The 69,675-nt window shown below is 45.4% G+C and overlaps 4 protein-coding genes across 12 annotated transcripts in view; 3 read left to right on the top strand and 1 right to left on the bottom strand.

Annotated features, from left to right (window-relative positions):
* Positions 1 to 11,167: 11,167 nt before the first annotated feature.
* Positions 11,168 to 45,702, top strand: MSANTD2 (Myb/SANT DNA binding domain containing 2). Of its 8 annotated transcripts, none has more exons than XM_030918146.1 (5): positions 11,607 to 12,142; positions 32,755 to 32,844; positions 36,887 to 37,142; positions 38,811 to 38,871; positions 44,171 to 45,702. In XM_030918146.1, exons 3-5 carry the CDS (start codon positions 37,067 to 37,069, stop codon positions 45,021 to 45,023), a joined length of 990 nt encoding a protein of 329 aa, XP_030774006.1. In that variant the 5' UTR covers positions 11,607 to 12,142; positions 32,755 to 32,844; positions 36,887 to 37,066; the 3' UTR covers positions 45,024 to 45,702. The 8 variants fall into 8 exon arrangements, with proteins under 8 accessions (XP_030774009.1, XP_030774010.1, XP_030774008.1 ...); XM_030918147.1 differs by lacking the exons at positions 11,607 to 12,142; positions 32,755 to 32,844 and adding exons at positions 33,392 to 33,468; positions 36,312 to 36,351 and having other exon boundaries at positions 37,043 to 37,142; XM_010384624.2 differs by lacking the exon at positions 32,755 to 32,844 and having other exon boundaries at positions 11,185 to 12,142.
* Positions 45,703 to 49,864: 4,162 nt separating this feature from the next.
* On the top strand, positions 49,865 to 58,890 carry ESAM (endothelial cell adhesion molecule). The gene is made up of 7 exons (XM_010384626.2): positions 49,865 to 50,102; positions 53,658 to 53,836; positions 55,460 to 55,661; positions 55,842 to 55,997; positions 57,260 to 57,382; positions 57,683 to 57,809; positions 58,059 to 58,890. The coding sequence occupies exons 1-7, from the start codon at positions 50,033 to 50,035 to the stop codon at positions 58,372 to 58,374; spliced, it is 1,173 nt and encodes a 390-aa protein (XP_010382928.1). The 5' UTR covers positions 49,865 to 50,032; the 3' UTR covers positions 58,375 to 58,890.
* A 562-nt stretch (positions 58,891 to 59,452) lies between these two features.
* Positions 59,453 to 64,446, top strand: VSIG2 (V-set and immunoglobulin domain containing 2). Its single transcript, XM_010384625.2, has 7 exons — positions 59,453 to 59,971; positions 60,468 to 60,625; positions 61,116 to 61,323; positions 62,150 to 62,308; positions 63,177 to 63,296; positions 63,402 to 63,546; positions 64,249 to 64,446. Exons 1-7 carry the CDS (start codon positions 59,899 to 59,901, stop codon positions 64,379 to 64,381), a joined length of 996 nt encoding a protein of 331 aa, XP_010382927.2. The 5' UTR covers positions 59,453 to 59,898; the 3' UTR covers positions 64,382 to 64,446.
* A 255-nt stretch (positions 64,447 to 64,701) lies between these two features.
* NRGN (neurogranin) overlaps positions 64,702 to 69,675 on the bottom strand; it is a 7,345-nt gene continuing 2,371 nt past the window's right edge. Inside the window, exons 2-4 of one of the 2 annotated variants that reach the window (XM_030918152.1) lie at positions 66,204 to 66,430; positions 65,944 to 65,961; positions 64,702 to 65,535 (exon numbers count right to left, since the gene is read on the bottom strand). In XM_030918152.1, coding sequence (XP_030774012.1) covers positions 66,209 to 66,430 — 222 coding nt within the window. In that variant the 3' untranslated portion in view covers positions 64,702 to 65,535; positions 65,944 to 65,961; positions 66,204 to 66,208. Of the gene's footprint in view, positions 65,536 to 65,943; positions 65,965 to 66,203; positions 66,431 to 69,675 lie in introns of both variants that reach the window. The other variant, XM_030918151.1, reaches the window with a different exon arrangement.

The following is a 69,675-nucleotide window of genomic DNA, read 5'->3' on the forward strand; positions in this document are numbered from 1 at the left end:
CACACACAAGTGCCCCATGTGCTTGAGGAGGAGGCGACTGTCATTGGGATACCTTGCCATTAACTTTTCCATTCTAACTGCAATGTGCCCTGGCTAAGCAAGACAGATCTCTGTCCCTTATGCTGCCAGGAGCTGTCCGCTGATAACAACACTTGTGAGGCGTACAGAGGAGATAAGGCTCAAAACAGCAGCAGCAGCACTGTCTGGAGAACCTCTACAGAGCCATGTACATATGAGGAGTCTGGGGCTAAGCGCTGGCTCTCTACAAGGTCCTCCTCCTACACCTTGAACTCTCATTAAAGGTTTCTTTACCCACAAACACAAGAAAATATCTTTGCCTAATCCAAGACGACAAAGATTTTACCCCATTTTTTTCTGATACATTTTAGAGTTTTAGGTTTTTACATTTAGATCTAGGACCTACACTTATTTTGAGTCAATTATTGCATATGGTGCAAACCGTGGATCCGAGTTCACTTTATAGATATCCAATTGTTCCTGCACTATTTGTTGAAGAGATTATTTTTTCTGCACTGACTTGCCTTTGTACCATTGTTGAAAATAATTGATCATATATGTATGAGTCTATTTCTGAGACAAAACCCTTTTGAGGATTGTGTAGCACGGAGGCTCATTAATCCTCTCTAACACTTGTGCCTCAATATTCTCTGCCGTTTCATCCATTCTTCTAGTTATGGTGTTAGCTGAAAGAGGAACATGTACCACCTTTTGAACAGCAGCCTCTCCTAAAAGTTCATGACAAATGTCCTTAGCAGCAGGCAGGATCAACTCTTCACCAATACTAAAGGGCTTCTTAGCTTTAATAACGTGGTTAGCCACTAAGAACGATGCTCTCAGTACAGACACACTTAACGAAGTGGTGGCCTTCAATAATTACTTCTGTTCTCTGTGTTCATGTTTTTTCTTTAGAAAAACGCCAAAGACTTGTCTTGTAATGCAAGGTGCTTGGTCTCCAGGTGGTGAAGCAGTTTTGAAGTTTTCACGCTTCCTTGAATAGCGGGTGACCACATAACATACAAAGTGGGCTTAAAGAATGTGAATCACCTGTTGCAATTAACCCATAATTTAAGTAGAACTTTTGGCATTTCCTTTTTTTTTTTTTTTTTTTTTTTTGAGACACAGTCTCGGTCTGTCACCCAGGCTGGAGTGCAGTGGCACAGTCTTGGCTCACTATGACCTCTGCCTCCTGGGTTTAAGAGATTCTACTGCCTCAGCCTCCTGATTAGCTGAGATTACAGGCATGCACCACCATGCCTGGCTAACTTTTTTTTTTTTGGAAACATGGGTTTCACCATGTTGGCTAGGCTGGTCTCAAACTCCTGGCCTCAAGTGATCCACCTGCCTTAGCCTCCCAAAGTGCTGGGATTACAGGTGTGAGCAACCACACCTAGCCTGGTATTTTCTTTTAAGTGCAGCTTTTTTTGCTGGCAGTCTTAGAGTCTTCTGCTCATCATTGGGTCTCTCTGACTTTTCAAAGAAGCTCTCCAGTGATGTTTGCTTTTACTCATTTTAGCTAGGGTTAGCTTGTGGCTTACCAAAACTGTGACTGAGACAAGTGTGCAGTGCAGGAAAGAGACACAGACAGAAGTGGTAAATAAAATAATGGGCAGGCCATGCACAGACTAAATTAAGTGTCGGATTCTGACTTAAAACTTGCCACCAGATAGAGCTGTGCAATTGAAATACATCGACTCACTTGCCTCTATAAAGTCTGCCACCAGATACAGCTTAATTGTCACTTGCCGGTCACTGATAGGGTTTTGATATGAGTCTGCAGGCAACCGTTTTATTTTGGTCTCTGTGCAATCAACCCTCTCTGCTGTTAATCTGTATTTGTGGTCACTCCCCAGCAACAAAATACCTACCTCCTAGCAATGCTGGATCAGCTCCACCTCAGATCATCAGGCATTACATTCTCATAAAAAGCGCACAACCTAGATTCCTTGCACGTGCAGTTCACAGTAGGGTTCGTGCTGCTATGAGAATCTAATGCTGCTGCTGATCTGAGAGGAGGTGGAGATCAGGTGGTAATGCAAGTGATGGGGAGTAATGCAAGTGATGGGAGATATAAATACAGATGAAGGTTTGCTGGCTAGCCTGCCACTCACCGCCTGCTGTGTGGCCCAGTTCCTAACAGGCCGTGGACAGTACTGGTCAGTGCCCCTGGACGTTGGGGACCCCTGCTCTGCCTAATGCCCCTTATCTATGGGGTCTTCCAATTTGGTGAGAACAGAAATTATTCCTGGTTTGTACGTGCTCCACGTATTCTTCTCTTCATACTTTCAGGTGATTCTTCCCCTGGCCTTGGGGGGCTTTGTCACATGCGTGTACTGATATGTGCACAGCTGAAGGGCTGAGATCTTTTGCAGATCTCTGAGGTTTTCTCTGTGCATCTATTTTCTCTCTGATACTCTGCTCTACAAACTCCAGCTGCCTTGGTCACTCTGGAATTTCAATTTTGTCTCCTCAACTCAGGGACACCACAGAACCTCCCAGGATCCTCCGCCCTCTGCCATGGTGGGGAAACTCTTTCTAGCTAGTAATGTTGGGCAATTGCAGTACTCACATTGTTTGTTTCCCAACTCAGTGTCTACTGTCCTTGATTGTCTGATGTCCTGTGTCTTGAAAACCGGGTTTCATAAACTTTGTCTGGGTTTCCAATTATTGAAGATAGAAGGGTATGTCTTTTCCCTGTTATTCCATCTTGGTTGGTGGGGAAAGCCTGCCTGGCATTCTTCTAAGTGCTGGATCTATTGGAAGTGAACAAAATGGACAAAGTCCTCGGCTTCAAACGGCTTACATTCTAGAAAGAAAATGCAGACAATAAATACATGAAAAAAATTAATATGCATAAATGAATGTTTTCTGAAAATAAGTGCTGTTGACAAAATGGTAACAGGCCTCTCTGGGGAGGTGACATTTGAGGAGATGAATTACAAGAAGGGAATTGTCACTGGAAGAGCTAAGATAAGAGTGTTCTAAGATAAGGAGATATGACAACTCCAAATGCTCCAAAACAGAAATAAGTCTGGCTCGCTTGATGGGGCAGATGAGGTCAGGGTGGGTGGAGCATAGTTGAGGTGGTAGATGAAGTTTGCACAGTAAGTTAAGCTCAGAGTAAAAAGGGCCTTACAGATTGTTGTTCCAAATATCCATTGCTACATACAAATACCCCAGAATTTAATGAGTTAGAACATACAACAATAATTCATTTTGCTCGTAAATCTGGGGGGTGCTTGGTGTCAGCTAGGCAGCTCTTAGGATCTCTGATATGGTCATCTTCAGGTGGTGGCTGGGGCTGGGGTCATCTCAACACTTCTTCATTCACAAGTCTGGAGCCTGGAGTAGGTAGAAAAACAACTGGAGGCTGGAATATTTCTGGCTCATTGGCTATCTTCTTTGTTCTCTTTGTGGTCTCTCCACGTACATGTAGGATAGCCTAACTTCTTACATGGTGGATGAAATCTTTTCCAGCAAGTATCTCAAGAGAAACTGCCAGAAGCTGCAGGGTATTTTCAAATCTAGCCTTGAAAGTCACCGTGTCACCTGTATCACATTCGGTTTATCAAGGTAGTCACCAAGACCCATCCACATTCAAGGGGAGGAAGTATAGACTCCATTAATTTCTTCCTGGGAGAATGTCAAACAGTGTGCAGACATGTTTTAAAGCCACCACAGTCATGGCAAAGAGTTTGGATTGTATCATTCCAAGGGAAAGCCATTGGTGGATTTTTTTTTTTTTTTTTTTTTTTTTGAAACAGGGTCTTGCTCTGTCACCTAAGCTGGAGTGTAGTGACTCAATCATGGCTCACTGCAGCTTCAACCTCCCAGGCCCAAGCAATCCTCCCACCTCAGCCTCCTGAGTAGCTGCAAGTACAGATGTGCACTACCATGCCCAGCTATTTTTTTTTTTTAAAAAACTTTTTGTAGAGACAGGGTCTCACTAGGCTTGGATTTTTAAAAAGAGAATGACGTGCAATGATATACAATTTTAATCAACTGCTCCATCAGTATTACTAGATACAAAATAAGATAATCAATTAGTATTTTTATATACCAGCAAAAACAATTAGAAATTAGTCAGATGTATTGGTGCATGCCTGTAGACCCAGCTACTTGGGAGGTTGAGGCAGGAGGTTTGCTTGAGCCCCTGGAGGTTGAGGCTGAAGTGAGCCAAGTTCACACCACTGCACTCCAGCCTGGGTGACAGGGCAAGACCTTATCTCGAAAGGAAAAAAAAGAAAGAAAAGAAAATTTAAAAATGATACCACTTATAAAAACATTTTTAAAAACTCAACTACCTAGGAATAAACTGAACAAAAATGTGTAAGACCTTTATGAAGTAAATTATGTAACTTTATTGAGAGACTACAGACTAAATAAATGAAGGTTTATACCATTTCCAAGGACTCTAAGGGTGATTACTGTACAAATGTCAGTTCTCAAATTGGTCCACAGATTCAAGGCAATACCATTCAAAATAACCACAGTTTTTTCTGCAGAACTTGACAAACTAATTCTAAAATGTATATGAGAATGCAAAGGATTAAGAATAGCAAGCTACTCTTGGAGGAGGAGGAGGAAAAGCAAGAGGGTGAGAAGGAAGCACTTGCTGTACTTGACATAAGACTTATTATAGGCCGGGCGCGGTGGCTCAAGCCTGTAATCCCAGCACTTTGGGAGGCCGAGACGGGCGGATCACGAGGTCAGGAGATCGAGACCATCCTGGCTAACACGGTGAAACCCCGTCTCTACTAAAAATACAAAAACTAGCCGGGCGAGGTGGCGGCGCCTGTAGTCCCAGCTACTCGGGAGGCTGAGGCAGGAGAATGGCGTGAACCCGGGAGGCGGAGCTTGCAGTGAGCTGAGATCCGGCCACTGCACTCCAGCCTGGGTGACAGAGCGAGACTCCGTCTCAACAAAAAAAAAAAAAAAAAAAAAAAAAAAAAGACTTATTATAAACTCACAGTAATTAAAGCAGTGTGATATTATCACAAGCAACACAAACAGAAAAATGGATAGACAAATAGACCAATGTAATAGAAGAAAGAGCCCAGAAACACACTCCTGCATATAGAGATACTTGTTTTATTTTTTTGTTTTTGGTTTTGGTTTTTTTCATTTGTTTGTTTGTTTTGAGATGGAGTTTCACTCTTATTGCCCAGGCTGGAGTATAACGGTGCTATCCCAGCTCACTGCAACCTCTGCCTCCCAGGTTCAAGCAATTCTCCTGGCTCAGCCTCCTGAGTAACTGGGATTACAGGCATGTGCCACCACGCCCAGCTAAGTTTTTGTATTTTTAGTAGTGATGGGGTTTCTCCATGCTGGTCAGGCTGGTCTTGAACTCCCAATCTCAGGTGATCCACTTGCCTCGGCCTCCCAAAGTGCTGGGATTACAGGCGTGAGCCACTGTGCCTGGCCCAGCCACTTGGTTTATGTCAAAGATGACATTACAAAAAAGGGAAGGAAAGGATAGTCTTTCCAATAAATGGAGTTGGAATAATTTTGTATTCACATGGATGGAAGGAATGAAAGAAGTGAGGGAGGGAGGGAGGGAGGGAGGGAGGGAGGGAGGGAGGGAGGAACAGAGGGAAGGAGGGAAAGAGGGAGAGAGCTATAGAAATACTTGGACATATGACCTGGGAGATGTGTACAAGAATGTTCATAGCAGCATTATTCATAATATCCCAAATTTGAGACAACCCAAAAATTCAACAGTAGAATGGATAAATAAAATGTGGTATATCTGGCTGGACATAGTGGCTCACACCTATAATCCCAGTACTTTGGGAAGTGGAGGTGGGAGGATTGCTTGAGCCCAGGAGTTCAGCCTAGGCAACATAGTAAGATCCTGCCTTACAAAAATGTTAAAAATTAGCCAGGTGTGGTGGTGCACACCTGTAGTCCCAGCTACTTGGGAGGCTGAGCTGGGAAGATCACTTGAGGCCAGGGAGGTTGAGGCTGCAGTGAGTCGTGACTGTGCCACTGCACTCCAACCTGGGTGACAGAATGAGACACTGTCTCAAAAGAAAAAAGAAGTGACATATCCACAAAAGAGCATTTTATAGGGAAAAAAATGAATAACCTACAGCCTCATACACATACATAATTTTTTTTTTTTTTTTTTTTGAGATGGAGTTTTGCTCTCGTCACCCAGGCTGGAATGCAATGGTACGATCTCTGCTCACTGCAAACTCCGCCCTCAGGTTCAAGCAATTCTCCTGCCTTAGCCTCCCGAGTAACTGGGATTACAGGTGCCCTCCACCACACCTGGCTAATTTTTGTATTTTTAGTAGGGACGGGGTTTCACCATGTTGGCTAGGCTGGTCTCGAACTCCTGACCTCAGGTAATCTGCCTGTCTCCGCCTTCCAAAGTGCTGGGATTACAGGCGTGAGCCACCGTGCCTGGCCTGAACCTTAATTTTTAAAAACAATATTTAATTAAGCAGACACAATACATATTACATAATTTCATTTATAAAAAGTTCAAGATCAGGGAAAACTTTAGTATTTAGCAATGCATTATAAAATAATAAAACTATAAAGAAAGACAAGTCAGGAGTGTGGTTATCTTTATAAGGGAGATGAGGGTAATATTGGGAAGGGGTGAGTGGGGCAAGACCTCTAGAGTTTTGGAAATATTCTGTTTCTTGATCTGGATGGTGCTTATGTGGCATTTGCTTTATAATAATTCATATAATTGTACATATATGTTTTATGTACTCCTCTATATGCATATTTCACAAAAAAGGTTTTTAAAAACCAAGTTCACTGTGGCTACTGTGTAGGCAGGAAAGTGTATAGGCAGGAAGTCCAGTTGTTGAGTAAAGACAGGGTGGAGGCTTGGACTAGGGTTGAGAAGTGGTCAGATTTAGGAAATATTTCAGAGATAGAAGTAATAGGACTTGATGTGGAATGTGAAGGAAATAACAAAACAAATACACTGACTCATAAAACATAAGGCTAGAGCACGCAACAGAATTAACAAAGCTTTTAAAACAGAAAACATGAATGTGAGGTGCTAGGTTGTGTGAGTAGGTATTAGATGGAGGACTTCTGTCCAACTACCTCAGGGAAGACATAGAAAAGCTGGAAAAACCAACACTTGACACAGATTGTGCAGGAAATGAATGAAGGGTGACATAATTAAAGGGAGTAGTTGACAGTTTACAGGTTGAAGATGAGTATGTATTGTTTTATTCTCTTTTGCACATTATATTATTTTCAAGACATTTCATACATTACTTCTCAAATAGATTTTTATTTACTTATATCATTTAGATCCACAATTAAAGGCATACCACACTACTTCAAACAAAGTAGGCAATCCATAAATTGACTGGGCTATGAAGTCTTGAGCAGGCACCTCACACATCCCCCAAAATCCAGGATCAGCCATGGTAAGGGAATACGACAAATACATGATCGTGGCTATTTGGCAGTGCCTATATAGTATGCAATAAATACTAATAGCTTTTACAGTATTCGCTTAGTTTTAACTTTAGGATGTTGCTGGAAATTTCATTTTTGTTACAACTTTTTATCATTACATAGACTGATGGGTATGGGAATGGGATGGGGAAGGGGTAATACAGAAATAATTATTAGAAACAGAAGTTTGTGGGAAGGGAGACTTCTCAATCAAGCCATGTTATTTAGGAAGTCTTCCTGTATGATTCAGGGTTGATTTGAGAATCATCCAAAACCAGGCAATCGTGATGACAGCAATGTCCTGTCTGGAGTGGCTGCTGCAAAGACGCCAGCTGCGGCCAGGCTGTGTGCTCCAGAGAACCAGCTGGAGCAGGGAACAGACGGGTGCCCTGCCTGCTTCCAAGATGGCAGGGCAGGAGCCCCGCACCCCCCCCCCCCCCCGCCCCGGCACAGCTGCATCCACCCAGCCACAGCTGCAGACCTGGGCATCCCTGTACTCTCAGAGACCTAGGAAGCTCCTGCCCCTGCAGGCTCAGAAGTGCCTGATCCCACTGCTTGGCCTCTCCCCACTCCCCACGCCCACTCTGATTTTGGAGCAAAGTTGAGGCCGAGCCCAGATGCTGTTGCGACCTGGCCAGGCGTGCTTGCGCTCAGGGCAGTGCTGACATGCCAGCCCCCTACTGCCTCAGCCCCCTTTGGACTTTGGACACCAACAAGCATGGGAGGGAGGCTGAGGGCAGCTCAGTGTGGGCCTACAGACACCCCTCAACACAAACAGCCTGGGTGCCATGGGTGCTGCAGACAGCAGGTTGACAGTGGCAGGAGGTAGTCTCCTGGGTAGAAAGGGGTAGGTCTTGATGAAGCCCCCACCTTCAAACCAGGGATGACCTGAAGCCTGGGGGCTGGGCTGCCAGTTCTGTGGACCAGAGTGAGAAGTTATCATGCTTTTTCTGGGCCCACCTACGGCTACCAATGGATCAATCAGCATGCACTTTCTCCCCTCTGAAGCCCATAAAAACCAAGGACTCAGCCAGACTCAGGCAGACAACAGGATGACCTGCTTGCAGATAGGAGCTACCCACTCCAGCTCTCCTCTGCACTGACAGCTGCACTCATTGGGACAACCTGCCTGCAGAAAGGAGTCATCCACTTTGGGTCTTCTGAGAGCTGTACTGTCACTCAATAAAGCACCTCTTTGCCTTGCTCACCCTCCAATTGTCTGCATACCTCATTCTTCCTGGATGAGGGACAAGAATTTGGGACCTGCTGAATGGTGGAAGTGAAAGAACTGTAACATAAATAGGGCTGAAATACACATCTCATTTGCCATGCTGTGGATGACAAGGAGATAAGACAGGAGAGAAGAGCTGTGGCTCTTTGGGTAGCCCAGACCTAGGAACTCCCCAAGCCAGGGCTGTGACACCCTCTTTGGGACTCTGCAGTTCCTGGTGTCTCCAAGCTTCTGGGAGCCACCACATTCCCTGGTACCAGCAGTGGAAGCTGCTTGCGGTATGCCTGGTCCAGCTGCAGCCTCACAGGGAGCCAGTGCCCATGCTGGCTCCTGGAGCTGCCCAACCTGCCCTAGCTGATGTGCCTGGCTATGTGCAGTGGCCACACCCCACACTCGCTCACTCATGCACCCCTTGCTATCTGTGCCTGGCTTACCCTTGGCAGGCATGGGATCCGGGCTGATAGCATGAGCTAAGTGCAGCCTGCCAGGCTGAGTGGGCAGGATCCCAGTGGGCCCAAGCAAAACTTGGGCAAAGGCACCACCAGCCACAGAGATTTCTGGCTGGCAAAGCGACATCCCAAGGATCCCATGATAATAGGAGGAGGGTTTTTTTTTGTTTGTTTGTTTGTTTTTTCCAGACTTGTGGGACAATGAGATAAGGTTAAAGTGGTAATTTAAAAACTCTTTGGAGGGCTGGGTGCAGTGGCTCATGCCTGTAATCCCAGCACTTTGGGAGGCTAAGGCGGGGGATCACTTGAGTCCAGGAGTTTGAGACCAGCCCGGGCAACACGGTGAAAGCCGGTCTCTACAAAAAATACATAAATCAGCCAGGAGTGGTGGCACATACCTGTGGTCCCGGCCACTTGGAAGGCTGAGGTGGGAGGATCGCTTGAGCCTAGGAGCAGAGGTTGCAGTGAGCTGAGATCACACCACTGCACTCTAGCCTGGGTGACAGAGTGAGACCCTGTCTCACATACACACATACAACTCTCTGGAATCTCTGATTTAGTATATGATTTAGGCACAACTCTCCCTTTCATACACAGCAAATACCTTATGACATTAAAAATTTTATCACTGGGCTGAATGAGAGTTAATTTTGTTTTGATAGATGTTTCAGATTCTATTACAGTCCTCACACAATGTTTACTGTGAACCAGGCACCATTCTAGGGACTTTACCTGTAGTAACTCAGTTCTCTCTACAATGCTGTGACGTAATCCTCATTTTATAGATGAAGAAAACAAGGTACTGAGAGCTTGGTTAAGTAACTTTGCTAAGGTCACAGAACTGGAATTTGAAGCCAGGCAATCTGACTTTAAAAGAGTCCATATTAACTGAGGTGCTAGATTGCATATTTCTTTGGAAACAACGGAAGAGGATATCATAAATTCAGGAACTTCCTTAGGCTTCTTCTGTTAGCTTATAAACTATGGTTGCATTTTCATATGACATACGAAGACAATTATCTCCTCCTCTACTTTATCCCTATTGCTTAACCCTTTGGCTTTTTAGCAACACCCAGTGGTAGTCATTCTCTCCAGTGAGTCTCAGAGTTAAAAAATTTAGCTGGTCTCAATGACACATTGTACTTTGGGGACTCGGGGGCTCGGGGGTAAGGGGGGGTAGTGAGGGACAAAAGACTACACATTGGGTACAGTGTACATTGCTCGGGTGCACCAAAATCTCAGAAATCACCACTAAAAACCTTATTCATGTAACCAAATGCCACTTGTTATCCTCAAAAATCGATTGAAATAAAACAATAATTTAAAAAAGCACATAACCCCCCAAAACGTAGCTGACCTCAGCTTTAAAAAAACCTACATACATTTGTTATTTTTAAAAATATTGCATAGTTTATTCGCACTCATTGGTCAGCATCCTCAGTTATGTCTGCTTTGAAAGAAAATTCCGCTGAGGGTTTTAAGTTAATGATGCAGGATATATAATTAAGATTTTCAGCTTTGAAAAATATGGAAATACGGTACAGCTGTGTACTGGATGTGGCGTGCTACTGTTAAGTTCCAGCACTTTAAGGAACGTTCAGGATTGACTAATACACGAATTCATTCCCAGAGGTCACTGAGCTGTCATAATTGACAGTGTTCCTTGAGTATGAAAAACCGGGAAAACGATGCAACTTCCAAACGAGGGAGGATGGAGAATGGTATTGGAAAGTAACTTTTCTGCTGGGCTCAGGAGTTTTTACATGTTCAAGCTATAGACAACTGTACCAACACAATAAAGACTACGTGATCTAACTATTCTACAAACGGTCACACCTGCCCAAACTAACTGGAAAACAGTTTATAACTGGAATTAAACAGTTTCTGTTCTTTAATTAATGAGATTGGGGTTCTTGAAAAGCTACAGCGTACGAACTCTACCCTGGTCCATATCTGCTTTTTGAAGCCCTCCCCAGAACCGCTCTCCCTTCAGCCTTGGTGCCTTCCCGGATATACCCTCTAGAGGCTTCCCTGGTCCCCATCCCGGACGTCAGCCTCTGCACCTAGAGGCCGGCTTAGAGGGAAGACCGGCAGAGGCGGGGGAGACAGGAAAGAGAAATGGTCAATTCCTCCTTAACTCCGGGCCCCCTCGCGGGCCTCACCCCTCCTCCCGGGGGCTGAGATTGGAGAGGAAGTGGGAAGGTTCCAATCTGTTCCTCACTCCAGCGCCCTCATGCCCCCACCCTTCTCTTCAGCTCGGGGCTTCGGCGCGCCTCGTCCCCGCCCTTCGCCCCGGGAGAGGAGCGGGCGGCGTGGGAGGGCTCGCGGAGAAAGGCCCAGAGGGGTAGACGACCTCCCTCCGGCAGCCACTTCCTGGGCAGCAGGGACCCAGAGCCATCCGCCCGCGGGCGAGCCAGGCCCGAGGGCAGCCCCGGAGACCGCGGTGGCCGGATGCGCGGGCACGTCACTTCCGGGCGGTGCAGCGGCGGCCGCTTGGAAGATGGCTGCGCCCTGTGGCTCGGAGCTGCCCGCCAACTCGCCGCTAAAAATCCCGAAGATGGAGGTGCTCTCCCCGGCTTCTCCTGGTGGCCTGAGCGACGGAAATCCATCGCTGTCCGACCCTTCCACGCCTCGGGGTGCCTCCCCGCTCGGGCCGGGCAGTGCGGCGGGCTCGGGGGCAGCGGCGTCCGGGGGTCTCGGGCTGGGGCTGGGGGGCCGCAGCGCCGCCTCGTCCTCGGTCTCCTTCTCCCCTGGTGGCGGCGGTGGCGGGGCTGCGGCAGCCGCCGCCGCCGCTTGCCGGGGCATGTCGTGGACGCCGGCCGAGACGAACGCGCTCATCGCAGTGTGGGGCAACGAGCGGCTGGTGGAGGCGCGGTACCAGCAGCTGGAGGGAGCCGGCACGGTGTTCGGCAGCAAGGCCCCCGGGCCAGCCATGTACGAGCGCGTGTCCCGGGCCCTGGCCGAGCTGGGCTACGAGCGGACCCCGTCCCAGTGCCGGGAACGCATCAAGGTAACCGGCCGCCCGGCCTGGGGCAGCGAACCAGAGGCAGAGAGAAGGCGGGGAAGCGGGCCTCGGGGGCAGGGGCCGGTCTGAGGGCAGGGCTCCCCTCCGGGGCCCGGTGGGCGATTCGCATCTCCTCCGCCTTTTTCTTCTCTCCCTGGGAAGGGGGCTTTTTCCCAGATGGCCGCCAGCCCGTAGGTTTCCTGAGTTTGAAGTTGGGCGTGCCTGCCGCCGCCCCTCTTTCTTGCCAATTGAGGATGTTCCTGCGCTCTGAAGTTGGTAGTTTCTCATTGTGCGCCGTGCGGCAGTCCCCGTGCCGCGGGCGCCTCTTGCCCCACCGCCGGGGCTCCTCGCTTTGTTTCAGGCGGAGGGGCTCCCAGTCAGAGGCTTACCGGCCGGGGCGGGATTGAGGAAGGGCAGAAGAGGGGGCATTGAGCCCCCAGTTTAGGAATATTTAATAAGTGGCCGTAGCGGAGCCAGAGAAAAAGCGCCTTGGGACGGCTGGCCTTTGTGTCAGTCGCTTTGCTTCTATCTTGAGCTACGAAGGACGAGTAAGACTAGAGATGCTTTGGAGAATTGGAAAGGCTTGATTGTAGCCGGATTGTGTATTGTTACCGTGGAGTTAGTGGACACCATCAAAGTTAGCTTGGCCAAGAGTTGGTCTGGAATTTGGATTGTCGATGCCTCCAGAGTTAAGATTGGCTTGAGGCCCTGCGGTTTCTTAGGAAACTCCTTCAGGAAAGCCAGTTTTTCCCTGCTTCAGTTACTGTGCCGGATGTGGTGACAAGTAGAACTCTCAGTGTGCATCTGGCCATCCTTGTGTACCTGCATGTTTAAATGCAGAGGCTTAATTTGGGCTAGAAATCTTAGCCAGGTTAAGATTTTGCTACTACTACTGACTTCAGGCGTTCATATTTGTATTATTGGCAGATAAGGAGTTGTATTTTAGTTAAACTCATTTCCTCATTGTAGTGGCTGCTAAAAAGATTGTGGTAGGATTCTCCCAGGTTTAACTGAACTGCTTATGCTACTTAGTCCTATTATCTGTGCACTTCTTTTCTGATACAGCTGGCACTTTTTCTGGGAACTTCTTGAGGGGGGATAAAAGCCACCAAGAACAATCATAAATAAGAATGATCACACTAAAGAACACGAATAAAGTCTAATAGGCGCAATCATGAGTTAGAGTAAGCTAAAGGAGGGAAATTGCACCAAAGTTCTCTAGGTCTTGGCTCCAGTAGTATTTCTTTGGGGATGTTGTTGCTTAGAAAACTTGGTCCAGAAACTAAGATATTTAAAACCTTCTATTGTTCAAGCAATTTGCCACCCATTAATTACTCCATTACTAATTTAAATTAGTGTATTTGATAACATGTATCTTTGGAACTTCTTAAGCTCTCCCTTTTTTTTTTTTTTTTGACAAGGACATTAAAATAGTAGCTAACAGGACAAGGCTGCTCTTCTCTGAATCTCATTTGTTCAGAGTCATTAAGGTTAAATTTTAACTTTTATTTATGTATATTTAGAGACAGGATCTCCCTCTCTTGCCCAAGCTGAAGTCCTCCTGGGCTCAGACTCTCTCTTTCTTGCCCAACCTGAAGAACTTCTGGGCTCGAACAATCCTCCCCAGTAGCAAGGACTGCAGGCATGCCCCACCACACCTGGCTCCTTAAAAATTTTTTTTTTTTTTTAGAGACAGGGTCTTCTGCGTTGCTCAGGCTGGTTTTAGCTCCCTGGTCTCAAGCTGTCCTGCCTCAGTCTCCCAAAGCACTAGGATTACAGGCGTGAGCCACTGTGCCCAGCCAAGGTTTAATTTTTGGGAGAGTTTTTGTACTGTCTTGGTTAGCGTCTATCCATGACCTTTTCTTGAGTTAGAAGTGCACTTTAGGCCGGGTGCGGTGGCTCAAGCCTGTAATCCCAGCACTTTGGGAGGCCGAGACGGGCGGATCACGAGGTCAGGAGATCGAGACCATCCTGGCTAACACGGTGAAACCCCGTCTCTACTAAAAAAAATACAAAAAACTAGCCGGGCGAGGTGGCGGGTGCCCGTAGTCCCAGCTACTCGGGAGGCTGAGGCAGGAAACCCGGGAGGCGTAAACCCGGGAGGCGGAGTTTGCAGTGAGCTGAGATCCGGCCACTGCACTCCAGCCTGGGCAACAGAGCGAGACTCCGTCTCAAAAAAAAAAAAAAAAAAGAAGTGCACTTTAGGCATTTTAAACTGTTTTAGCTCGATTAATTTCTGTCCGTAGAAACTTCCCAATCACACAGAAAAAGTGTATTGTCAAAACGTCACTGAATAGAAATCTCTCCATAAAATTGTTTCTCAACCAGGGAGTATCTAATTGGGTTGTTTCATTGTCCAGTTATGAGAAGGATAACTTAAAGTAAGAAAAGGAGATTTATCTTACTTGAATAATTTTGAATAATTTTTAAAAGAGGATCGACTTACCTGTGTCCAAACAGGTAAAACCAAGTTGACCTCAAGCTCTTAGGATATTTTGAGAATGTGCTGTTGAGTATGGGTTCTCTGATCCATTGTAGCTGTTAACAAGGAGGGCAGATAACTGTTTTGTGTTTTAAAGTGCTCTACTCTTTATGTGATTTCAATCAACCCAGACTTTTTCATTAGTAAGTTTTCATTAGTTGAGTTTTCCTGCCAGATTGATAAGCTAAGGACAGGTTCTGGTCTCTCTTATTCACTGCTGTACTAGCATATAGTAGACACTACATTTTTAAAATTTGTTTTAAGTTTATTTTTAATGGAGACAGGGCTTTGCTCTGTTGCCTAAGCTGGAGTGCAGTAGCGTGATCATAGCTCACTGCAGCCTTGAACTCCTGGACCTAAGTGATCCTCCCGCCTCAGCTTCCTGAGTAGCTAGGACTATAGGCATTTACTACCACACCCAGCTAAGTTTTGAATTGTGTATTTTAATTTTTTTAGAAACAGGATCTCACTGTGTTGCCTAGACTGATTTCAAACTCCTAGGATCAAGTGATCCTCCTACCTTGGCCTCCCAAAGTGCTGGGATTATAGGCGATAGCCACCACACCCAGCCTTATTTAATTAATTCACCAAATGAAACCTAGAAAGAGAATTTTGGAAAATATAAAAATCTGCAGCAGTATAATTCAATAATACTGCTGTTTAACGCAAAAACAGACTCTGGAACCCAGTCTGAAGAATACTGCATTTCAGGAGATTTAGTATGAATGTAATTTTCAGCACAGAAGCAAATGTGGTCACTGAAATCATATTCCTACACAATTATGAAGTGGATGTTCAAGTAACTCAAGATTATGCTTGTGAAAATAAAACTACTACCTTAAAATCTCAGAGAATCTCAAACCTCTGAAAACAAGTCATTAGATCCCGGTTTCAGAAATGCAGATTTAAAACAAGTAGTTCAAAAATCTTTCACTTTGTTGTGTTGATGAGAACTACAAAAAGAAACTTAGTAATACTTTTTGCTTTATATTTTACAAAATAGAAACAAAGTAGTAAGATGTGGAAAAGGAAAAGGAGGAACTTCTTATGCAGAGTAAAGTACGGGTGAACTCAGTGTCAGAGGCTCTCAGAGAAGGAATATGTGTGAATCAATTATATTTCTGGTCTAATATATTTGAAATTCCTGTCAAAAATTCAGTTTTGAGCCGGGTACAGTAGCGCTTCCCTGTTGTCCCAGCTACTTTAGAGGGTGAGGTGGGAGGATCGCTTGAGCTCATGAATTTGAGGCTGCAGTGTGCCGTGATCACAGTACCTGTAAATAACCACTGTTCTCCAGCTTGGGCAACATAGTGAGACCTGGTCTCTTAAAAAAAAAAAAGAATTCAACTATGAAACCCAGTAAATAATTTCTTCTAACTTTAAAAGGAAGAGATATATAGCAACTTTAATTTTTCCATGCAAACCTTCCTTTAGTCAGATAATTTCTGATTAGCAGCCTTCCTCACACTATATAAAGGATCAGGAAGCTGAGTCTTATTGCACCCTTTTCTGACCACCTTCCTGAATCACCTTAAAGCATGTCACTTACCTTCTCTGAACTGTGCCTTGGTCCTCTTATCTATACAGTAAAAGTACTAAAATTATAAGTAGTGAAATTGAATTAGTAATTTAACTCTTGGATTTTGAGACTAACATCCTACTTTTGAATACTGTCTAAATGAACATATTTCTAAGCACACAAGATTTTAATTTACAGTCAGATATAAACATTTGTTTATTGCTGCAAGTTTGATTTTGATGTCTGTCATCTTATTGGTATTTGCTCTGTCGTTTGGGTAAAACGGATGTATTTGACACTGCCTTACTATATAGATTGTTTATCTTGAAGTTTTGTTGCATTTTTGTTTGTTTACAGAGGAAAATTTGTCTGCTAACAATTTCAGCCCAATTTTGGAGTCAGATACACAAATCTAGGTAGTTTTTTGTCTAGTGATTGCATGATTTTTCTCTTTTACTATAGGCCTTTTCTTCATATCTCCAGTCACCGAATACTGAAGTACTTACTATGTGGAGGACTGTCTGCTAGGTGTTAGGATGAATAAAAGAACTGTAGCTTTAAAAATAAAAATAAAGAAAAGAAGTATAATGTACAATTCCTGTAGCCCAAGAGCATGAGCATAAAATCCAGTTGAAGCTTGTATACATACATCAATGAGTTAAAAGCTGGACAAGACAACACAAGGGATGGAAGGCGGTACTTGATTTAGTGTTGTTTGCCTAAAGCAGACTGTAAGCGTCATGACTTCAAAGGAGGGGCAATCTCATTGCTGGCCATACTGTAGTAGTTGAAAGACCTATCTAGACCTGGAATTCGTGAAAGCATTCACTCTGAGCCAGATGCTACATTCACACTTCAGTCAGTTAATCTGATGCACTGCAAAACTCATTCTCGAGTCCCATATTTTTGGGTGTTCTCCAAAAATTTGCCTCTTGAATGTTGGCTTTGTGTCTTTGAAACAGATGTGTACTTCTAGCTGTGCCTCAAGTTGAAATGCAGGGTGATTGTATGTGACCTAAAAGATTTGCCTTTTCTGAATCAGTGCTGGTCGCTCATCAGACAAATTTTAAAATGCTAAAAGAGGCCAGGCATGGTGGTTCATGCCTGTAATCCCAGTACTTTGGGAAGCTGAGGTGGGCAGGTCATGTGAGCTCAGGAGTTGGAGACCAGCGTGGACAACATGGTGAAACCCATCTCTACCAAAAATACAAAAAATTAGCCGGGCGTGGTGGCACACACTTGTAGTTATAACTCCTGAGAAGGCTGAAGTGGGAGGATCGCTTGAGCTTGGGAGGTGGAGGTTGCAGAGCCGAGATTGCGCCACTGAACTTCAGCCTGGGTGACAGAGTGAGACCCTGTCTCAAAATACATAAATAATAAATAAAAGATAAAAGAGCCTTCTGCTCAGAAAACAAAATGATTAATTTTCTAGGGACATTGCTTAGATTTATTCATCAGTAATTGTCATCATCTTTGGAACAAATTTTGTACTTTAACAGGAAAATCACCATATAGTATATTTGGTCTTTCATTTTAGCTCTGAAGCCTTGCAATTATTTATTTGTACGAACCAACAGGGCAAAGATAACTAACTTGGAGCAAAAAACTACCATTGTCCCTGATAAGCATTTTAATAGACTCTGCCCATCTCTGAGGACTTCTTTTTGGTGTTTGCATACAAGACATTTCTTCTGCCTTCTCATCGAAAGATTTCTAAGAAATATGATAAGCTACTCAAATAGTTCATAAGGAAGATTTAGATTTATTCTCTGTTATTTTTGATATATTTAGTCTCTGTTGTTACCATCCCAGTGTTATCTGAACTCTTGTGCCTTCCCGTTTGCTTATCTGCTTATGAATTTGACAGAGGTTTGATGTGTATCCTCGAAGAATAGACCATCTCTGACTACCAATCATATGCTTATACTTAAACTTTCCGTTTTAGAAGGAAAGGAGCTCACAAGCACATGTTAAAACTGTGAATGAGTAGGATTCTGGGTTTATTTTCTGGCATTTTTGGAAATATAGTGAAGGGTGGAATTAAATATTCTGGTTACTTCATTAAGAGGATATGTTAAAGGAAAAAATAATTTAGAAAGCATGTAGTACGAATAGTACTGTTCCATAAAATTTTGTGATGATGGAAATATTCTCTGTCTACCTCAGTTCAGTATGATAGCCACTGGTCACATGTGGCTGTTTAGCCCTTAAAATGTGAGGCATTGTGCCTGAGAAACATAATATTAAATTATATTTAATTAATTCAATTTTAAATTATAAATAGGCATATGTGACTAGCGGCTACCATATTGAACAGTGTCAGGTAAAAAGTTGTTATTCACAGTATTAAATTCATCTTTGTAAAAGGATTCTCGTGGCCACCTACTCAAACCTCTAGGGGGAGCTCAAGGTTCCTTCTTGACCTTTCTGTCACTTTACCCCTGTGTAGGAGGAACCTTGATAAAAGTCAAGAAAAATGGCCCACCATTCCAGGAGGTGCCAGGAGTAAAAGTCTTGTAACTTCAACTCACTGGGGCAAACAGTGCATATTTTAGGTTCCCTAGGTGAGCCCTGTCCAGTAGAATTGACTGTGACGGTGGAAGTGTTCTGAATTTGCACTGTCCAGTACGGCATTACTAGCCACAGGTGGCTATTGAGGACTTGAAATGTGGCTAGCGTGTGACTGCAAAATTGAATTTTAATTTTATCTAATTTACATTTAAATAGCCACCTATTTTGACTGTTTTGTTGGCCAGAACAGCTTTTGAATAATGAGTATTCAAACTTTTTGCTTGTGTACTCCCGAAAGACTTTGAAATCCGTGTATCCTCTGGAAGATTTTTAAGCTGACATTAAAATTTTTCATCATGTGTTTGGAAATCTATAGGAAGTTAGCAGGACATAGAAAATGTTAAGTCTGGTGTGAGATGACTATGATGAGAATTGGCTATAAAATGTACTGAATAGCAAACTGAATCTGAAAAATACACATTAAATCATTATTTGTGAGTTTTATCAACTGTCTCTTGAAAATTTTGGTGTTAAGGAAATACTCAAGTTACATTTAAAAGAAACAATATCACTAGCCTATATTGTTTTGGTTATTCTAAATTCAGGGGCCAGCATTGATAACTTAAACAATATAAATAAGAGGGGGAATGACAGGAATCCCTAAGGTTTCAAATTGCCTCCGTCAGTTAGTAAAGGAGGCTACCCCAGTTAAATACTGCTGCTTTAGAACTCAGTATCCTTTTGATATCTTTCTTGGCTGATGCAGCGGTGCTGGGCTCCTGAATTCCCTTGCCATTAGAAAGCCAGAGGAAAACAGGGAAAGGTTACAGGGGAAAGTGTGGGGCTTAACTCTTGGCTAAAGTTCAGGTATCTGGCAGGTGGTGGTGGTGGGGGGGCGGGATTTAGATATTTTACTCATTCCCTGTCATCAGATTCAACTGACGGATTCATCACAAGGTTTCTTTAAATGCGAAGGTCTGAAATAAGTTCTTTATTTTTTTCATTATTCATCAACAGATATTTGAGTGCCTAGTGCAGTAGGTCGAAGAATTACGTCCGTCTTCTAATAAAGGAGTCAGATTACTAAAGAATAAATTACAATATTGTGAGCAAGGTCTTGTGTTGTCATGTTAATGTTATGCTCATGGTGCTATAGGAGCACACACATCCTAGGCTTTCAAAAGGTGGATCCTGAAGATGAAGGTGGACTCAAAGGTAGATGAATAGTTGTTGTAAAAGCTCAGAGGCAGCATAACCTAGAATAGTGCAAACTGCAAATATAGTGAGATATACTTACCAAAGAATGTAAAACTGGAAGTATCCAAACAGTCATATACTTTCAAAAATCTTTAAGTGTTCAGCTGTTTAAAAAGTCATGCTTTTCAATTGAAGAATAATTTGCCAGTATTGCATGGCACGTGGTGAAAGAGTGATGTAGGAGTCATAAATGATGCCTTGATGGTGTCATAACCACGTAGAATGGTGGAGCCAGTAGTTTTGGGATGACATTGTAGTGAACATACCAGTTCCAGGTCATTTATATGTTGTGATGAGTAACAACTTTTTCATGGCGTTGAATTGCAGTTGGGTAAATATCCATTATATATCTCATTTCTTAATTTGTATGCTAGAAAGTAAAACCAAAGCAGTGCATCTTTTTTTGACCACAATTCGCAGGAAGAAGAAATATATTTTATCCTGGGACTTAGTAGTCGCATAACATATATGTATAACTGAAACAAATTTCACAAAACAGTGATTATAACCAACACTTACATAGTATTTTCTATGTGCCATGCACTATTCTAAGTGCTTTGTAAATATTAACTTAATCTACATAATGGCACTATACTTAACTACATGTAATATACTCTGATATGTTCTGTTCTAGTTGAAGGCAGACACTCCAGCTGTAGAGCCTCTTTCATAACAGTATACACATGTGAATGCACCTAACACAATACCTGCCCTGGCAGGGCATCTTTCTCTGCCCCCATCCTCCCCACATCCTCCTCCTCCTCCCCAGTGCTTGTCAGCATTGGCTCCCCTTTTCACCCCAGTCCCTGTGGTACCTCCCATCTTTCCCCTTCCCCAGCCACAGTCTTGGCTGTCTCCAGAGACGCCCTTACCAAATGCTGGTGCAAAGAAAGTCTGGAAGGATGGGAGCTGCCATTCTTTTGACCAGGGTGGTCACAACTTGCTAAAAATTAATTGTGCAACCCACTAATGGGCCATAAGCTACAGTTAAAAGAGGACTAGAAGATAATACAGTGAGATCAATAGTTATTTTTTCATTCGTTGTGTTCTTTTAGACTTAAGATATTGAAACTCCAGAAACATTAATTTGCAACAGTTCCTGTCCTAGATATTCTGGTGAAATTATATTATGTAGTTTTAGATAGATGTAGTTTGAGCCTAGGGTTTGAGATAAAGGGTGAAGCGGGGGAGTGGGAAGTAGTAAGAAATGAGACTGGAGACTTAAACAGGAGGTCAGGTGATGTGCTAAAGTGTTTGGACTTTATTCTAATCATCAAAGGATTTTAAGCCAGGCAATGACATGGTTAGTCTTAAATTTTAAAACTGTCACTGACTGTAATGTGGAGAATCAAAAGGGTAAGGCTGGAAGCACAAAGGTCATTTGGAGGCTTCTTGCAGCAAGCTAGATGGAAAGTGAAGTAAAGCAGTGGCAATGAAGATGGAGACACAAGAATAAATTTTATATACATCAAAACCAAGGACCTATTCGAAGAATCTGGGAATTTTAATTTCCAGAATTTGTTAGATCCTAACCTGTGAGACAACTCAGTATCTACTTCTCTACCAACTTACACAGAGGATTCTTGGCTGCGGTCATCAAAGACCATAGCAATATTTCATAGCTGAAGTTTTTAGGCTTGATTTATAAGAACCCAAGGAAAACCAACTACAATACCAAATGAAGACAGTCCTGTCCGTATGGCCTCTAGCATATAGTCTCTACAGACTCTTCAGTTCTGCTTCCCAGTCTTCAGAAGTGATTATCCTGCTTTCCCCCCAACTTTTTCACAGTATTACCGGAGAGTAAGAACTAAAATTCAGATCCAATATTTCAAATGTTAAGTGTTATTAGATAGATACCTGGATTTGTGCTCCTAGTGTTACGTTAATGTAGAACCAGCAGTTTTTTTCTGTGGAAAATTATATCTGTGTAATGTTAAAACAAATGAAATAAAATAGGAGGAAAACCTTTTGAGTTTCAAAAACAACAGAGCAGTACTCTAAAGAACTTTTTAAAACAATTAACTGTTAGGATTGCAGTTATGACTAGATATTATTTAATTCTGTTTCTGATGTGGGGTTCCTCCACTGTGTTCTGTGTGCTATTAATATTTACCATTGCGGAAGCTTCATTCAGTGTTGAAAATGAATGCTTAGTGGATCTGTGCCTTCTATGCATATGTTACAAATTATCTGGAGTTCATAATCAATGCAGAGTTCCCCTCCCCTCCAATTGTTCTAAATAATTGAAAGATGTCTGCTGTGGAAAAAGGCATGTGTTTAAATCTGTATAATTCTCAACTATTTTTAGTTGAGAAAAGTCCTTGAAAGCCAATGGAAATACTTCTTTTTTTTTTTCTTGGCACTAATCAAGTGAGTGTTACCTTTTCACTTAGTAGGATGTGTTATTACTCTAGTAAGATACAAACCTGTGTTTATTCTCAGGTATTTTAGAAATAACAGCCATCATTTTATTTTATGTGTGTGTTCTTGGCTGTATTCATAAATTATATATTTTGGGCTATCAAATATTACTTCATTCAATATAAATGACAATAGTAGAAGTTGTTTACTTAGATATGCTTTCTAGTTGCATTTTCTCAGCCTATGTAAGACTACTTTGTTGTAATAGCCTTTGACGTTTACAGTACTGTCTCTCTACTATCTTCAGATTACTTGATTCAAATAAACCAATTATGTTTGTAATTGATATTAATAAAACCAGAATAAAAGTTCATATGTACCCAAAACTGCTTTTATTATTTTTTTAATTTACAAATACTTTTCTCTAAAGGGAAATAGCTGGTTTATAATTTAGAAAGAATAGGATAGGTCAAAAAGCGCTTCAACCTAATACTTGGTATCTCCACCACCTGTACACCATCTTAAGGAATTTTCCATTCATTCATTCAACAAAAATGTATTGCACCCCATTTACATGTTAGGCATTGATTTGGGCTCTGGGAATACCTCGGTGAACAAAGCTGACACAAAAACCCCTGCCTTCAAAGAGCTTACATTTTGGTAGAAAATAATGTGATGTTTAAAATATGTAATTAAGCAATTAACACAGTTAGGGAAAAAGACCCTCAAATATGGTATTCCTTGATGAATCGTTGAAGTTGAGCTGTATACTTCTCACTATGCTTATGAAAGCAGTTCGTTTGCTGTTGTTTTATTAAGAATGATTTACATGATTTTATATCATTCCTTTGTCTTATGTACATCCAGTTGTCATTGAGGTTTGTACCACCAAGCAGCAAAGTGCTACATTCTTACTCATTCAACCATCAGTTCATGAGCATCTGCTATTGTGCCAGGCACTATGTGGAGCCCTGAAGAGTCAGTCTTAAGCAAAACCAGGAGAGAGCCCTTCTCTGTTGTACAGTTTAGAAAACATGGCTAATAGTTGGGCCTTGAGCAGTCAGAGTTGTGCCAATTTGAGAACAGTACAAATAATTACTTTTTTCCTTATATAAGTAATATAAGCACACTATAAAATTAAGAGGAAAAATCAGGAAAAAAATTCTAACTTCTTCACTGCAGCGTAACCATATATCCATGAAACCTTTTGTTATTTTTCAAGAAACAGTAGTGGTAAGTCTGATTTTAATTCCAGTAAATTTCTATGCACCAAAAAAGGAATGAAAGATCTACATGCTTTTTATTTTGTTTAACTCCAAGAGCATTTGTGGGTTATTCATATTTCTATTCATGCTGAATTTTGCCTGCCTTCTGCTTCTTGTAAACAGGTTGCCCAGTGAGTGAGGCCTAATCCTCACTCTGTGTGGGTAGTTAGGGTTCCTTTTTCCCCATTGGTTTATATGTCAGTGTGTTAGTCACCATATTCTTGCCAAGATTATAAATCTTTCAAAATGATTAATTGGCTTTTTTTTTTTTTTTTTTTGAGACAGGGTCTTGCTCTGTTGCCCAGGCTAGAGTGCAGCAGCACGATCACGGTTTACTGCAGCCTCAACCACCCCAGGCTCAGGTGATCCTTGCACCTCGGCCTCATGGTAGCTGGGCCTACAGCGGCACCAAGCCCAGCTAATTGTTGTATTTTTTTTGTAGAGATGGGGTTTTACCATGTTGCCCAGGCTGGTCTCTTAACTCCTGGGCTCAGGCAGTCTGCCCACCTTGGCCTCCGAAAGTGCTGGGAGCCACAGCCCCCAGCACTAATTGGCTTTTATCTATAAAAGAAGAACTGAGAAAAAAGTCAAAGAAACTATGGCAGTATAGCCAGATGTTTGTGAAACTCGAATAATGTATGGGCAAAAAGATGTTTATTTACATAGGTACTCCTAGATATAAACTCCTTTTACCTATAGAGTTCACATGTTAAACAGTTGTGTGAAATACTTTGAATAAAACGAAAAATCAAAAAAGTCTTTGAGACCAGCCTGGTCAGTATGGTGAAACCCCGTATCTACTAAAAATACAAAAATTAGCCGGGCTTGGTGGTGCATGCCTATAGTCCCAGCTACTCGGGAGGCTGAGGTAGAACAATAGCTTGAACCCAGAAAGGGGAGGTTGCAGTGAGCCAAGATTGCGCCACTGTACTCCATCCAGCCTGGGCGACAGCAAGACTCCGTCTCCAAAACCAAAAAAAAAAAAAAAACCCAAGCTGGCATTCGTTTAATGATGCTTTAGATGATGTGGTTTAGCTGAAGCTTGCTTTTCTTGACATGGCTCTGACACTGATTGCTAGGGTAAGGGTTCTTTTGAGTATGTTACTCCTACGTGTTACTCCTGCCCATGTTGCGCCTCGTGATATCACACTTTGCTGCACTACTTTACTTGAACTAACCTCAATTCATAAGGCCCCTTGGTCTCCATATGGTGTGACTGTATCATTTTTGTAATAATTGTAATAATAATGCAAATATTTACTGAGTGCAAGCAATTAAGCAGACACTCTTAAATGCTGTGTTTTCTCATTTAATACAGCAAATCTATGATGGAGGTACTGTTACCAGCCCCACCATATAGATGAAGAAATCAAGGCACAGAGAGATTAATTTGTCACAAAGCTTCCAGGTGGTGACACTAGACTAAGCAGTGTTTCTCTGGAATCCATGCTCTTCTTAACCACTTGCTTATATCACCTCCTTCTGAATCAGCCCATATTTATTAAATTTTGACAATCGAAGTCATGTTTTTGGCAACAATGCGATTATCAACAGTCATAAATACAATACCAAAATCGTATAGTAACACCTAGATGGACAGCATTATGCTGATATTTCTTGTCATTGAAATGAAAAGAATTTTTTAAATTCTTGGAGATAATTTATGGTTTCCTAAGATCAGAAACACAATGACATTTGGAAGTCCTAAGGAAGAATTTAAAATAAGTATTGAAAGCTAGTAAGTAAGACTTAATTGTAGAAGATTCATTCAGTCATTCGTTCAAGATCTCAGATAAATGATGGCATTTATTGGATGACCAACTCCTCCAAAAAGAAGTAAGTTTGAATTATACGAGCAGAAACACAATGTAGAATTACTTTTTGACAGTAAAAGCAGGTAAGGATGTGGCTTATCAAAGGAGGCTATGGAATGTCCACTACCTTATGCCTGCCATTGTTTACCTAATGTGTAAATGGTTTGTGTACTTCGTAGAGATAGATGATGGGGATGAGATGGACTGCTTTTTCATATATGATATACCAAACAAAACATATCAGCATATTGAGAAAGCCAAAAGTAGAATGAAGAAATAAGAAAACAGAGAATGCCAGCTTGGTGTGGTGGTGCACGCCTATAGTCCCACCTACTCGGGAGACTGAGGCAGGAGGATCACTTGAGCCCAGGAGTTTGAGGCTGTTGTGCATAATGATTGCCCCTGCAAATAGTCACTGCACTCCAGCCTGGGCAACACAGACCCCATATTAAAAAAAAGAAGAAAGAAAAGAAGAAAAGAAATCAGGATGCAGGGCAAATGGCAGTAACCTAGGTAAATATGTTTGCTTAAGCTAAATATTAAAATGATCTATGAGCTTCCTGGCAACTGTGGCAAAAGTAAATACAGCGCCTTGCCATAATTTTCAGTGTCTTCTGAAGAGAAGTATACCAGGTCTTAGTTTTGAAACCAAAGATGAACTTGCATTAAGGACACTGAAAGTGACCTCAGAAAAGCTCTTAACCTTTCTCTGTCTTATTTTCTTGTCTGTAAAATAGGGGTGCACCATATATCTCTTAATATATATGTAATGTGATACCCAGATCCCTCTCCCAGGACTGAGATGCTGGTCCCCCTAGCTGTCTGGAACGCTGGCTGCTGGTGGCTTCTGGTTGATTTCTTCAGAATTTCACTCCACCCAAGGGAACTGTCTCACCCAAGATGAGGCCCCCACTGTGTGGTGGCAGCCTGAATCCAATAACTGGTCAGTGCTGAAACACAAAGGTCCAGCCTCCTTGCCTCAATTCGGTGTAACTCTGAAGGATAACCTGAGTTCCATACCTCATTTTAGGATTAGCAGAGGCTGCTGTTGCAGCTCTGTCTACTTTAACTTCTTTCTGTGCCCAGCCCTGCTTCTCAGTCTCCCACATGCATGGTTCCCAAGAGCCTTCCCCAGCAAACCTGCACAGTCTCCTCAGACTCTGTTTCCTGGGACACTCTCTGTTAACATTATTGTTAAGCAGGAATGATAATGTAAATTGCTTCGCCCAAATCTCAGCACACAGTTAGCACTCAGGAAATGGTAGCTATGATTTACCTTCATTACATGGCACGTTGAGCCACGTAAGGAAAATGTTTGGTTTTTTAGAAGGTACAGAGATATTTGTTCATGTGGCTGTTTCTCTTAGCAATCTTCATAAAGCTAAGAATAAAATATAAAAATTCTACCAAATGAGCTATAAAAGTAGTTATGATTGCCTGAATTTATTTCTAACAACTTCCTAAATAAGTTCAGGTCACCCAGGATAGTTGCTTATAATAAAACATGCTTATTTTCAGGTTTTTCTTAGAAAGGATATGTGTCAGGATATGAAGATGTATTCTTTTCGTACGTTGATAACCTGTAGTTTACACTGTGTAAATGCAAAAAAGATATATTTTTTGAATGTTTACATTTTCACAAGTAAATGAATCTGGATTTAATGTTTGTACCCAGAGGTCTTGAGGGAAGATTTCAAATAACCTTAGTTTTTGTATGATTTTATCTGCCTGTCAGGATTCTTTTTCTCATAACCAAATGTGTAAAATTTACTAATGGAAACATCTCTATTATAGGTTATCTTTGCACTATAGATGGTAGTTTTTAGTAAGAAAATAACAACAGAACTGAGAGAATCACATGGTCAACAGATGAAAGGAATAAAGTGGCCTACTGCTTCAGGGGAAGCCTGCTCTGCACAGTGTCCCTTTGAAACATTGGTCTCATGAATGGAAACACCTTCGTATTTGGGAAGCGATACGATGTTGTAATGGTAAAGCTGTGTGCGGATTTTTGAGGTGGCGGGGGGGTTTTCATTTTTAGACATGGTTGTCCATGGAATAATTAGTTCGTAGTGGAGGTTGTTTGGGAGTACTTTAACGAAGACTGGTTCTCCCCCGCTATGCCAGAAATATTTTAGATAATTTTCTTGAATGTGTTTTAGATATCACATACTAATAAAAGTATCATTTTTAGTGTATCTGAATACCTCTTTGATGTAGTCCCCCAAGGTGTGAACTGAGAAAAAGATTCAAAGAGGTGCTGACATAGCAACTTCAGAGGTGATGTAGGAGGTCACATGAAAATAACCTCTAATCCCAGTCAGTTCTTTGCCAACAACTGATTTTTTTTTTTTTTTTCCCTTTCAGGTGAGGAGGAAGTTCTAGACAAATAGTGTTCTCTGCTCTCTTTGGTGACTGTAGCTACCTATTGCTGCTTATATACTGAAATAGTTCAGTATACCCTACTTTTTTGACCTGTATTGTTCTAACTAGGAAAGCACTTGAGAATTCCGTGTCTTGATGGATTCTTGTACCCTAAAGAAGCCCTTATACATGAACATGCATGCTAGGTGTGACTTGCATCAAATATTACTGCTCATCTGAGATCATCGTATGAGTGTCCATGAGAAGCACACATAGCATAGGGTCAGAAGCTTTATGGTTACATGAATTGAGTTCCTTGAGTCATGGAAGATGTTTGTTTTTAACAATTAGTATCGTCCTTCTTTAGGGTTTTTTTCTTAGTAATCTGAATGGGCATGACCCTCAGCTGCTAGCATGAAGGAACCTAGAAAACTTAGAACTTGATATTCATTGACAATCAAAATTTCCTGAATTTTATATTTTTTTAAAATGTTGTTTTTACTTTCTTTTATTTTTTATTTTTATTTTTATTTTTGAGACAGAGTCTCACTCTGTCACTCAGGCTGGAGTGCAGGGGCACAGTCTTAGCTCACTGCAACCTCTCCCTCCTGGGTTCAAGTAATTCTCATGCCTCAGCCTCCCAAGTAGCTGGGACTACAGGTTTGCATCACCACACTCAGCTAATTTTTGTATTTTTAGTAGAGACGGTTTCTCCTGTTGACCAGGCTGGTCTGGAACTCCTGGCCTCAAGTGATCTGCCTGCCTTGGCCTCCCAAAGTGCTGGGATTATAGGCTTGAGCCACTGCACCTGGCCCTGAGTTATTAATCCAGGCAAGAATCTCTTCTCATGGAGGCAGTACTGACCAGTTATAAACACAAAGTGAGTGAGTCGTTGATAGCCAGATTCAGAATGAAGTGCAAGCTGATAGGATTCAGTCCTGGACAGTTCCCCACAAAGACTGAGGCTCCAGAGAGGTAAGATCTGTTTGTGGCGGTCATTCTGTTTGACCCTATTAAAATCAGGAAACAATCGAGTCTTTCCCCCTTCCTGTCTTTGACAGAACTATCTTATATTCTTGAATATTTCATTTGCTTGTTTACTTTGTAAGGCATAAGAAAAAATTTAGACAGGGCTGCAGAGCTCCCTTTGGCACGTGGCCTGCCCGCCCAAAGAAAGCTGTAACAACAAGAATGATAGATATTTTTAAAATAGCCTTGCCCAGCTATTTTCAAAAGGTTTCAGGAGCCCTGCCCATCAAGATTCATTGACTTTATAATTTGTTTTAGTTAAGCAATGAATTTTCTGAAGTTCTTTGCTAAGAAAAATTTTATCCTCTTGCTAGTGATTTACTACTTTAAAATTAGGTTAATTTATGTATTGAATAAATATGTATTTTGAATAAGCCTCATGTGATAGCCACTGTTCCAGGCTTGGGGAATAGAGACAACCAAGGTGGACAACATCCTTACCTCATGGAGCTTACAATCTAGTGAAATAACTTCTTAGGAAACATTAAAGTTTCTTAAGTGCCATTTGATAATTTTCATATGCCAAACTCCTCTTAAAGGAATACTTATTTATCTTTGGGCCTTGGTTCCTCATTTGTCAAGTGAGGAAGATAAATTAGAAGATCTCTAAGGTTCTTTTCCATTCAGAACTTGTATTTGTTTTTATTTTTATTTTTTTTTAGAGAGAGGGGTCTCACTCTGTTGCCCAAGCTGGAGTGCAATGGCGTGATCATGGCTCAGTGCAGTCTCTACATGCTAAGCCCAAGGGATCTTCCTGCCTCAGCCTCCTCAGTAGCCGAGACTGCAGGTGCACACCACCACACCCAGACTAATTTTTTTTTTTTTTAAGTACAGACAAAGTCTTGCTATATTGACCAGGCTGGTCTTGACTCCTGGCCTTGAAGCGTCCTCCAGCCTTGGCCTCCCAGAATGCTGGAATTATAGGCATGAGCCACTGAGTCCAGCTCCATAATGTTTAGAAGATGGAGCCTGGTTTGTAATTAGAACCTTAGGCAATTCCACCCACCTTCAGTGGATCAGTGTATTAAAAGAAGTGTTATAAAGAGACATTTGCCAAAGACAGTGATATCAATAGGTGATGGAGAGTATCAAATGCTGCAGGCAAGTCAAATAAGTTAAGGACAAAGTTTGAGGACCATTCAGTTATTAAGAATACATTGGTCGGGCGCAATGGCTCACGCCTGTAATCCCAGCACTTTGGGAGGCCAAGACAGGCGGATCACCTGAGGTCAGGAGTTTGAGACCAATCTGGCCAATATAGTGAAACCTCGTCTCTACTAAAAATATAAAAATTAGCCAAGCATGGTGGTGGGTGCCTGTAATCCCAGCTGCTCGGGAGGCTGAGGCAGGAGAATCATTTGAACCCAGGAGATGGAGGTTGCAGTGAGCCCAGATTGTACCACCGCACTCCAGCCTAGGTGACAGAGCGAGACTCTGTCTCAAAAAAAAAAAAAAGACATTGATGATCACAATAGGAACAGTTTTAATAGAGTCATACATTAGACTGCGATCTCCTTGGGTTGACGATTGAATTACTGTAGACATTGCCTATTCCTGTGAGACCCTTTAGACATTAGGCGTGTTAAAGCAGGAAAATGTGAGAGCTTCACCATGGAGACTACTAAGGAACATAGTCAAGACTTACTTTACTGTACATGTTTCTGGATGTGTGTTTTCCTGTTTTAAGTTGTTACTTGAGGTAGTTTATCTGGCATCTGTATTGATAATCAGATAATGAATGATCAAGTACTGTGTGATGCAGTTGGAACAGATAATCAGCATAACTAATGAATCATTTAATATTGCTTAATTATCACTTCAGAAAAAAAGATTTCTAGCCCAGCAGGTAAAAGAAGTGCTGTATTTTTTAGAAGAGTAAAGTAATATCTTTGTATGCTTTTACTTTTTTTTTTTCTTATTTTCTTTTTTTTTTTTTTGAGACAGAGTCTCTCTCTTATCACCCAGGCTGGAGTGCGGTGGTGTGACCTTGACTCACTGCAACCTCCACCTCCCAGGTTCAAGTGATTCTCCTGCCTCAGCTTCCCAAGTAGCTGGGACTACAGGTGCCCAACACCACGCCCGGCTGATTTTTGTCTTTTTAGTAGAGACAGGGTTATACCATATTGGCCAGGCTGGTCTCAAACTCCTGACCTCAGGCGATCCACCCACCTCGGCCTCCCAAAGTGCTGGGATTACAGGCATGAGCCACCGTACCCGGCCCTTGTATGCTTTTACTGATAGAAATTATTTCTTTCAAGAAACGGGAATTTGGCTAATTTACCTCTTAAAGGAAATATTAGTGCTGCTTCATCTAAATGAACAGGAGAGTGAGTGAACTGACAATTGTACTTAAAATAGTTGTTCCAATTTTTAGAATCTCCTATAAAACCTTAAGATACAAGTTTACCTTATTTTAGGGTTTCAAACTAATATATGTTCTATTTTATGGAGGAAAGAACTACGTATGTAGAGCAGAGTTTTTTAACAAGAGGTTCTTGTATGAGTTCTTTAGTGAGTCCACGTACCCCCTTGAAATTGTATGGGACAGGTTGTGTATGTGTGCATTTTTCTGAGGAGTGGATCCATGACTCAAAAAGGTTAAGAACTTCTGCCCTGGAAAGGAAAAGCAAAAGATAGAATAAAGACATTTTGAAAAATAAAAACATTTTGTATTTGCCAGAACGTGCTCTGTAGCAGTAAGTCTGAAACAAGTTTGCTACGTTTTTCTTTTTGGTTTTACTTTGTTGGGGCTTTTTTGTTTGGTTGGTTTTAAAGGATTTAGGGGATTGGCAAGTCAGTTTGTCAGATGTCAGTGAACAGAATACCTAAGAAAAAAGGTAGCAAAAGTTCTGCTGGCCCCAGATGGATTTTGCCTTAGGTAATTTCCTAATCATTAGTTACAGCTCTGTGTTAAAAGATGTATATAGAAATTTATGCTAGATTCTTAACATCTTTCTTACTGTGTGCAGAAATGTTTTTTTTATTTATGTATGCTACGTAAGAAATTTTGTTTCCTACTTTTATGCTCACAGTAACAAAATATAGCTGAAGAAATTAATGTTTTTCTTAAAGATATTAAATGGTGTTGTTTTGTTTTGTTGCCTCAATTAACTAAGAGCAACTAGTTTTAACAGTTACAATAGCAGTAATGTTAAAGGAATAAGATCTTTTTCTCAAAGACCTTTGTTGCTTCAAAATACAAATCTGCTTTAGTCTGAGGTATCATTTTTAACAATTTTATAAGAAAATCAGTCACTGGAAATTCACTCCCAGCGTAAATGTCCTCATCTCTTGTGGAGCATGATATGTGATTTTTAAGGCCTTGTTTGTGAATAAGCGTGCTCTTTAATCATTTGGGTAAAAGGAATCTGAAATTTATCATGTGTACTTGGCAGTGGATTAAGATAACTATGTAATCCATTTCTAGTGTGGCCAGCTTGACAACTACATTTGAAAATCTGTTTCACTGCTTGTTTTTTCTTGTAACATTGTTTCCTGCTATTATAACTAAGCTGTCCTCCCTGCAGATTGACTTTATTTTTCATCTGACATCTTAGACTGATCAAGCCAATGTGTTCTAAACAATACATTTATATAGCTGTTATGCCTTATTTCTGTTCCTCCACATTATATTGCTCCATTCCACGTATGGTCAGTTAGCTAGAACAGTGGTTTTGTCCTGGTGAATATTTTATGATTGTATGAAATGGGGCAAACTTTGAGAAAATTATTAAGCCAGTACTGGAATTGGTTGGCATATGCCTTTATGATTTATTTAGTTTGTTTTCTACTTTGCCCTACCAGGGAAGAATTTAATTCTTCCCATTTCCTGAAAGTCAAAGGATTGGAGGACACTGAAGCAAAATAAACCTTAATCTCACCTCAAAAGGAGCTTAGATAATGTCAGGAAGGGCTTTGATGAAACCACTGTCCCTGCTTATAGATCTTATTTTCCAAGCCTTTCAATATTTTATTTGCCCTTTTCTGAACTCTACAATTTCCCTCTCTTGTAGCTGGTTCGATGCCCAGAACTGAATGCTGTGCTCCAGCTGTGGCCTCACCGGTGCTGAATAGAGAGGAAGAGCCACCTTCATAGCTTACATGTGATTCCTCTGCTTATACAACCCAATACTGGATTTACTTACTTTGGCAAGATAGCTGCATTGTGCACTGTATTTAATGTTACGTGTACTGTAACCCTGGGTCTTTCTCTGCATTGCTGCCGTTAAACCCCCAATCCTGCCAATCTAAAACTCCTGCCTTTGTTTACCTTCCCCCTCCCCCATAGACTCCCCATACATTCATCCACAATGAATGTCATCTTTTTATTCTCTCATTTCCTTTTACTCTAATCTTAAACTTTGGCAAAACTTTCACTCTGTCCTATAAATTGTCAGTTGTCAGCCATCTTATTTTTCTCCCTGCTTTGGTAATGGGACGTCTTTCAAGTCTTTTCTCTGGTTCTTTTCCCTTTGTAGTCATGAAGCACTTGGCACGGTGAATTCAGTAAGCATTCTCTTGCCATTGCTTCCAAATCAAATACCATGAACTCCTGGGTTGACCACCTATCAAGTTGTTACCTATGCTTTAGTTCTTCAGTCCAGGTTTTCCTGACTCCTCCTGACCTCTATCCCTACAGCTTCATTCAGGATACAGTATTCTCTCACAACTCTTCCTCCAGGGGGAGACAACAGCATCATGTCAGTTTACCGGGGAGATTTCCAACAGTAAGGAAAATTACAATCTCTAATTGTGAATAGAATCGTTTTTAATAATTTTAAGCACATTTCTGCCCCCACCCCAGACCTTGATTTTTAGAAACGATTAAGCTTAAGTTACTACAAATTTCTAGGATGAGTAAAATAAAGGAAGAAGGAAGGGAAGCAAGGTTTTTTTGTTGAATAGGACGTGCTTCTCCCAAGAAAGCCAAACTGAGGTTCTTATTGGATTTGAGAGCTGTCTGAAATGGGAATTGAGGCTTCGTTTTTCTGAGCATTATTGTAATCTCAGCTCTAGAATAGGTTTTTAAGTTGGCTTATGTAGGACTGTTGACACACACAGTCTTAATTACATACTTTAGCTAATTTAGAGTATGGAAAGTGTAACCTTTTTTGCTTTATTATGGGTGATAATTGGAAGGTCTCCACAGTTCCTTTTTATCCATCTCTAAACTCCCTCAAGTTTAACTAAATCCTGGTGCTTCTTATAGTACCAGTCAAGCTGAAGTTTAAGTTCTTACTCTTTTTTTTCTTAGTTGATTTAAGTAGCCTCTCCTTGGATCTGTGGTCTTTACTGAACCCAGAAGTTACCTCCTAAGTGCATTTATATCTTGAGAGTGTTAAAATCAGCTGGGAAATCTTTTTTAACATGATTTCAATACATCAAATTCCTATCATGGTTTTAAAAGTTACCAAACATCTTTCCTTCAGGCCCCTGATAGATATTTTACATACTAGCATATTGCACTATTTAAGTGTATTACAGAAGTACAGTACAAAGTAAGAGGTAGCAAGATCTGTTAGTGTCTTTTGATAAATTGTAAAATGTATCACCTGACTTTTCTTCCATATCTGTAACCATTAGATACTGCTAGTTTCTTATTCACAATTACATAAGCCAAGCTCAATTTGGTGGTTCCAAAGAGAGTAAGTCTTTTCTGTGGTTTCCTCCCATGTCTGTTGCCAGAGATTGGTGGCTTTGCTTATGCTCGTGTCACTTCCTGATAAGTGTGGCACCTTTCTTCAAAGGAATGTTAGTTTTATTCCTTGACTTCTGAAATAACCCTCAGCAACAGAGCCAACTGGGCTGTTGTGTGTGCTGAATGCTTTTCTCCAGGCAGTCAGTAAGTAGCGAGTAGTGGCATGGTTTCCTTCTCCATTTATGGCCTTGGAAGGGTGAAAGGGACATGGTTGGGACTCTCCATTTACGGTCCTTGGAGGAGTTGAAAAGAGTGGTTGGGGTGTTCTTAGAGGCAGAAACTAGACATTGTGAGATAAAAATAAATTGGCAAGGGATGTTTGGAATTCAAATTCCAATCCCTGCAAGGAGGGCAGAGGGCGCTGGGAAAGGGGGAGTGTGTAGCAAGTCAAATGAGCTCTGCTGCAGGCATTTGTCTCCTTCCACTGGAAGGTTTGCCCATGACACATATTTGCCTATATTGTTCTAGAAAGTTTTGTCTTATGTAATTGTGACTATCTTTTACAAAGAGGAAGAAGGAACACTTTAATAAAGAGTGTATTGTTGGAAACCTCAGTTCTCTAAGGCATCGTTTGAGGCTCCAGAAGAGATCTCAAGAAAGGGAGAATGAGGCAGGTGCTCGTGCAGGGGGCAGGCCGGCTGGCTTTAGGGTGGGAGACTCTTAATTGTTGTTCTGTTTTTGTGTGACGAAGATCATCACACATGTCGTGCTTTTATTATTCCTTTTACCCATCTAGATTTCTGGCTTCAAGGGACAAATTTTTAAAGTATCTGACAGAGTATCTTACAGATTGTCAACTGTGAATTAAAGATACTGAACTTCCTGGCCAGGTGCGGTGGCTCACGCCTGTAATCCCAGCACTTTGGGAGGCCAAGGCGGGTGGATCACCTGAGGTCAGGCGTTCAAGACCAGCCTGACCAATATGGAGAAACCCCGTCTCTACTAAAAATACAAAATAAGCTGGGCATTGTGGCTCATGCCTGTAATCCCAGCTACTCAGGAGGCTGAGGCAGGAGAATCGCTTGAACCCAGAAGGCGGAGGTTGTGGTGAGCCGAGATGGTACCATTGCACTCCAGCCTGGGCAACAAGAGCGAAATGCCGTCTCAAAAAATAAATAAATAAAGAGACTGAACTTCCTTGGAGGCTCTATAAAGATTATTAAGAGTTGTTTTAGTTTGGTGAAAATAATTAACATATTGGCTTATCGATTGCAATCTCACGTTTAGGAGAAATTTAGTCTGGCAATGCCTATAAATTAAGTCTGAGGTGAACTACTTTTGAACAGTTGAGTTAGAAAGTCTTTGGTAGCCACCAGGGAAAAGAGATCTTATTTCAAGAAAAATCTCAGTGAAACTCAGTAAATGAGAAGGGAGATTAGAAGGAACAAAGGGAGGCAGAGATGGGATAGAGACTGGTTGCAACTTAACTAAATTTGGAAGCTGGGATTAAGCCCTTGATTTATCTTTTGAAATGCCATATAATATAGCATAAGATGTACCATTAAACTCAAGAAACTGGGCTAATAATCAGAGATATGTGTTAGAAATAAAGACCATGGTAAAAATGGAAGGGTTGTACAAGAGAATAAAATTATTCAGGTTTTATCTGTGGACTTGCATAATGATATTTATTTGCTGTGTGTCACATGGCAGAAAAGGAAGTGAATAACACCGCTCTGCCCTGTCCTTCCCCCAGAAAAGAAATCACTGGCTTCATTTGTTGGTTTGTTTATCTGGCAGCTGGAGTTGGTAGAATAGACTAGTAGACTGTCTAGTTGTAGACGTAGGTATTAGTGTACCGTTTCTTGATCATTGATGTTTGAGACCTGGAATTTGTAGCATTATTGATTTGACCTCTGTTTCAAATTTTAGCGGCTTCCACAAAGACTGAGTTAGTAAGGAATACAACTATGTAAGTAATATGTTTTACTAGCTAATTTGTTTAGGCAATTATTTTTACCCCATATTCATTCCTTCTTAATCAAGAGTAAGTTAGGTATTCTTTGCTTTGGGAAATTCTTCTTTCTGTCCTCCCTTCCCTCACTTTTTCCAAATTCTGGGCACAATAGCAACTCTCTCTCTTCTGTGGCAGGTGTGCATCCTATTGGCTGGCTGGTATTTCTTGTTTTTTTTCCCCCCCTTATTCTTTTTAAATGGGGGTGGGGGTATAAAAATATGTGTATGGGGTACATGCAATAATGTTGTAATGTTTCTTGTTGTTTAATGGATAATTAATTGCAAAATAATTGTTTTAATTATAACATGTTTGAGTAAATGCTAAATTAGTATTTTTTCTAATATAATAATGAATTTGAAATCTAGCATTCCTGTAACAATGTGTCTATGTTTGTCTGTCTGTGTCTGTCTAATAGTAATTAATATCTGTGGTCCGTACCTGGAAGAGGAAGTACAGCTTTAAAGGAATAACAAAAGACTTTGTGTCTTAGACCCTTCGCAGGTGTTACAGTCGGGTGAAAGAACATGGTGTTGGGAAAAGAAAGAGCAGTTACACATTTGAACAGTTGGAACAGGTGTTTGGTCAGGGAGGATGGGATGCTCAGCCCTGCCAGCCTGTACTTATTAACAGTAGTGGCTTGTACCAGGAGCTGGAGTCAGATGGCAGCACTATGGAGGACTATTCACAGGAGGACTGGGGAAACCACAGTCAGGATCTCCATGGCTATCCAACAGATCAGGAATTGGGTAAGAATGCCAACATACATGATACTTACATTTGTGTGTGTGTGTATATGCCTTTATGGATGTGCACCAGCACTTCCTATCTGTAAATATCTTCGGTGCCATTCCTTATAGTGGCCAGCACGAAGCATAAAGGGCATCTCTGCCTTGTATGTCTTTTATGAATTTGCATGTCCCAGTCTATTTGGGGCAATATGGGCATCCTTGGTTTAGCCTTAAACTGCCAACTGGTGCTTGGTGTTGTTCATTTGGCAAGTTATTTACCAGCAAGATTCCCAAAGACACAGAAGAATTTCTAATTCTGAGCTATACAAGTACCCTCCGTGACAGGTAACACCCTATGCAATTCTAAGTATCCTGTACCTTCTAGTTCTAAGATGACTGCTAAGATAATGACTCTTGGCCCAAGTGCTCTAGATGTAGTTCTTAGGAATTCCTTCCTTTATCCCAAATACATTTTTCTTTTCTGTTTATGATTTGGAAAAGGTTTCTCCCAGACTTGAGCCTGAACAAAAATTGAGGGGAAGCCTCTGTTTATCTTCAATAGAGCTGATGTTTGAACTGTGTGATCGTGTTCCTTCACACTTGTTAAGGGGTCCCATTCCAACAGCAGCTGGAATGATTTATATAGTCATAGGCATTAGAAATGGAAAATAAAATTCCTGGTCATGAAATCTAAACTTGTAAGGCCTAACTAAGAGTGTATATGTAGTTGTGGGGTTGTTCTGCTTCTTTGCGCGTTACATGCTCCAATTTTTATTTTCATAATTTGATTTCATAATTTGGAAGTACTGATCAATCAGCCATTATACATTAAGAGCAGGTTGTGTAATGAGTACTCACTTAGAAGGATATGTTCTTGCTCCCAGCCCTTGGTGCTCAGGCAACCCCCAAGGAAGTATAAGTCGGATTGGCAGTATAAACATGCTCCCTGAGGTTTAGATAAAAGTCCATGGGCTCTGTTTTTTTACCAAATTCTTGATGATAGAAAAATGTTAATTCCAAAGAAAAAGGACTAAATGCTAATATGTTTCTTAGCAATGTTGTTTTAAAAATATTCCTCAAATATTGGAAGACAGTGAAAGAAGAAAGAGGTTATAAAACTATAAGACTAACAGCATATAAGATGGCCTTAGCGATTAGAAGAAGAAAAGGGGTAGATGGTGAGCGATCACTGCCGATTAATTTCAAAGGAGTAATAAGGTCTAAATTACTTTGGCATTCCATAACACTGGTTTTGCCGTGGAGAGTTAAGTCACTCAAACCTTTGGGAAAAAAGCAGTATGCAGAATGTGTTGATCCTGATATTGGGGGAATAATTGCTTTGTAAAACCTACATAGAAAATCTAAATAGAACAGAATTTTTTTATTCTTGTCCTTTTAAAATCATGTCTGCAGTGAAATTAAGCTTTAAGCTCCTAGCTGGAAATCCATTGGTGACCTTGAAGAATTTTATACTTGTCGAGCTGGTTTCTGATCTTGCATATGAATGTATGCATCTCATTATATAAGAGCTATATTTATAAATCTGATATTGGACAGTGTTTGACGCTAGAATAAAAGCCTGGTTTTGGAAAGTATGGGATGATCAGTAAACATAGCTACTTATCTACATACATGCATGCCACCACTTAGGAAAATATAACTTGTTTCAAAATATTTGCTTTTCAGATGAAATACCTGTCACAAAGAGAACATTAAAAATAAAACAAGAGTCTTCTGAAGAAGCACAGTAAGTAGATGCTTCACCCTTCCAGAAAGTGTGTCTGCCTGAGTTTAATGACCATTGGGAAGATCAGAAAATACTTAGACATGTTATGAAAGTTCCAGCCATTCACCAAGGAGGCATGTCTGTTCATTCTTTAGATTTAATCAGGGACTCACTTAAAGCTATTAGAAAGCATCGCAAACATAGCATCACTGGTAATTCCAAGAACTGTGATGTCTATACATTCTTCTTTTGTTTTTTTGTGTCTCGCTCGGTTACCCAGGCTGGAGTACAGTGGTGCGATCTCTGCTCACTGCAAGCTCCACCTCCAGGGTTCACGCCATTCTCCTGACTCAGCCTCCTGCATAGCTGGGACTACGCAGCTATGTAGTTGGTGGGTGCCCGCCAACACACCCAGCTAATTTTTTGTATATTTAGTAGAGACGGGGTTTCAACGTGTTAGCCAGGATGGTTTCAATCTCCTGACCTGGTGATCCGCCCGCCTCAGCCTCCCAAAGTGCTGGGATTACATGCGTGAGCCACCGACCGTGCCCAGCCAGATGTCTATACATTCTTTCACATCTTAGCTTAACTCTTTCAGTGATTAGCTAAAATGTTGATAATTTTGTATAGAAGAAGAAATAAGTGTGTTACAGGAAAACAGGCGTGCTTATGGTGTTTGCCTGTGTGTGGATGTGGACATCTGGATATTTAATTAAGGCACAAAGATGAGTCACAGGAGCCTGAGTTTATCTGAGGTTAGGTGAAATGAGAGGCAGACCAGAGGGACACCTGAAGTATTTTGGGAATCAAAAAGAAAGCTCTTAGACTACCTATTATACATTTGGAGAAGAAAGCAGTTGCTAGAGGAAAGTCTAAGAAAGTCCAGGGACAGGGTCCTCCCTGGTCCACACAACTTGATCTTCCCTGAGTTTAGCATTATCTTTTGTGCAAGGACATCGTAGTTCTTGGAATTACCAGTGACATTATATTGTGGTTCTTTTTAATAGCTTTAAGTGAGTCCCTGATTAAATACAATTACTGAGGGGAATATACTGACAGAAAATTTATAGGGAAAGTAAGGAACATCATTCATTTTTTTCACCTGTTAACCTTGGAGTATTGATAGCACCCACTTATTCTTGGGTGCTTCATCCCACACATGTGATCTTGATGTCTGAGAGATGGCAGAGAAGAGGCAAAAAGGACTGTGATAGGTGACAGGCAGCACAACAAGAAAGCACTAGTTGCCGGCCGGGCGCGGTGGCTCAAGCCTGTAATCCCAGCACTTTGGGAGGCCGAGACGGGCGGATCACGAGGTCAGGAGATCGAGACCATCCTGGCTAACACCGTGAAACCCCGTCTCTACTAAAAAATACAAAAAACTAGCCGGGCGAGGTGGCGGGCGCCTGTAGTCCCAGCTACTCGGGAGGCTGAGGCAGGAGAATGGCGTAAACCCGGGAGGCGGAGCTTGCAGTGAGCTGAGATCCGGCCACTGCACTCCAGCCTGGGTGACAGAGCAAGACTCTGTCTCAAAAAAAAAAAAAAAAGAAAGCACTAGTTGTTTTTTGTTTGTTTGTTTGTTTGAGACAGAGTCTTACTCCATCACCCAGGCTGGAGCGCAGTGGTGCAGTCTCAGCTCACTGTGAGCACCTGTAATTCCAGCCCGAGTAGCTGGGACTACAGGCGTGTCACCATGCCCGACTAATTTTCGTATTTTTAGTAGAGATGGGGTTTTGCCATGTTGGCCAGGTTGATCTCGAGCTCCTGACCTCAAGTAATCCACCTGCCTCGGCCTCCCAAAGTGTTGGGATTACAGGCGTGAGCCAGTGTCCGGCCACATTAGTTGTTTTTATTCAGCAAGCCACCACTATCACCTCCCCTTTGTAAATGCTCGTTTCTTTTTCAGTCTCTCTTTGGAATCAGAGAATTCCCGTTGTGAGCTGATTCCATGTCTGGGAAGAGGGTGAGAGTTCAGGGATGAGGAGTTTTTCCCCCAAATGGTAGCCATTATTTCATTTCTCAAAAAAGAAGCTAATCACCCACATCAGTAAGTTTAAGGCCATTTATTATTGGGAAGTAGTTGTCTTTTAGGAGTGTGACATCAAGGTGTACCAAAGGAAGGGAAACTGATTATTGTTGTAAAAGAAATAAGTTGGGCATGATGGCTCCCGCTCCCGCCTTTAATCGCAGCACTTTGGGAGGCCGAGGTGGGTGGATCACTTGAGGTCAGGAGTTTGAGACCAGCTGGCCAACATGGTGAAACCCTGTCTCTAGTAAAAATACAAAAATTAGGCCTGGTGCGGTGGCTCATGCCGGTAATTGCAGCACTTTGGGAGGCTGGTGCAGGCGGATCATGAGGTCAGGAGTTTAAGACCAGCCTGGCCAACATGGTGAAACCCTGTGTCTACTAAAAATACAAAAAATCAGCCAGGCGTGGTAGCAGTTGCCTGTAATCCCAGCTACTTGGGAGGCTGAGGCAAGAGAATTGCTTGAACCTGGGACGTGGAGGTGCCAGATTCTGTCTCAAAAAAAAAAAAAAAAAAAAAATTAGCTGGGCGTGGTGGCACACACCTGTAATCCCAGCTACTGGTGAGGGTGAGGCACAAGAATTGCTTGAACCCAAGAGGCAAAGGTTGCAGTGAGCCGAGATGGTGCCACTGCACTCCAGCCTGGATAACAGAGTGAGACTCTGTCTCAAAAAAAAAAGTGAGTTATTACAAGGCAAAGAGTGGTGGCTCATGCCTGTAATCCCAGCATCCTGGGCAGCCAAGACAGGAGGATTGCTTGAGCCCAGGAATTCAAAACCAGCCTGGGCAACATAGCTAGACCCCCATCTCTACAAAAATTTTTTAAATTAGCTGGGCATAGTGGCATATGCCTGTAGTTCCAGCTACTCAGAAGGCTGAGGCGGGAGGATTACTTGAGTCTGGGAAGTCTGGGCTCCAGTGAGTCATGCATTCCAGCCTGGGTGACAGAGCAAGATCCTATCTCCAAAAAACAAAAAAAAAGTTATTACAAATCTATACTTTCAAACCCTTATTCTCCAAAAAAAGTCACTGGTTTTTTCACTAAAGTGCCCTATCTCTTCCTTATAATCATTCAGGACCTTCACGGGAGGCCCAGTTGATATAACTAGGAATGAACTCAAATTTTATGGATTTCGCGTCACCAGCCTCAAACCACTTAAACGTTTCTGGTGATTGGAACGTCAAAAACCAGGAAATCTAACAGACAGTTCTCAGGAATTGTTTAAATAACAATGAGTAATTTAAAAGTTTAAGTAACAATTATAAATGTTTAAATAACAATTAATGAGTCTAGTTCTCATTGTGCTCCAGAGCTTTGAAATGCTGGTATGAATCTTGAGTCCAAATCAGCTTCAGGCTCAGATCAGCAGGGCAGGAAACTGACAGGCTTTGCAGAAATATCCAGCCTGTGCTGCCTCTCCTCCAGGTTTCAGCTCTCGAGGCGAGAGATTCTGAACAAGGTCTGGGTAGGCCAAGAGTTTCTTTAAAATGGTTCTTTGCAGGGTCTGACTATAGCATTAGTGCCATGAGAATGCTGAATAAAATAACGTGATTTGGGCATGGGATTGCTTTTTCTCCTTAGGTATAGGTGGGATTAGCTGAACCTAGCTAATCTCCTAGTCTGCTCATTTATTCAACACTTTTCTCAAGTGCCTACTATATGTCAGGCATTGGGATACTTCACTGAGCATAACAGACAAAAATCTCTGCTCTCCATCCCAACTCCTTAGCATAGTCCTCTGTAAGATCAATAAAACATTTCAAAGGAGGGCAGGGAAAGATGGTAGCTATGAAAGATAATTTTCCTTTAAAGCATCGACTTATGCAGAAATATGATCTATGTCTTAGCCTCATAAGGACCACAATCAGACATCATAAAAGTGACCAAGTGCTTTTGTCTCTTCTGAGAAGGGGAGTAATTCCCCGAGAATGTAGTGATTTCATCTAGATAACCACTCTCATACTTGAAAGTTTTCAAGACAAACTAAAGGATAGATGGTAAATTCAGGGCAGTCTTAGCTCCAAGAAGCAGCTGATAGCAAAATATTAATTCTTTGCCATCTTGCAAAGGAAGTCAAGGAGAGTGAGAGGACAGACTGAGAATGGCCATGTGAAGCCTCCCCAGAATGTTCCCAAAGCTCCTCCCCTACAAGGTATGAGAATGTAATAGGAAAAGTCTCAAGGATGGAGCTCCTTGCAGAGCCTTTTTTCAAGAACCTATTAGCACACACACACCCCTTTCTTGCCTGTGTGTGATTGTATGTAAGTGTGGCGGTTGAGTGTTTTTGTAGGTTAAACCTGTAATTGATGTGGAGGGTAACAGTTCGTTTCCAAGTTAATATTTAACAAACCAATCTTCCAGTATCAAAGTTTTGCTGTACTTGAGAAACAAACTTTATATAGCTTCATATGTATACAAATTACATGACTTAAGCAACCTGTGAAATTTAAAAAAAAAAAAAAATTCCAGCATTTTCTTGTCTTATTCTGTTAAGTATACTAGTCAAAATTGAAATAATTCTTTTGTTTTTTATAAAGGGTTTTCTAGCACAGTCTCAATTTATTATCTTGAATGTTACTCTCTTGAAATCTAAGCCTAATGTGAGCCTTTTCTGTCTGAATTCCCAGATGTTAATTCTGTGCTAACCTGACTTCTTTTAATTTTGGGATTAGTAATGAATTTCAGACAAATAGAAAATGTCACTTTCAAAAGGTCATTAGTCATAATCAGTTGTATATTTTCCCACAGCACACACAAAGCCCATTATTGGACTTTCTGAATTTCCAGGTTAGAAATTAAGCTGTTAATTATTTTAAGTGACGCCAGATACTTTTCTTTTCTAAATACAGCATTTTTCACCTTATTTTGGTAAGTAGTTAGGTCTGAAGGCCCTCGTAGACATAATAGCCACTTTAAAATGTTATGATCCATAGATTTCTGAAATCCTAGAGTCTAAGGTATGGATTCTGACTATACAGTGAGGCTATGGAAGTCACGGAAAGCAGTTTATCATTAATTCTCAGAAACTTGCTAGGGGTGGGTTTCTTTCTTTTTAATAGGTTGATTATCTAGACTTACACTGCCCAGGACAGTAGCTACTAGTCACATGTGGCTATTTAAATGTAATTTTAAACTAAATATAATTAAAAATGTAATACCTCAGCCACATTTTATGTTCTAGTGGCCACCACATTGAAGAGCAGATACAGAACATTTCCATCATCACAGACAGTTCTATCTGACACTGCTGTTCTAGATACTTAGGGAATTTGACTTCTATTTCTCTTTCCAGGAAGAGAGACATCATGCAGAATATTGTGCAGATTTTGGAATCGGTACAGTTGAAATGGGAACTTTTTCAGAGCTGGACAGACTTTTCAAGGCTCCATCTTTCTAATAAACTGGCCATTTTTGGAATTGGTTATAACACCCGTTGGAAAGAGGATATCCGTTACCATTATGCTGAGATCAGCTCCCAGGTGCCCCTTGGCAAGCGACTTCGGGAGTACTTCAATTCTGAGAAGCCTGAAGGACGGATCATTATGACCCGAGTGCAGAAAATGAACTGGAAAAATGTTTACTACAAATTTTTAGAGATCACTATTAGCGAAGCTAGGTGCTTGGAGCTGCACATGGAAATTGACTGGATACCCATTGCCCACTCCAAACCAACTGGTGGGAATGTTGTTCAATATTTATTGCCTGGGGGTATTCCTAAAAGCCCAGGCCTTTATGCCATTGGCTATGAAGAATGTATTGAGAGGCCCCTCTCACCACACATGGAGCAGCGTTCCCTGGACCCAGGAAAAGAGGGCCGGGTTGACCTGGAAACCCTTTCAGCACAAACCTCATTACAGGTGGAAATAGAACCCACCCGAATTATCTATTGCTACCTCGGGATTGCTGAGGTCAGGACTCTGCAGCAGTGCTTATTTTTACATTTCCAAGCAAATACCAAAACCTTCAGCAAAGATTGGGTTGGTATTAATGGGTTTTTGTCTCAGAACTGTATTGTGGATCCCGGAGTTTCTCCCAAATCCATCTACATCAAATTTGTAGAAGTAGAGAGGGATTTTCTTTCTGCAGGCTCTTTAGTTGAGTGCCTGGAAAAAGCCATTGGATACCCCTTAAAATTTAACAACTGAATGTCATCCTTCATAAGGATTTGGGCTCTTAGCTCCTTCTTCTCTACTCACTTCCCATTACTGGGACCACCCCTCATCCAGATGCCACCATCAGACTCTTCATGGAAACCCTTTCTTCAGTTGGGCCAGTACGACTTCTAAGGAATCATAGTAGACTTGGGCCAGAAAAAACAGACCTCACCTGAAAATGCTCATTTTGAGCAAGCAAGATATATAGCGAACTTGCATGGTGGGTCAGCTATTTCTTTTTTAAAAACAGAAAAACAATTTTTAAATGGATTTTAGAGCCCTAATATAAACAAATGTAGGTACATTCCATATTGGACAAAACTTATACTTTGAGTTTCATATGAAATTGAAAAATTGTATTTTTTTCACAATGTTTCATTTTTACACATCTCTGTGTCTCTATATAAGTAATATTTACAACCCTGAATAAATAAGCAATAGATAATGGCAAGTTACATCTTGATTCACAGTTAAAAAGACTGTTTTTCAATATCACCCTTAGCTACTATTGTATATAATTTAGAGTTTCATTTTTTTCACCAACCAAGTGTTTTGCTATTTCCAATCAGTGTTGCCTGCAAAGACCTTTGTTTCTGTGATGTACCAACTTTACAGTTGTGTTGCCATTTAAACCTTTTTAAAAAAAAAAAAATTAAAGTAATTCCTGGCCCCTTGGCGTAGTAGTTGAGCTTTTTGTAGCAGAGTGTGGCCGCACTGGCAGTGGGGGCTGTGCTCTGACTTTACTGCTAAGAATGAAGAGAACAAACAGAGCAGGGTATCTTCACATCCTTTCATTCTCTATACCTCACTGACCAATGTCATTATTGTCAGAGTACCAAAGGTCACTGGACATCTCATTTTGTGATTCTTTTAAAAATGACTAGGATAATCCTTTTGACCCTAAGTACATGAATTTGTAAAAGACTCATTCCTCATCTTTTACACTCAGTACTCAGGGGCAGCTCTCAAGGAGTACAACTGGAAAATTGATATAATCTTGCTGTCTCTCAAAAGGAAGGAAGATCCAGTAGAAACATCTTTTTTTTTTTTTTTTAGATAGGGTCTTGCTGTGTCACCCAGGGTCTTGCTCTGTCACCTAGGGTGGAGTGCAGGAGTGCAATCATAGCTCACTGCAGCTTCGAATTCCTGGGCTCAAGTAATCCTCCCGCCTCAAGGCTTCCTGAGCAGCTGAGGCTATAGGCTCGAGTGCCACCACACCAGCAATGTTTTCACTTTTTTTTTTTTTTTTCTTTTTTTGGTAGAGACGGATTGTGCTATGTTTCCACCGAGCTAGTCTCAAACTTTTGTCCTCAAGCAATCCTCCCACCTTGGCTTCCCAAAGTGCTGGGATTACAGGTGTGAGCCAGTGGGGCCAGCCCAAAAGTATTTTTTTAGGAGAGGGAATTGACAGGTATAAGTCCATTAGGAAGGTAACTGTCACGTTTAGATCTTTCAGAGATTTCTAATGGGCCAACCACCACTCCACTTACAGGTTAGTACTCTTGGCTGAGAATCGCTTACTAACAGAGTAGTCAAGGATCACTTTGGTCTCATGGCAGGAACTTGTTGGATTGGTTATTTATCTTTATGATTTCCCAGCATCTCTCAGGTACTCTACTTAAAGTGGGCTGCAAATCCAGGTAAGAACTCTCATTCTTCTCGTTTTTCTATACTACTGAAGATATAGTTGCATATTAACAAAAAGTGTTCTTTTCCTGCAGCCGGAATGTTCTCAGATCAGTGATTTTCTCATTCTGATGCCTGTTGGTTTGTTGATGCCTATATTTGTAATAACTAGAGAGCTTATAATCAATGAGATGGCTTTTATTTCTGTTATTTGAGTCTGGGGTTATGGAGTTGGGTACTAGTTCAGGGAGAATATAAATATCTTGAGAATGTTTTGAGTGTAGCACCTGTTCTCCCCAGGCAGCATCTATAGGCAGAGGCCTGAGGAAATCCTCTTGAGTTTGCTCTTCTTTGGAACTTAGAATTCTGATCCTAAAGGCTGAGGCAGTCTTGACCATCTTTTAGCCATAATCTCATAGTATTCAGTGCTAAATGCTGTAGGAACAAGCATTATTACCAGGAATACTTCATGGCATCTCTAAAATGTTGCCACTGACCAGCCCCAAAACTAACATTACGCTCTATGCATTTTTTTTTCTGCGTCTTCCCATTGTTGTTAGTTGCTTAGCTGGGGCAGAACACTTGGGGAACATTTAGCAAGGATGTTTTAGACCTACTGAACATGACCGAGAATGGGACATTGCTAGACCCACTATGAGCGGCATGGAGAAGATAGCAAAGGCTGGATCCAATAGATGTTTTCACCATTTGCCTTGGGATGGGTGGGGGGTAGAGGACAAAGATGAGCATTGGGAAATGTAGGTTTACCAAGAAAGTACCTTGCTGATACTGGATCTCCAGTCTCTTTGGCCAGAACAGTCTAGAAAAGAAGATAGCAAGATGTCAGATAACTATGAGCATTGCCAAAAATAAGAAATGGACTATTTAGACCTTAATGAAGCTTTATAACTGATTCAAGGGGGACAGAGAAAGTATATTCAAATGTAAAGGTAAATATTAGGAATTACTTTTGAAATCTAAGATGAGATGTGATTGGAAGAAACACGAATGACCTGCAAGTCTCTAACATATGAAACTGTGAACTTAGCTCTTGCACACATGTTTATGTAAGCAGTTCCCAGGTCACACATAGATCATCTGTGTCATTTACACCAGGGTGGAGAGCAGTCCGCCCTAAAATGAATCTTGGCGAAAACTTTCACAAAGTAATGGAGCTACTCTGCTAACTTCTACTACTTGACTGCCTCAGGGTCAGAGGAAAGAAATTGCTGAAATAGGAGACAGGAGATAGTGAGGACAATTCTCTAGGGTCAAAGAATCTTGAAGAGACTGCCCCTGTGTCGCATGGAGACATTCACTGACTACAAATCATTGGTTGCAGCTTTACTTCCCATGTCAGAAGTAATTTGGGATCTGGATTCTGAAGGAAAAGGTAGCTACAGGGAATGAATGTTGAGGCTACACCTTATGTAGCACTCGATTAGGATAAGCACAGCCTGTGTGATTAGATACTTGGTGTTTCTAGGTTAGAACCAAAAGACTTTGTACTTCCTCTCTTGGAAGGAGTTACTTATTTGGGGTGACTTGTCTGGAAACAAAGGAGGGGTGTTTACAAGAGATGGTTTGCAATGCAGACTAAAGCCAAGAAAAATTTGAGTGTGATGGAATAGGAAAACCAAACAACAGCCCCCAACCCCACCACACAATCTGGCCAAGTCCAAGTTTGTAGCTCACTACACAAGAGTGTGAGACTGGCAGGTATCTCTTCCTGTTGTCTTTGCCTCCACTGAGCTGCCAAGTACTGGATTCCAGGGTTTGCATGAGCAATTTTGTGTTTGCATAAGGCATTTCTCAAAGTCACTGCATGGCAGGTATTTGAAGAGGAGCCAGGCATATCACACTAGGAAGCAGCAGCTGAGAGGGCGTATGGGGCACTGTATAGAAAAAGACCTCGTGTGAGGTGTGGGCCCAGGGACTACACTCTGTTAAAACAACAGAACTATGTGCAGTAAATGGAATCCCGCAGGCCTGGCTGCTTTTCTTCCCAGACAGCCGCGGGCAGCGCCAGGAAATCGTTGTTGTGCTTTCTGCCCTCACTGACCTTTGCTGGGTGGTTGAGCTGTGCTGGGATGTTTGAAGCATCTTTTTCTTTTTCTTTTTCTTTTTTCTTTTTTCTTTTTGGCTTTTGGACAGAAAAGCAAGAACAGGTGCGTGCCTTTCTGGAAGGGAGCGGCGGCCGCCAGAGGGCGCAGAGGTGCCTTTTGACCGAATAGCGCGGGGAGGGGGGCGTTAAATTCAATTCACAACGAACGAGATCTAGTCTCGGGAATTAAAGGATCAGCGCGCGCCTGAGCCTTTCACTGCGGGAATGGGAGGCACTGAAGATCGGGGTATAAAGAAGAAACGGAGGGACTGTCCTGTCTTCCTTCTCGCAGCCGCCCCTCCTCCCTAGTCAACATCAGGCCTGTATGCCGCTCATTTCAGGGGCTAAGCTGGGAGCAGCATGCACACTGCCTCAGTTTCCCGCTCAGCTCCTGGGACTACTTTGTGGCAACCTTCCCTGCTCGGAATGAGGCACAGGCCGGGGTAATCCTCCAGCCTGGGTTGGGGTCTGCGGAACTCGCGGAGCGCTTTTTCCTGCCCGCAGGTGAAGATTCCCCGCGCGCCCTGGGCTCCCGCGCGGCCTCCGCCGTAGCCCTCGCTGCAGCGCTCCGGTGGCCGCTCAGGCCCCGCCTCCAGGAAAGCCACAGATTCCCGCGGTACAAAGGAGCCCGCGCGGCCGGCGCTCCAGGTCTCTCCCTGCAGCTGGAAAATGCTGCTCCCCTCTTCCTCCTTCAGGAAGGCCGCCCTGATTGGGCCGGGAATGCGGCACCCCCAAGCTTGGACCGGGTTGTTGGAGCCAGAGCCCAGGAGCGTTTACATGTCAGGGGTTACGGGTGGTTCCGACTTCGGAGAGTCCCCAAATTTCCCACCCTTCCTGGTCACCCTTCCTATCCCACCCCGGCGGAAGGGGAGGTTACGGCTCAGGATAGTTCTGGAGCCTTCTCTTCCCCCTCCACTCCCTGGGTGGCTCGTGGGGCATCACAGCTTACCTCACCCCTCCCTGCGTTCAGACCTGGAAGAGGCCGCAGGGTCCCGCCGTCCGCGCGCTGGCGGCGCCCCCGGGCGGCGGACCCCGCGCGCCCCGCCCGGGAGGACGGCGACCTCTCCGCCCCCTCGAATGCCCCGCCCCGCTGTCGCCGTCGGTCCCCACCCGGCCACCGGCACACAGGCGCGCAGACTTGGGCTGGAGCCGCTCTGGGTGTCGGCGACCCGGCTCCCGCGCACGCTCCGGCCGCTGCGCAGCCTCGACACCTGCGGGTCCGTGCGTCCCGCAGCTGGCACCTCTGACTCCGTCCGGGCCAGGGAGGACCATGATTTCCCTCCCGGGGCCCCTGGTGACCAACTTGCTGCGGTTTCTGTTCCTGGGGCTGAGTGCCCTCGGTGAGTGAAACCCGGACCTGGAGGGGACTTGGGGTGCGGGATGGGGTGAGTGCGACCCTGAGGGAGAACTTTGGCCACTGCTGCGGAACTGGGTCCCACGACTCGCCCTCCTCCCCTGACCTCCAAATCCCACTCCAGGGCATCACTGGCTGGCGCTGACTTCTCGCTTTGGCGGGGACAGCCCTCAGTTTGGGTGTGGGGGCGGATGGCTGGGGGAGGTAAGGGCATCTCTCGCAAGACCTGGATATCTCTGGCGTGAATTATCGGAACCATTGCTCACCGTGTCGACTCCCCACCCCCCACCCAGCGCAGCCGGATGAGCTGAGCCGCTAGATGAGACACTGGCTAAAGAGCTTAAGGACTTAACTCTAGCCCCCTCTCATCCCCGACCCCACATACAAGCTGATGAGGAAGATCCCCCGGGGAAATACCTCAGGTCCCCAGGCTTGACACACGCACTTTGTGTCAATTCCCCAGCGCAGATCCTCTCTCTCGCTCCCTCCTGCTTCCTGCCCTGGGAATCAAGGGAGGTGCCCCAAAAGGACGACCGTGAGGTCATTTGGGACACAGGAAATGGGGGAGGGGTTCAAACGCACAGAGAAATAGAATTTTGACCCCCTCCCCCTCTCCAGGCCCACCACCCCTATTGGTTCCCAGAGCCAAAGGGATGCGGGGAAATTGAGAGGAGGGTGGCCAAAGGTCAGGAAGGGAACCTCCTTGGAGCAAGTGTTTGGGAAGCGTTGGAGGCCTCCAGGGGCGCTGGCTTCAGCTGAAGCTGGGGTGGCTCAGAACTCCACCTGGGAGAGAAGGACCCGGCAGGACTAGGCCCTTTCAAGCTGCTTCACTTGCTATCCTTCAGCTTTCTTGCCATCCCCCTTCAAGGATCTCGAATGGGAGTGAAGGGTGGGTTTAGCTATATTGACTTGAACTCATTTCTCAGGTTGGAGGATGTTAGGACAAGTAAGGCCTGGAAAGCTGTAGAGTGAAATTCAGCCACAATGATGAGGACTGAGATGAGGATCACCAGTGTCCCCTTTTGCCTGTTCTGTGCTCCACAGTTGTTGGGGCATGCAATATTACAGTCCTTGGATAAAGTGGGTCTCAAGTACAGCCCCCCAGGCCACACCAAAGCCAGCAGTAGTCTTCTGTCCCTCCGGGCTTGGTGGGCCTGCTCCAGGATCCCTCAAACTTCTCATCCCGGCTTTCCCAACTTCAACTTCAGCTCTGTTCCTTCTGCACTCCACCCCAACTCTATCCCCCTTCCTTGTGGGGGGTGGGGGCTGGAGGAATCTCTGAAGTGAGGGAGGGCAGTTCAAGTTGGCTGCCTGAGTGTCCCAGGCTTCACCTGCTGCTCATCTGCAACCCTCTGTCCTACCCCAGCTTTGGGCCTCAGTTCGTCATACTGAAGACCTGGGCTCAAAAGTTCCTATCGGCCCCCCTGGGGGTTGCCCAGTTCCCGCCGGCCACTCGAGGGTTAAATGGCACTGGTGACCGCGGGGCAACGGGCAGGCGCCCGGCTCCGCTCTTCTGGGCTCTCCAGGAGGCTCTCCGCCTCAGCACGCTCCTCCGCGGCTCAGCGCTGCTGCCCCTGGGGCGTGAGAAGCCCGCGGGGGGAGTTTCTCAGAGAAAGACGGAGACTAAAAATAGTTGCCCTGGGGAGCGGGCCCATTTCGCTCTCCTTAGGCCCTTGCCGGCTCCCTCACGCTGGCCTCGGAGAGGGCTGTGGGCCGAAAGGGTCCCCTTCTTGGGCTGTCCCAGTGTCCTCTCAGACCCAACCAGCCTCCTTTTCTCTCCCAGTGGCTCCGTGGACCCTGGGACCGAAGAAAACGAACGAGTTGGGTGACTTCCGAGCCAGCAGACACCCAGGACAGAGAGCAGAAAAGTCTCAGGCCCTCTTCTGTTCCTAGTTTCTGACAGGGCGAAGGGCAAGGAGCATGTGCCCAGACCCCAGTGTGTCCGTTACTATCTCTTTTAACTCTCCTCTACCTTCTGGAAAGTGGAATTATAAACGTGGGACCTGGGGAGGTCGCTGGTGGTCCGCAAGGTGAAGGAAGCGCGTGCCTCTTTTGGGCCTCAGGCAGTTTCCTGGCGGAAACCGCTCTGGCCGCTCGGTGTGCGTTGTAGAAAGGCTGGGGAAGAGCCGGCAGCACCTGCAGGCTCCAGGCGTGCCCGGCCTCGGCGGAATAGCAGCGGGCCGGGGCCCCAGGGGGCGTCCAGCTCCTTGAGGCGGGGACTGTTTCCTCCCGTAGAGCCTCCGGTCTAGGGGCCCCCCCTTCATTGTCTTCTGCCTTATCACTGGGTACAAATTTCCTGCCCAGACCACAGAGATCCTCCAGGAAATGAGAAGGGGGATGCTGCGAAGGCCAAGTAACAGAGGTGGGGGTTCTGTAGGGCGCAGCCGGGAAGCGGTGGGGGTGGCTTGCATCCTGGCCGGATCGGCTCCCAGGCCTTAGAGGCCTTCAGCCTGGCTCTCCGAGGGTGAGGGTGGAGAGCGGGGCCTGGCTGCGGCCTCTTCCCGCGGCCTTGGCCGCCTGCTCGCCATGCAGAGGTGGCGTCTTCTGCTCCGAGGCAGAGGGCCGAGGCCTGGAAGGAGTAGGGCCCGGGACTAGAGCAGCCAGCATCCTCAGGCCTGGCCGTGTGCAAGCCCAGGGTTATTCCCCAAAGGGCTTACCAGTTGACTGCTCTGTTGCCTCCCCAAAGGGCAAAGGATGAGTATTTCAGGACACCGTGGTGCAAACAATAGCCCCCTCCTCGAAACCAACACCCCGGTCCACCCCGAGTGCCGGACACACTGAGGGGAGGCTTTATACTTGTCCGGAGACCGTCGTTCGCGCTGCCCTTAATTCCTTGCCACCCGAGAGTTCTCTGCCCAGATCGCCCGGACCCCAGAAGGGCTCCGAGGAGATTTCTGGGTTTCAACTCTCCGTTTTCCAAGGGAAGCCCGCCTCTGGGATTGCGTGGGAGGGCGAGGAGCATCGCATTCACCGGGTCAGGCTTGGGCGCTGGTCCGCTCCGCTCTCTCCACCTCCTGGCAAGTTCAGAAGGAGCCGCAGGGTTAACAGGTAACCAGGCAGCCTCCCGTCGGGAACTCGGGAGTGAGGGACCCTGGCGGCCCTGAGCAGCATCGCTACTCTCCCTTGGCTCTCGCTCAGGAAAACTAGGGAAGCAAGTGGGCTACGTGGAAGGTACAACAGAAACAGTCGATCTGCCCTTTCTCCTGATATCTTCCCCTCCTCGCTGGAAATCTGCCCCCTTTCTTTGATGCTCCGAAATCTACGCCTCTGGATACGAATAAATGCATAGAAATGTGTCCCCATCCCCGCTACAACCGCAGAGGCTGGAGGTGGAGAGAAGAAGTCGTGATGAAGTGGGAAGCAGGACACTGAACCAGTGGTCCCTGGGTACCCCTTGAGGCCTCCAGGGGCCGGACCCCGCAAAGTTCCTCTTTCCTGTTAGAGCGACTTTCCTCACTCTGTCGTGGAGCCGCGTCGGGCAGGGTCCGCGTGCGGAGCTGGGAGCCGGTCCTGGGCACTCACGCCTCGCTCTTGTCTCCAGCGCCCCCCTCGCGGGCCGAGCTGCAGCTGCACTTGCCCGCCAACCAGTTGCAGGCGGTGGAGGGAGGGGAAGTGGTGCTTCCAGCGTGGTACACCTTGCACGCGGAGGTGTCTTCAGCCCAGCCAGGGGAGGTGCCCTTTGTGATGTGGTTCTTCAAAGATAAAGAAAAGGAGGATCAGGTGAGGGAGGAACGCCTCTCAACCAGCGGCAAGTTGCGCCCAGCGGGGGTTGTAAGCAAAGAGCTGGTAGGGGTGGGAGGGGTAGAGAGGGAATGGAGGCCGGGGAATGGCGGCCGGGAATGGGGGCTGGGGACTGGGGGCCGCGGAAGGAGTTTCAGGGAAGAGCAGAAGTCTTCACCGGTTCAGTTTTTGTTCTGATATGGGAGACTTCCCAAACAATTATCTTTTGCCGACTTTCCCTAAAAATCCAGCACACAAAATACTGTGAAAGTGGAAAGGCATTTTACTTGGTTATGGGGGTGGAGAGGAGGAGGGAAAAAATGGACGTTGAGGACTGGGAAACTCTTAGGGGAAGTAACACGCACGACTTGTAAAAGCATATTTCTGGCCTGGCGCGGTGGCTCACACCTGTAATCCCAGCACTTTGGGAGGCCGAGGTGGGCACATCACTTGAGGCCAAGAGTTGGAGAGCAGCCTGGCCAACATGGTGAAACCCCGTCTCTGCTAAAAATACAAAAATTTGTCGGACATGGTGGCACCTGCCTGTAATCCCAGCTACTTGGGAGGCTGAGGCAGGAGAATCACTTGAATCCACAGGCAGAGGTTGCAGTGAACCAAAATCCATCCACTGCACTTCAGCCTGGGCGACAGAGTGAGATTCTGTCTGAAAAAAAAAAAGAGCATATTTCTGCTTTCACATTCTCTGCTTTGAATACTGTCGAGTCACAGGCCACTTCTCTTTCCAAATGATTCTCATCTGTCACCTTGCCCCCCTTTATATCACCTCAAGAACCAAGAGACCATCTCCTCTCACAGTCTCCCACCCATCTGTCTTGACACCAGGTTTACATCCAAATACAGGTTTACCCAGAAGAGAACGAAACAATGTTCAGAACTCCTGAAAACTGTGTTCAAGGAAGTCATTTGGATTTTTTTGAGACAGGGGTCTCATTCTGTTGCCCAGGCTGGAGTGCAATGGTGCAGTCTTGGCTTACTACAGCCTTTACCTCTCCTGCTCAAGTAATCCTTCCACCTCAGCCCCCTGAGTAACTGGGACTACAAGCACACGTCACCATGCTAGGCTAATTTTTGTATTTTTTGTAGAGACTGTTTCACCGTATTGCCCAGGCTGGTCTTGAACTCTTGGACTCAAGCAATCCACCTGCCTCGGCCTCCCAAAGTGCTCACAGGCATGAGCCAATGTGCCCAGCCTCATTTGATACTTTTAAAATATATTTTTAATATTTTTTTCCTCAAAGATGCCTCCCCTCGTTGTGTAAGTTTCAGGTCTTACAAACCTGGATCCACCCCAGCAGTCCGAGTTGCATGCATACATACCTCCTATTTACATTGTCCCTCCTCCCACTATTATGTCACCTTTCTAAACACCGCAATTGGGAGATGAGACAATGCATGGGAACCAAGAACTGTTCTGGTGAAGAGGATCCGGGGCAGTGAGAGGGGCTAGGGACAAAAGGTGAATGGGGAGCTGGTTCAGGTTAGAAGAATGGGTGCATGTGAGGGGCATGTGGAGAATGCCAGTTGGGGGAGGGAGATTGGCTGAGCCTGTAGGCACAGTATACACATGTAGTAATGGTAGGGATGTATTATGCCCCACACCAGGTGTTGTCCTACATCAATGGGGTCACAACAAGCAAACCTGGAGTATCCTTGGTCTACTCCATGCCCTCCCGTAACCTGTCCCTGCGACTGGAGGGTCTCCAGGAGAAAGACTCTGGCCCCTACAGCTGTTCCGTGAATGTGCAAGACAAAAAAGGCAACCCTAGCGGCCATAGCATCAAAACCTTAGAACTCAATGTGCTGGGTGAGTGAGAAGCACAGACTTCCGGACCCCTCCCCACCCGCACTGGGAGGTCTGGTGAGTCTCTCTCCTAAAGGGCAAGCGTTGGAGGAGGGACAAATGAAGTGACAGAAGGGTGCAGGGCAGAGGGAGAGGATCTGTGGGTCTCCTGGTTGTGGTTTTAATCTGTCTCCCCCTGCCCAGTTCCTCCAGCTCCTCCATCCTGCCGTCTCCAGGGGGTGCCCCGTGTGGGGGCCAACGTGACCCTGAGTTGCCAGTCTCCAAGGAGTAAGCCCGCTGTCCAATACCAGTGGGATCGGCAGCTTCCATCCTTCCAGACTTTCTTTGCACCAGTGTTAGGTGAGGACACTTCTGGAAACAGCCGAGACTGTGGCTGGGGAAGGGGAAAGATGGGAGGTACCACAGGGACTGGGGTGAAAAGGGGAACCAATGCTGACAAGCACCGGGGAGGAGGAGGAGGATGTGGGGAGGATGGGGGCAGAGAAAGATGCCCTGCCAGGGCAGGTATTGTGTTAGGTGCGTTCACTGTGTATACTGTCAAGAAAGGGGCTCTATAGCTGGAGTCTCTGTGTTCAAATTCCAGCTCTTCTAGTGACTAGCAGTGTGACTCGGTGCCTTCATTCCCAAATTTGTAAAATGCGGATTTTACACGCATCAGCTTGAACTCATTAGTGTGACTTGAACACACCAGTTATAAAAAAATATTTTAGGGATAACGGAAACATTTTTAATATGAAGTATTCGATGATTTTAGATAGTTATTTTATTAATTTCCTAGGCATGGCAATGCTATTGTGGTTATATGGGACAGCATACTTCTTTTTTGGAGATTTATGCTGAAGTGTTTACTTTAAAATGTCTAAGTAAAAGAAAGAAATCAAATAAATATGGCAAAAAGTTAGCAACTGTTGGATCTAGGTTGTGGAAATGTGGATTTTCATTTTGCCTCTGTTTCTACTTTTCACATGACCATTTTTATAACAGTAGCTTTTTCTTTTTAAAAAATAATCTTTATTACCTCACAAGTTTGTTGGGAAATTGTGGTAAGTGCATACACATAAAGAATCTAGAGTAGTCTTTGGCACAGAGTAAGAAGCCAATAAACATTCACTGTTATAATGATTAGTTCATACTGTCCTTTCAACACCATTAGGTAGGTCATATTGTCCCCATTTTGCAGATGAAGAGATGGAGACCCTCCGATATCAACTACCTTGCTTAAAGTCAGTCACATGGCCTGTTCTGGAACCCATGTTTACCAGTTCCTACCCCAGTGTTCTTTCTCTCTCATCACGCTGTCTTGCCGGAATAAAAGTAAAATGGTGCTTTGGTTGCTCTTTGCATCACTTTCTCTGCGGCCTCCTGTCAGATATCCACTGGGGGCTCTGACTGAGGAGTGGGAATGGAGGTTATTGCACTAGCCAGTCTGCAGCTAGGAGCCGAGCCCAGCTGTCACACCTCTCCCCCAATCAGGGAATAGACAAGCCATGACTCCCAGAGGGTCAAAGGGGACATTCCAGAGGAGGGAAAATATATATATATATATATTTTTTTTAATGGGAAAGAGGGTCCCTGGACTGATGGCTAAATTGTGTCCACAGATGTCATCCGTGGGTCTTTAAGTCTCACGAACCTTTCCTCTTCCATGGCTGGAGTCTATGTCTGCAAGGCCCACAATGAGGTGGGCACTGCCCAGTGTAATGTGACCCTGGAAGTGAGCACAGGTCAGTGAGGGGTAAGTGTGGTTAAGAAGAGTGGTCAGTGGTGGGGGAGGGGTTGCAAGTGGGGAGGAGGCCTGTCTGCTGAGGCCTCTCATTGTAACAGGGCATGGAGCTTGCCCTGATCAAATGTTTGTACAAATGGTTGGTCACTGACTGGTCATTTCCTGCTCAACAGCCACCCCTCTCCTTGAGAGGGAAAAAGAGGGAATGTGTATGGTGGCAGATGGGGTAGGGGGAGTGGGACTGGAGAGGGGTGGGAACCCCTCAGCTGGGTGTCCCCCTCTAACACGACACCTTTTCCAGGGCCTGGAGCTGCGGTGGTTGCTGGAGCTGTTGTGGGTACCCTGGTTGGACTGGGGTTGCTGGCTGGGCTGGTCCTTTTGTACCACCGCCGGGGCAAGGCCCTGGAGGAGCCAGCCAATGATATCAAGTAAGTGTCCCTGGTCTCTGCTGCAGTGGGGGCTCTCCCTGCTCTCCTTACAGAGTCTAGGAATTCAGGCCCCTCCCATCTATTGGAATGGGGTCAGTGGCTGAAACATCATTCCTATGGGCAGACTTTAAGGGAGAGGGAAAGGAGTATTGAAGTGTGCAGGGAGAGGTGGCATATAAGACCAAGCATGTAGAAACTCTCTCCTTCCCCCTCCCACTTCTGACCTCTTGTTATTTCTTTGATGACTAGGGAGGATGCCATTGCTCCCCGGACCCTGCCCTGGCCCAAGAGCTCAGACACAATCTCCAAGAATGGGACCCTTTCCTCTGTCACCTCCGCACGAGCCCTCCGGCCACCCCACGGCCCTCCCAGGCCTGGTGCATTGACCCCCACACCCAGTCTCTCCAGCCAGGCCCTGCCCTCACCAAGACTGCCCACAACAGATGGGGCCAACCCTCAACCAATATCTCCCATCCCTGGTGGGGTTTCTTCCTCTGGCTTGAGCCGCATGGGTGCTGTGCCTGTGATGGTGCCCGCCCAGAGTCAAGCTGGCTCTCTGGTGTGATGACCCCGCCACTCATTGGCTAAAGGATTTGGAGTCTCTCCTTCCTGTAGAGGTCACCTCTAGCACAGAGGCCTGAGTAATGGGAGAGTAATCACACTCCAGACCCTTAGTACTCTGCCCCCACCTCTCTTTACTGTGGGAAAACTGTCTCAGTAAGACCTAAGTGTCCAGGAGATAGAAGAAGAGGAAGTGGATCTGGAAGTGGGAGGAGCTTCCACCCACCCCTGACTCCTCCCTGTGAAGCCAGCTGCTGAAATTAACTACTCACCAAGAGTGAGTGGCAGAGACTTCCAGTCACTGAGTCCCAGGCCCTCTTGATCTGTATCCCACCCCTATCTAACACCACCCTTTGCTCCCACTCCAGCTCCCTGTATTGATATAACCTGTCAGGCTGGCTTGGTTAGGTTTTACTGGGGTAGAGGATAGGGAATGTATTTTTAAAACTAACATGAAATATGTGTTGTTTTCATTTGCAAATTTCAATAAAGACACGTAATGTATGTATGGGATAAGAAACAAGTTGCCTTTTCAAACTAAGAATTCTAGAAATTAAGCTTCAGGAGCATGCAAAGTGGACCCCTTCCCAAGCTGTGTACCCAGGAGGGCTTCTCCCCACAGGCTCAGAGCAGCTCTTCTAGTTTAGAAGGGTCCTTGTTTGTCACGTGGAGAAGAGGAGGAGACTCTGAGCTACTCTGAACAGCAGAGGGATGGAGCTGGTAGCTTTCTGCTGGAGCTTGAGTGCTCCCAGCTAGGGGGTGCGTGTACCTCATCTGCTTCCTCTTCAGGGACAGGGGAGAGGAAGCTCAGGAGGGCTCCTCTCCCACACCACAGAATTCTTAACAAAAACACTTCTTGCCCATCTGGAAGAGATCTCTGTTGTTAGTGAGGGAGAGCTCGGCATAGTATGCGGTGCAGGTCTGTGTCCAAATTCTGCCATGTTTTTTCCTACCAAGGGTGGGGTCTCCTTTAGGTCTCAGTTTCTCTGCCCCTAAAATGGAGTGGCTGTGGAAATGGAGAGGTGCTCATTTCTACAGAGACTCCTACCTCAGTAAGTGGTGAAATGAAAACGGGTGTGGACAGAAAGGGTCTGCGGCCTGGGGCTCACACTGATAGTGAGGCTCCGAGGTGGGGACCCCACTTGCCAGCTCTGGGGTATCAGGACACCTTCCAAAGTCAGCTTTCCTCCCTGAGCTCCAGTGCTGAGCCCGTCTCTGCAGAAGGCCCACACCAAGCCCAGCCCTTTTCCCAAGGCCTGACAGCTTCAGACTTTGGGGAGAAGAGGAAGGAAGGAGGGAGCAGGGATAGAGAGATTGCAGAATTTGGGCTGGAGGAGAGGAGGGAGGCCCACTTTTTTTTGTTTGTTTGTTTTGTTTTTTAACCTGCGGGGCCGGCCTCTCCCCTGTTTGCTCTGAGATACCAGTCTCGCTCCTGCCCAGCCCGGGCGGCTACCCTTGGGTGCTCCCTTCCCTCCCCGACACCCAGACCGACCTTGATCGCCCACCTGGCAGGAGCAGGACAGGACGGATGGACGCGGCCATGGCCGAGCTCCCGGGGCCCTTTCTCTGCGGGGCCCTGCTAGGCTTCCTGTGCCTGAGTGGTGAGGAGGGGCCAGGCGGGACCACGGCGAGAACTGGGGGGCATAGGCCTGGCTTCCCGGGCTCCTTGGGACCCACTCTGTCCCCACCCGGCCAAATGAGGCCGCCGTGGGCCTCAGGGGCCCTAAGGCGCCTGGGGTGAGGCCGGGGAGGGGGTGTCGAAGGCCCGGAGTGGGGAGGAAAGAGGCCCCCAGGCCGGCGGGCGAGTTCGGCCTCTCCGCGGCACAGGCCTGAACCACCCCACCGAAGGGTTAGTGTTTTCCTTTCTCTGCTGAACACACACACCGCCTTACCTGGCCCGGTTCCGGCTCTTTTACCCACAGAGACCCGGCCCCTCCCGGAAACCTCAGGTTTTGGGAAGGGAGGGGTTGGATTGAGAGGAGAGCGTTGTGCTCTGGGGAGGGAGCCCCCAGCTTCCAATGTAGATGCCCCGGGGTGGGCCCGACCCTCCAGATCACTGGAATTTGGGTTCCTACCTCCCTCTGGTCCCGGCCCCAGGGCTGGCCGTGGAGGTTAAGGTACCCACGGAGCCGCTGAGCACGCCCCTGGGGAAGACAGCCGAGCTGACCTGCACCTACAGCACGTCGGTGGGAGACAGCTTCGCCCTGGAGTGGAGCTTTGTGCAGCCTGGGAAGCCCATCTCTGAGTCCCATCCAGTGAGCTATGAGCAACTGCATGAAGCTGGGTTGGCCTGGAGGGACAGGAGCCCAGGAAGAGGGCATGGGGTCGGGAGGGGGCGTTTGGGGATCAGTATACTTGGATGAAAAGGTAAGTGGGCTCTCCCAAGATCTTTTCAGAGCGGCAGTCTGCCTGACCCTTTATCTTCCTTTCCTCTCCCATAGATCCTATTTCCAACTCCCCTGCCTTAGTGTATCCATTGACACTAAGGTGTTGTGACTGATACTAAGATAATATGCTGCCTCCCTGTTGGGGGGCGGGGAGAGAGACCAATGGATCAGGTTCATTTAGCACTTAAAAGGGGGTGGTGTTTGGGAACAGAGAGACCTTTGAGGTTCCAGCTACAGGGTGTCAGCTCCCTGGCTGATGTAAGTCAGGGGCCTTTTATACCCACTTTGATGAGGAAGGACTGTAGAGTTGATGCCAGGCAGAAAAAGGCACATATGTGTGTCTTCTGCCTCTCCCCAGATCCTGTACTTCACCAATGGCCAACTATATCCAACTGGTTCTAAGTCAAAGCGGGTCAGCCTGCTTCAGAACCCCCCCACAGCGGGGGTGGCCACACTGAAACTGACTGACGTCCACCCATCAGATACGGGAACCTACCTCTGCCAAGTCAACAACCCACCAGATTTCTACACCAATGGGTTGGGGCTAATCAACCTTACTGTGCTGGGTAAGCCAGGCTGGGGATCCACGAGCCACATACTCTTTCACACACTTGGGGGGTTTGCACTGGTCCTGCTGAATCTCTGGTTTCTGACTTTTGGCCCAAGCACACAACTGCACTGGGGGCCCCAAGCGAAAATACTCTCTCTTTCAGTCTTCTAATCCAGATGGTCATACTCCAATTCTACCCTCCACTGAGAGCATCTCCTCCATCAGAGCCTAATAACAGAGTGTGGGAGAGAAAGCCCTTCCCATACATGGGGATCTGAGTCTGCTCCCAGAAGCTCCATCATGGGGGAGCCTTTCACTGGTAGTTGGATTCTGTCCCTCCCAAGGTCAGTGGCAGAGAAGGGGAGTGGCCATCAAAGGAACAACGGCCGATATTACTGAGCAGCAACTTTGTGCTCAGAGCTTCTGTCTCACCCCAAACTAGAGCCTGTTCAGAGATGAGCAACCACAAAAACTATCAGAGGCTGGCAGTGTTTAGATGGAAAAGAGAAGGCCTAGGATGGGTATATGACTGCTGGATTCAACTATCTGAAGGGCTGTCATGTGGAGGAGAGATTTTAATTTCTCTTTGTGGGCCCAAAGGGCAGGAACTGAAACCAATGGGTGGATATTATGTTAACACACATTTTGGCTCAACATGAGGAAGAGTTTTCTCTAACAATCAGAATTTCCAATAGTGGAAATCTCTCAGTTCCTGGGGATGCAGTGGTGTGTGGACACAGGAGGACCACTGTTTGATAGGGGTATTGAAGTAGAGAATGTAGCACCTAATGAAGTTGGGAGTGGGGTTGGAAGATTGCTGAGGAACTCTCTGTTTTTTGCAGTTCCCCCCAGTAATCCCTTATGCAGTCAGAGTGGACGGACCTCTGTGGGAGGCTCTACTGCACTGAGATGCAGCTCTTCCGAGGGGGCTCCTAAGCCAGTGTACAACTGGGTGCGTCTTGGATCTTTTCCTACACCTTCTCCTGGCAGCATGGTTCAAGGTAAGGGCCCAGGGCATCAGGAAGAGGGGACAGGAGACCTGGGCAAATCTGCCTCTTCCTTGGCTTCCTGTATTATTCCCTCCTGCCTGTCTTCCTGCACAGTGTGTGGCTGGGTGATCCTGGGAGTATTTCTCAAGCTGAATATATTACTGATATCCTGGAAGAAAGTAGAGGGCAGGGAGCATTCTGTTGATGCCCACCCATCTGCCTTGGGGAGATTTCTTTTAGGTTTCCTAAGGGTCATGGATCACTTCCAAACTTCCTAGAGAGGAAACTGAGGCCGAGTAGCACGGACTGTCTTGACTCTTTTAACCAGTTTCTTTGGAGGAGCCTGTTTCTCAGCTTCCTCTTCCTGGATTCAGTTGTTCTCTCCAGCCCCAGCAAACTCCTTTATCAATCCAGAAATGAATGACCCACCCCCAGATCACCTCCTGGTATGTGCTTTGCCTTCTCAGGCAAAGGTAAACAGTTTAGAAAAGCATTTGTGTCCGCTTAGAGCCACCCTACAGGATGCAGTTTCTAGCAATAAGCCTTTTACCCCAAACCAGGAACCTGACATCAGCTAGTAAGCACCCCACCCTGACTTCATTGCCAGTTTCTGAATCCTTCATGAGTGTACAGTCCTCCTCCTCCCAAAAAGGCAGCTATGTAGGGTGGAAAGAACAGGTAAGTTGTAGCAGCTTTGGAATTCCTCTCTGGGTCTCCTCAGATACACTACTTCCTTTTTCTGAACTGGTTTCCCCACCAATAAAAAAAAATGAGTTCCTCCCTGACAGGATTGTTGTAAGGATGACATGAAATGTGCTGTCCTCATAGAGGTGCTCACTGAGTTGAATGGGCCATGGAACACTTCCTCTTCATCCTCTAGATGAGGTGTCTGGCCAGCTCATTCTCACCAACCTCTCCCTGACCTCCTCGGGCACCTACCGCTGTGTGGCCACCAACCAGATGGGCAGTGCATCCTGTGAGCTGACCCTCTCTGTGACCGGTAGGGATGCTGGGTGGAGGCCCGGCCAGCAGCCTTGTGTTGGGGAAACTGTTGGCTGGTGGGCCGAGGAAAGCCTGCAACTCTGAAGGTCCTGTATCTCCTTAGAACCCTCCCAAGGCCGAGTGGCCGGAGCTCTGATTGGGGTGCTCCTGGTCATGCTGCTGCTGTCAGTTGCTGCGTTCTGTCTGATCAGGTTCCACAAAGAGAGGGGGAAGAAGCCCAAGGAGACATATGGGGGTAGTGACCTTCGGTGAGCAGGAGGGCTGGGGGATGGTGCAAGGAGGGAGGAAGGGGCTTGGGTTAAAAGCAGGTGCCTGCAGTCCTCAAACTCCAACATCGTTCAGTGTGTTTAGGGGTAGGAGGTGTTGTTCGGCCCTGGGATTTGCTGGTGGCAGCAGTATAACCTGTGTATTTGAGGGTGCAGGCAAGCAGCACAGGGTGGAGTGGCTGGTAAAAGCTGTGGCAGGGAAGCTTAGTTTGCAGGACTGCCCTGCCCCTCCTCATATTTAACCAAGTTTACTTTTCTGTTCTGAACTACCTGGGAGTAGTAGTGGCTTGTAGATGCTGGGAGCTGAATTTGTCCTGAGCAGTCAGCTGAGTTCAGTTCTTCTGTGGAGGAAATCAGGAAAGGGGAGGAGAAGCTGCCTCTGTCATCCACTTTAGCTGCCAGTCAGGGTCTAGGATAGAGATCAGAGCAATATTTCTCCAGGTGGAGTCCTCAGATTACCTGGACAGAAATCACCGGGAACTAGTTGCACATTCAGATTCAGGCCACTCCTAGCCTTCCTAGAGCTGTGTGTTAGGGAGAGACGAGGCCCAGAAACTTCATTTTAACCAAAGTTCCGCAGATTATTCTCAAGCACAGTGAAATTTAAAAGTCCCCAGGTTAGAGGATGGCCCTCCTCTGCAGGAGGCTTCTACTCTTCACTAAGAACTTGCCTATACCCATCAGGGAGGATGCCATCGCTCCTGGGATCTCTGAGCACACTTCTATGAGGGCTGATTCTAGCAAGGGGTTCCTGGAAAGACCCTCGTCTGCCAGCACCGTGACAACCACCAAGTCCAAGCTCCCTATGATTGTGTGACTTCTCCCGATCCCTGGGAGGGCGGTGAGGGGGAATATCAATAATTAAAGTCTATGGGTACCATACTGTCTTCTTCTTTCTGCTGGTATGGCGAATTCCCCCAGGCGGCTCAAAGAGTATTAACAGTAAGAGAAGGAATGGGCTTGAAGTCCGAGAAAAGGTAGGCAGGAAGTTTGGTTGGGTCAAAGGGGTAGGTTTCAACCTAGGTGCCTCTCCACTTCACCCCACCAGCTCCCGATTTTTGGTTTGGCCCAAGGAGACTTGTAAAAGTTCCACGCGGAGGCCTTGTGCACCCAAACTCCCTCCCCCGGCACCCTCTGAACACTTGGACATTCCTCTTTATTGTTCACATTCCAACCCAGCACAGTCACATGCACACACGGAGATTAAAAACCTTTCGGCCACAGCCCCAGGAGCCCGGCGGGGCGGGGGGGGGGGGGGGGGGCGGGGGGGGACACGGGACGGGGCCGACAGGGGCGGGGCGGGGCCGTGGAAGACTCCTCCTACCGAGCCTCCCAGGCGCTCGGCGTTTGCATAAACAAGAGAGCTGGAGAGGCTGCCCTCAACAGTGCGCTGGGGAAAGGGGAGGGAACGTGACAGGCAGGTGTGGGATAGGGACTTCTCTTCCGGTCAGAGCAAGGGGCGTCCGAAACCATAAAAACACTTTCCCTTCATCTCACCCCAGATCCAAAGTCCTGAGGCTAGGCTGGGGCGGGAGTGGCACGGAGATGTAGGGCGCCCCTTTTAGCTGCGCACAGAACGAAAGAACTTGTTTTTTCTTTAAGTGAGTGTACTTGGGTGACGCTTAGGGCGCCCTCCGCAGTGCGCGCAGGAAAGCGCACTGAGGCTGCGGAGGCAGAGCTGCATGCTGGGTGCGGGGAGAGGTGGGCGAGAAGCAAAAGAAGGAAGATCTGGGAACGCATGGTTTAGGGTGGGGTGGAGTGGAAGGGCAAATGGGGACCATACTAGACTGCAGAACTAACTAAAAGGGCACGGACTCAGCGACTCCGCGACGGAGCCTGCCTGGGTGAGGGAGTCTCTGGGACGCAGGGGGCTCCTGTAGCTGGCAGGTTGCTGGGCAGGAGGGGGTCACAAACACGGCAGGGAAGTCTCGTCGCTGCGAAGGGAACGCGGCATCCATCTCTCCTCGAGAACTGAGGAGAGAAAAGGTCTGAGAACCTGCCCTCTCCCGCCACTTCCTCTTCCGCCTCCTTTCCCCCTTTCAGTACCAGGATTCTTTGGGCCGGGAGTGCCAGGGGGCCTCAGTCACCCAGAACCCCCCACCCCGAGTCAAAGCGCTGAAATGAGCCCCGCGGCAGGTACGTGTGCAAGCCGCGTTGTATTTCTGCCCCTCGGCCGGGCTTGTGCAGCCAAATGGGGTTTTGCATATGTATGTCCCCGTCGCAGCCTCAGGGGTCTGGATGTATCAGAAAACCTGCAGGGGCAGGGTGCATTTTCCCCGGCTGGGAGGGCTGAGGACGGGCAGGGGAAAGGGCTTGGGATTCGATCCTTTTCTCCTACTCATGTGTCCCACCCCGCCGCCTAGGGGCCGTGTTCATTACCTTTGAAAATGCTCAGTTCTTCTTCGGTCCAGGGCGGGGCAGAAAGGAGGATACAGAGGGAGAAACAGGTGAGCTCCTGGAATCCGCCCAACCCTCAGCCTCTAACCACCCACCCACCTCCCATCTCGGATTTCTATCCCCCAACCCTTGGCTCCCTCCACGCCTCCTGCACCCCCAGCCCGCCCTTATTCTCCCCCTGCTCCTTCTGGGGAGGGCTGGGAAGGGCAGCTGTCAGCCTGCCGGCGCGCCGCCCGCCTCACCTGGCCTAGTCTCCGCTGGGGCCGCCGCCCGCGCCTCCCCGGGCCACCCCAGCTCCGCCAGGCCCCCCAGGGCCCGGGCCCTTCCGGCCGCGCTCTCCACTCTTTATCTTCTTCCGAGCCATGTGGCCCCGAAAACTCGCCTGGATTTTGGCGGCGGCCGCGTTGGCGCCGGGATCGTCCAGCGGGATGTCTAGAATGTCGTCGTCCGGCTTGGAGCAGGCGTTCTCCTGGGGGCGGAGCAGGAGGGTTCTTGTGGGGTCACTGTGTCTTGATCCGCGGGAGTGGGGTAGGAAGAGCCCTGAGGGACTGGGACTATGGCGATACGGGGGTGGGAGGTGCAGAGAGGGGTGTCGAGCCTGGAGCAGGGCTATGGCAGGGACACGCACTGGGGCATGGGCAGCGACAGGCGAAGAAGGTTCAGAGCCAGGTGGACAGTTGTGTCTTAATTCAGGAAAGAGAAGTGCAGGCAGGACTGGGTGCGGAAGAGCCAGGCCCATCACCAGCACCGAGTTAGGGGTCTGCAGAGCTGATTGGAGAGTGGTTTGGAGGAGCAAGGAAAACAGCGGCAGGCACTCCTGGAGTGGCCGCCTGTCCCCCTGCTCTCAGAGGGTAACTCCAGCTCAGAAGGACCCAGTCTGAGTCCAGGGTTTTCCATGGAGAGGGTGGAGAAGCCTCAGTCCGCCAGCCCTCTCCCCAGTAGAAATGCAGGAATCTCACAGCTGGAATTAGGGAGAAGTTGGGGATACTAGTCAGTGAGTCAGCCTCCCCCGACCTAAGACTAGAGGCCCAGAGATTGTTTTCCTATTGACTCTTGATTTTCCACTGCCCAAGGATGAACTCAGACACAGGAGATAGGAGATGATTTGGATGAAGTGATAGAGAAAAGTCTTCACTCCAAGAAAAAAAAAAAAAAAAAAAAAAAAAAAAAAAAAAAAAAAAAAAAGAAAAGAAAAGGAAAGGAAAAGACCAGCAGGAGCAAGAAGCCCTTCCCAGGGTGTGCTTCTGACGAAGAAAGGAATTATGGTGATAACTACCACTTAAGCACTTATCTTGTTCCAGGTGCAATAACAGTGTTTTACAGGCATTATTTTATTTAGTCCCTCAAAATAAAGCTATTACGTACCTTTTTATGATTACCCCTAATAAAACTAATGATTAGACTGTTTAAAAACCTACCTGGGTCATACAGACAGTTACCAGTGGACCCAAGATTCAAACCTTTGTATTTCAGAGTCCAGAATATATTTTTACCCCTACTTTTTAGGACAAGCAAATGCAGCCCAGTCAACCAACCAAGGTCTACCATTTGCTATAGGTGTGTGGTCTTCGGCAAGTTATCTCATCTTTTCCTATCTCAGCTCCTTCCTCTAAAATATCAGGATAATATTATCCACCTCTATGGGTTGTGGGGAAGAATAAACAGCATGATATCCATAAAGTCTCTTGCACAACCTAGCTGCTCAATAAATGGTAGCTCTTATGACTGTCTTAAAGATAACATTAAGTTAATGTGAAATAGTTGTTTTTGCAGGCCAAAAGTGGTCATATAATAACAATTTCATATGGTTCAACCTACTAATAATTAGGCCCACCTCTATGCTTCAAACTAGGTTTCTGTTTCTCTGAGAGCCTGCCCTGGCTGAAAGTAGAAGGGGTTGGGGGATTGATGGTATAGATTGCAGAAGAAAGGCTACGGAATGGAGAGCAATTCAGCCTCTGAGCCCCTTTGTTGCTTAACATTACTTGCAGTATTAGCGTGGGTCAGGATGGGGATGGTTACTATGAAGTTGGAAGGACATTTCTCCTTTGATCTGGCTCTCTGGCTTCTAGGAATTTGCCTCCTTCTTCTTCTTCTTCTTCTTTTTTTTTTTTTCATGAAGTCTTCCACTGCTTTGACTATCTTTTTCTTCTAGGACACGAGATGACCAAGGTTTCACATAATAATGGTAATTCAGTTCTGCACATTTGCTCTCCCTGCCATATCCATCCAGTTCATAGAAGTGGACAGGATATGAGCAAGGCTTCAGTGATCACTGTCCTAGCCAGATTCTGCCCCAGGGGCACAAGATTGAACTCCAGATGCCCAAGCCCCGGCTTAAAAATGGCTCCCCTCGCCATGTTTCCCCAGGTTAGCCTCATTTCCTGGGCTTCACATTCTTCCATTTGTGCTCAAGATGCCCACAGTCGATTTAAACACAGGTAAAAGGAGTTACATTTTGGTAGAAGAGCCAAAAAAACCAAAAGTTACAAAAAGGCAGGTATGGTTGTGGAGGGCCCAACACAGGCCTAGAGTGCTCAGATAAGACTCCTTTGGAATGTTTTATTCTTAGAGCTCAAGTCTTTCTTGAGATATCCTCAGGGAACAGTAAGGGTTCTTCTCAAAAGAGGGTGACAACCATAAAAAAGCATTCCTGACCTACCTCTCCTCCTTGGCCTTGCAGCTGTGGAGGAGTGGGAAGGTTGAGTGGAGGAAGGGATATCTGCCTCCAACCACGCTAGACCCGACCTGCTGTCACCACCCGCCCCAGCTGGATCCAGAATGGAAACCTGGAATAGCAGGCAAAGCCACCCCCGACACTCCATGTTCCTCCCCAGAACCAGCTCCCTCTCCTTCAGCTGAATTTTCAGGACAGAGCTGCCAGGTTGCCAGTCCACAGGTGGAAGAGGAAGGGAATTAAAAGGACCTGGGAAGAGGTTCATTGGTCATGGTGTCTGGCTGGTGCCTTTCAAAGCTATGGTTGTTGGTGTGTGCCTGAGAGTTCCATAGGAACTAGGGACTTCTGGGAGGGAGGAGGAGATGGAAGGGGCCCTGGTCACCAAAGCAGGAGCCAAGGCTTCTAGTCCCAACTGGGCACATTTCTGAGAGTCTCATTTTCTTCAGCCACAACTAATGAATAAAGTCTCCTTCAGCTCCCAAATCCGAATAGCTTTAAGGATTTCCCCTGCTTGCTGCTTGTTGTATGTCAGGCCCTGTACTAAGTGCTTTGCACATATTACCTCATTTAATCCCCATTTTGAGAAGTCAGGTAACAGCCTCTGAGACATTTTGTAACTTTCCTAAGGTCACTCAGTTGACAAATAGTGAAGTGATGGATTCAGTAGCCTCTGCTGCTAGCCATTGCCTCAGGGCAGGTAATTATTTCTATGAATTCAGCAGGGCCAAGCCAACTAGACTAAGCAAAAGAAATGAGTAGGATCAAAAAAAAAAAATGTTTCTCTCATGTGCTTTTTCATGCGCAGTGAATGCAGGGAAAGTCATATATATATGGCTATGTAAATCAGCAACTGCAATATTTGAATCAACAGGAATAAAAAACCATTCCTCTGTCTCTTAAAAAAAATAGGCAGATCTGTTTTCTTCTTCCTCATTTCTATTTGAGCCTCTGTACCAAGGAGAAATAAGAATAAGGCAGGACTAGATTCTTCCCAAACACCAGGTGATGCGGTCAGTGAGGAGAGCTCCAGAATCAAA

Source organism: Rhinopithecus roxellana, chromosome 15 (assembly GCF_007565055.1).
Source record: "Rhinopithecus roxellana isolate Shanxi Qingling chromosome 15, ASM756505v1, whole genome shotgun sequence".
NCBI lineage: Eukaryota > Metazoa > Chordata > Mammalia > Primates > Cercopithecidae > Rhinopithecus > Rhinopithecus roxellana.

Bases quoted from the DNA above. Each gene is read 5' to 3' on its own strand.
- VSIG2 (XM_010384625.2), top strand. From the start codon at position 59,899: ATGGACGCGGCCATGGCCGAGCTCCCGGGGCCCTTTCTCTGCGGGGCC. The intron at 59,972-60,467 runs GTGAGGAGGGGC...TCCCGGCCCCAG, and splicing joins AGGCTTCCTGTGCCTGAGTG to GGCTGGCCGTGGAGGTTAAG. The intron at 60,626-61,115 runs GTGAGCTATGAG...GCCTCTCCCCAG, and splicing joins CCATCTCTGAGTCCCATCCA to ATCCTGTACTTCACCAATGG.
- ESAM (XM_010384626.2), top strand. From the start codon at position 50,033: ATGATTTCCCTCCCGGGGCCCCTGGTGACCAACTTGCTGCGGTTTCTG. The intron at 57,383-57,682 runs GTCAGTGAGGGG...CACCTTTTCCAG, and splicing joins GACCCTGGAAGTGAGCACAG to GGCCTGGAGCTGCGGTGGTT. The intron at 57,810-58,058 runs GTAAGTGTCCCT...TTTGATGACTAG, and splicing joins GAGCCAGCCAATGATATCAA to GGAGGATGCCATTGCTCCCC.
- MSANTD2 (XM_010384624.2), top strand. From the start codon at position 11,366: ATGCCCCCACCCTTCTCTTCAGCTCGGGGCTTCGGCGCGCCTCGTCCC. The intron at 12,143-36,886 runs GTAACCGGCCGC...TTTGTGTCTTAG, and splicing joins AGTGCCGGGAACGCATCAAG to ACCCTTCGCAGGTGTTACAG. The intron at 38,872-44,170 runs GTAAGTAGATGC...TTCTCTTTCCAG, and splicing joins GAGTCTTCTGAAGAAGCACA to GAAGAGAGACATCATGCAGA.